Source organism: Amblyomma americanum, chromosome 1, assembly GCF_052857255.1.
Source record: "Amblyomma americanum isolate KBUSLIRL-KWMA chromosome 1, ASM5285725v1, whole genome shotgun sequence".
Classification (NCBI taxonomy): Eukaryota; Metazoa; Arthropoda; class Arachnida; order Ixodida; family Ixodidae; genus Amblyomma; species Amblyomma americanum.
Genome location: NC_135497.1, coordinates 344,775,897 through 344,847,985, shown reverse-complemented (window position 1 = coordinate 344,847,985; position 72,089 = coordinate 344,775,897). Strand labels below are relative to the sequence as shown.

The 72,089-nt window shown below is 47.3% G+C and overlaps 1 protein-coding gene across 1 annotated transcript; it reads right to left on the bottom strand.

The window, feature by feature from the left end:
* Positions 1–23,250: 23,250 nt before the first annotated feature.
* Positions 23,251–54,665, bottom strand: LOC144100007 (uncharacterized). The gene is made up of 5 exons (XM_077633060.1): positions 54,106–54,665; positions 41,076–41,209; positions 26,860–26,967; positions 24,684–24,791; positions 23,251–23,500 (listed from the first exon to the last, which is right to left on the bottom strand). Exons 1-5 carry the CDS (start codon positions 54,588–54,590, stop codon positions 23,487–23,489), a joined length of 849 nt encoding a protein of 282 aa, XP_077489186.1. The 5' UTR covers positions 54,591–54,665; the 3' UTR covers positions 23,251–23,486.
* Between the last annotated feature and the right edge of the window lie 17,424 nt (positions 54,666–72,089).

The window sequence follows — 72,089 nt, the reverse complement described above, 5'->3', positions numbered from 1 at the left end:
AAGCAGTGTTCGCATCCTCTTGAAAGGCCGCTGTACGATCGTTGTTTTTTTTTTTTGCCCATGCACTCGCGTCCTTGCGACTGTGCGCATGTGCCGAACAATGGAGCGCATGATCGCTTCCACCCGGGCGCACCAATTGGTCAACTTCAACTTTCGGACGCACGACATGATGGTCGCGTCACAGCTGCTGGCTGCTGTCCCGTGACGTGCCAGGCCGTGCGTCCTCAATTTTACCTGTGTAAGATGGGCGCCCGCGAAGCGGAGTGAGAAACCAGGCCTAGTAGGCAGTGTTGAAGGTGTTACCGAAAAAAGTAACTAAATGCGTTACTCGTTACGCTAAAAAAAGTAACGCGTTACCGTTACCGAAAAAAGTACCGGACGTTACTTTGCCATTACTTCATGGCCATTAATTTTAATTAGTCTTCGCCTTAACTTACGTTTAAAATTTTATAAAACTCACATTCCACATAAAACTTCCAGCCTAAACAAGATTTTACGAAAATCCTGACTTAACGAGAATACTTTGCACAAATGTGCAGGAGCTTAGCAATGTTATAGTTGCCTAAAGTTGCCTGTAGAGTTACATGTGATGGCTTCTAACTCTGTGGCACAGGGTGAAGCCATTTTCTGAATGTGACATTAAACACAAAATAATATTTCTTCAATTCTAACTTCACAAAGAAAATATCGCTGAACTCTCAACAAATTTAAGGTAATTCTGAAAAATGTGATGTTCCATAATGCTCCGCATGCTCTTTAGACAGTTGCGTGTGTGAGTGCTTTGGGAAGGGGAAGTTGGTGAAGGTAAGTGTGTGAATGCGTGTTCGTGCACGCGTTTCGTGCTTTATTGCTATTCTGTCTTTCTTTTTATGTGGGTGCGTTGCCAAGGGCAGGTGTTTTCTGGCATGCGTGCGAGTCGCAACAAGGGTCGTCGAGAGCACCTGTACAATTTGTTTATTTACAACATCACTTTAGGTGCTCTGCGCTTTTTTTTTTGCTAAAAAAGGTGGCAGAGAGAATCACAATTGGAGCAAAAAGTAACTATTAACTCGACACCTCACGTTACTACTACTACTACTACTACTACTACTACTACTACTACTACTACTACTACTACTACTACTACTACTACTACTACTACTAATAATAATAATAATAATAATATTAATAATAATTGATTTTTGGGGAAAGGAGATGGCGCAGTATCTGTCTCATATATCGTTGGACGCCTGAACCGCGCAGTAAGGAAGGGATAAAGGAGGGAGTGAAAGAAGAAAGGAAGAGAGAAGTGCCGTAGTGGAGGCCTCCGGAGTAGTTTCGACCACCTGGGGATCTTTAACGTGCTCTGACATTGCACAGCACACGGGCACCTTAGCGTTTTGCCTCCATAAAAACGCAGCCGCCGCGGTCGGGTTCGAACCCGGGAACTCCGGAAAGATATTAACGCACGCGTGTTACCCGTTACAGTTCCGAAATAGTAAAGAGTACGTTACCGAAATAAGTAACGCGCGACAACACTGCTAGTAGGTGGTAGCTGTGCCAAGGAACACATAATATTGGCCGCATGTAACTATTAAGAGTGTTGACAGCGACTTCGAGCTTCACCGTGCGCAACAGCGGCAAGCGGCAGTTTCCCCCATGTTTTGTCACCATCTACACCGAGTTGACCAAGCGGCCTTCAAACCTACCCTGTTTACGCAAATGTGTAACAGTGCCGGTGTTGCGAAGTGTTTATTTGGAGCCGTTTGTGATAGTTACAAGTGTTCTTTATTCGCGCGAGGATCTTCGCGAACAGCAGCGAGAAGCAGCTCCCCAGGGTGAATTTCCTGTACGTACAGCAAGCTTCAAAGCCAGGGACCCCGGAACAAGGGGGAGGGGGTCAAGTTAGCCCCCCCCCCCCCCCCGCCAACATTTTTCCAGAGGGGGCAGCGCCCCCCCCCCCCCCCCCCCACCCAGTCTTCAATTGCATGCACTTGGATCAGATATCTGAAAATTGAAACACTTCAGTTCTAGGAGTCTTATAATGCAAAGCACAGTGGAGCTGAGCTACTTGGCTTCGTAGCCAGTTGTAAAGCATTTCGTATATGAGTAACCTAAACCAGTCATGTCCCAACAAAAGTCGACTTTCTGACCCGTGTGCATGATCATGATTACCAGAATCTAAACAAACTATGCACAAACTTTTTAAACCAATTGATCACTCGTCGTGCGCACATATATAAAGCTGCCCATTTCAGTTCGCTTTATATTGCCGTGAATCTTTGCACCGTTTATCGTTCGCATTCAAAACCGCCGGCACACGGCTTTATCATTTTGTTTTGTAATGCTAGATGCACCCAGACTTATCTCCTTTGATCGTGTCCACGTGCAAATGCTTCGACATTTTTTCAGATTGTTGTAGCTGCTTTTAGTTCCTTATCACGAAGGTTCCTTGCCAGCTTTAAATTGAGCGCGGCCAAGAACAGCATGCATTCAGTTTGATGACCACACAGTGCGCTTGACTATTGCCGCCGCCGAGTAATTCAGTTCTTAGTGGGCGGGAATCCCCCTTTAAACAGTTTCTTTTGCAAGCCTTTTCGTTGCCTTCCTGACTGCTGGAGTGTTGTCACCACAACGTGACAGTTTGCATCAACCTTTGAACATTGAGAAGTAAAAACTAATTATATAAAATTTATTACGTAAATAAGCATTAAATAAATAAATAAATAATAAAATATATGGCGTTTGAAACGCTCACTACGCACGCCTTGTTTTCCGAATGCTGAAATGAATTTAGAGCTGCAAAGCAGATCCTTGTTCAGGTGCACGCGTGTGTACTGAGTTTGAGAACTGCCGCGAGTGCGACGTGACGAAACGAACTTCGAGCTCTTCAGCTGGTCGCATTCGTTGCAGCGGTTGTAGTGATCGCGAGCACAAGTCGTTGTGCTGCGGCGTATCCATCACCGATATCGATCATAGTTTGTGTGTACTGTGTTAGACAACCGCAGCAAGTGCGACGAGACCATTATCAAACTTGTGTTTTGCGTAGGCGAAACGACCTCGGCTACACGGCCGTTGAGCTGTTTTTTGCCGGGACTACAGAAGCGTTGCCAGCATTCTGCGGCATTGCGCTCCATGAAGTGCAATTTGCGACTATGAGTGGTCAAATTACGATGGCTTGCTGGCGGCGCTGTGTAATTTGTGTGAAAACATCGGTGTGCATGGCAGCTCTCACATCTCGAGCGTCTTTTTTATTTCCTGCCGGCTGCGTGGGCCCATATCTGCAATAAATATTTGCGTGTCAAATTTACTGAATATAACTTTCCTTGCATGTGATCATGGTCGGAGCGAAAGCAGCAGTGTTAAGTTTAGGTTGTAACATGTTATCACCAATCAGGAACACTTATGTATGAACAAAAACCACTGTCGCAACTCATTCACTGGTGTTTTACAATGCACAAGTCTCTAATATGTGCTGACTAGTGCAGTTCTTTGTCATGAGCATTTCATTTTGTGTGATGCAAAAAAAAGTAGAAATATCACAGCAGATGCTCAAGCTTCTCAAAGCAAGCAACCCATATACAGTTGTGCCTTATTAATATGAACACTTTGGTTCCGAATATAAACTGTTTATGGTTTATCGGGGTTCAACGTCCCAAAGCGACTCAGGCTATGAGGGACGCCGTAGTGAAGGGCTCCGGAAATTTCGACCACCTGGGGTTCCTTAACGTGCACTGACATCGAACAGTACACGGGCCTCTAGAATTTCGCCTCCATCGAAATTAGACCGCCGCGGTCGGGATCGAACCCGCGTCTTTCGGGCCAGCAGCCGAGCGCCGTAACCACTGAGCCACCGCGGCAGCTTATTTGCCTGCTGAATGAAGGCTATGGTGGGCTTATGAGAATGTATTTTTCAGAAATGTAGAATGCTTCCATAGCCTTTGCATTTGCTGCATTCCTAAATTTGTTTGCTTGAATGCAGATGCTTGTTTGCACCTTACAGAATGCTCAGCTATAGGTTTCTGCGGACACACATCTGTTCATATTTGTCGTGTGGTTGTGACGGGGCCATATTTGTCTATTTTGCCAAACCACGTTAACAAGGTTTATTTTGATTTTTCAAAATGTGCTATGCGCTATTGCACTGTGGGTGGCGCTGCAATACTGACGTTGAGACGTTCCTGAAAGTCCTACAGTGCCGGTGCAGCCATCGACCCGTCGAGGTTGAGATCCCATTTAATTTAATATCAACCCATTTCCTTACTGCTTGGATTGTATTTTGCAGATTCCCTGCTTTGCACCTGTCCTAAGTTTTCCTAGTTCCCGACATGCTTTAACTCAAGTAGATTTTTCTTCTTGCTGTGGGCTCTGCGAGATTATAACAAAAAGGTTATACTTGTAGCGAGGGGCTTAATTAATTAATTTGCGCAGTGAACAAAGTGCCCGAGGGAATGAGTCGCCGAGCCTTTCAGTGCCAGTGATTCTAACACCAGAAAGATAAGTGCTTTGTGAGTCAGAAAGTGCAAGCGAAGAGAGTCGGCATGCCTGGCAGTTCAACGTTTAATAAAAACCGCACGCTATGCAGCAAGTGGTATGAGGGCAATTCCAGGGTGCAACAGTCACATGATTTAGTCTATATATGTCGCCAAACAATTGTAACAGTCCTTGCGCTATGCTATAGTATATGGTTTCCACAGTTCAGACATTCGCAATGAAGTCCATATTACATGACAAAAATATGCGGGTACCAAGTGGCTTTGTGCATTTAAACCCTGTAATTTGTCCAAACAGCAAGTTTCCATGTTAGCAAGGCATGCGTGCTTTGATAAGGTTTCATCCCCAAATAACTGTCCATAATTCAAGCCATCATATTATACGGTGGATATTAAAGAGGCATGGCTGCATATAGCAGAATGTGGTAAATTTTTTAGTTCTGATATTGTAACAACTCAGAAGCACAAAATAATTGCACCATTTCTATGAATAGCATGGGTTCCTAATCGTGAAAAACACTATATACTTTCACACTGCGAAATTGTTGTGGACCATTGAATTGTTCCCTCCAGATGGGTACGCTTTTTGAAAAGCATTCCTGTCATAGCAAACTCTTCGTTCTTCGTGACATACACTTGCACCTTAGTCTTTTTGGGAAAGCATACGATAAAATCCTTTATAGAATAGTACCTTGCATCGCACAGTTCTGAACGGGATTTAAGTGATCCTAGCCAGCTAAAAGCAGTTGTCCCATGCTAACTCTTGCTCATCCTGCCTTTCTTTTTTTTTGAAATCTTGGACAACACCAAAAGTATTGTACTTGGCCCTTCCCTTTTTCTTACATTCATTAATGACCTTCCTTTCACTTGATGGGAATAAAGTGCTACACATTGACAAAAACCGACAACTGAAACGACGGGCACAGGACAAGCCCCCCCCCCCCCTCCCCCCCCCCCCCCCCATTTTGCGAATCACAAACTTCACCTTACTTTGAACGGACTACAATTTTAGCTCGTGCAAGGAACAAGAAAGAAAGGGAAGTAAAAGAATCCTTTGATATGGGGGATCGGTAAAGACGTGTGCGTAAGCACACCCTCGGTGTTGTTATGAAGTGAGGATTAAGATATAATCAAGAAACGAAGGAGCATGCGACACAGTCGGTGGCAATTAATTGATTGTTCTGAGCATGTGCAAGAAATGTATTCTTGTGCCCTCGCACCAGAATAAATCTTAGTTTTTAGCGCGCGCTTCTCCTGTGTTCGTCGTTTCAGTTGTCGGTTTTTGTGCGCGTGTAGCGCGTTATTTCCATCAAATGTACAACCAACTAGCCCGCATTGCTGCCTTGTTTCCTTCCACTGTTTAATTTAACATGTCTTCATTTATTGCTGTATGGTCTGGTGGTAGTGGTTTTTTATTGAAATAATAGTAAAAAAGAAGGAAAATATTTTTGCTAGCCCCGGAATCTGCCATCGATACTGAAGCACCTGAGCTGGGGCAGCGGAAATGAAGGATATCAGGCAGAATTGAGAAATTAAATGAAAGATGAGGGGGGACAGGAAGAGAGGATAGGGGGAGAAGTAATATGTACAAACTATTTACACAATAAGAAATGTGTCCAGGTTGTGCGCGTGATTAGTTCATGTTGGAGGAATTAAAACACACGCGCACAGCACTGTGTTGGCTACAACTGGAGTGGGGCGTCCAGTTATTAATCGTTCAAGGTAGAACTCGCGGAGCGTTCGATCACTACGTGTAACTACCTGACATCCCACTATCAATATCAATATTCCAACTCTCTAGAACAACCGTCTGCGTGCTCGGGAATGACCTATTTACCAATGTTAATAGGACTGCATTAATAGTTATTACTTTCAGCCAGGGCCGTCTCCATTACGAGCTGATTTGTGTCAGTATTTTCTTTGTGCTTGTATCCTACCCTATGTCAAGCGACGCTACACAGAGACTCCCATTATGTGGTGTGATTGAAGTGCTAGGTGCGTGTGCCATTTGATCCTTATCTTTATCTGAAATGGCCAGCCAGGGGCCAGATTACACAACTGTCAATTAGGATAATTGTCAAAAACTTGTCACAAAGGTGTCAAGAAGCCTCGCTCCTATTGGTCGGTCGTGGCCGGTGGCCATTTTGCTTTTTTGCGTCATGGGTGACTGCAGATTACGTCACGGATGTGGCAGAAGTGGCGACGTTGCACACCAATTATGCAGCCGCTATTTGACAGTTTTTTGTCACAGTTTCGCGGCCGTCAATTTGACCCTTGCCTTTGTGACATAAAATGGCGGCGGTGTACGCGACGATACTACTGAGGCGGCTGCGCTGGCGCGAGCAACGGCGAAGAAGGGCGCACGAAGACACGTTTCACTTGCCGGACGAGATATTTCGACGCCTTTTTCGACTGGAGAAGCAGACTGTGGAGTGGCTGGCGCAGACTTCACCGATGAACTGGGAGGTTTGCGTGCGAGCGTGCTGTCGGTGCGGCGGCAGGTGCTGTGTGCACTGCGGTTCTTTGCCATGGGCGGCTTTCAGGCTGGCGTTGGTAGCGACTAGCACGTCGGCATCGCACAACCGACCGTGAGCAAATGCGTGCGGCAGGTATTGCAGGCAATCTGCTAACTTAGCGCGCAGAAGGGGTGGGTTTCTGCGGTCACCTCTGTGCCACAGATATATAAATAAAATACGCTTACGCTGGCAAACCACTTTATTTTTCCCAGCAAATCGCACTTCGTGGTCGTCTTCTGTTTCACAAGAGAAAAGAAACACAACCACACACCACATACTGCAACGCCTCACCTTTTGGCATTTTTTTCATCGATCGAAAGAGGTGAAAAACACACTTCAACAAGTTGTCTTCGTCGATTTCGTACCAAGCGCTTCTTGCAAGTTCGCTCGGTAGGCACGTAGCCTTCACTGCATTCGTTCAAATTTTTCTGCGCACTTAGGTCAACCGCACAGTAGCTTGACTTCAGACGCCGCGTAACAAAGAATTAACACGGCGTAGAATCGGCTGCTTTCGTGCAAAGCGGCTTGACATTTTACCGCCGTCAGCGCATGCATCCCCGCGGCAGCAAAAGTTACCCACCGGCCAATTTTTTAGCACAACTTGGAACACTTTTTGTTTTGCTTAATATTTTCGTCATTTAAACACAAAGTTTTGGCAGAATAAAATATTAGCTATTTTCATTGTTGTTTATTTCTTATTTCCTTTACAAAAAATTTAGCAGACGGCCCCTCTAATGCTCTCGGGGCGCCGCCCTGCTGTAATTGGCTGATTCCTCGTTGCGTCACGTGGTGACGTCTCATTGTTTCGTAATTTTGACGTCACTGTGAATAACTTTTGACAGAATTTGTCACAGTTGCGTAATCTGGCCCCAGGTATGTTATGGAGCCAGCATTTACAGTGTTTATAAAAGGGTGCCTCCTTATCCTCTATAATAAAGCTAAATTTCACATACAGTTTCATTGTCATGAATGCAGTCAGATTACAATTGCTGTGAATTTTGTGGCTGAATGTGATTTTCTTACATTGACGGCAGTGAAATGCACGGAAAGGCACAAACCTGTACTCAATATTAATTTATTCATAGATGTGTTGTTCTCCTCACATTAGTAACGCGAGTTTTCATATCATGTCCTAAGGAGGATTATCATTTTGGTGCATTATTTTGAAAAAGAAGGCCACAAAACAAGAGCATCTGTTTTCCCAATACATGCAGCCCTTCTAAGACGGTTTAAACTCAGATAAACTTCCTGCTATGAAGCCGAAATGTAGGCATAGCCTAGGCAAATATCTTTAAGCCGTTAGGTTAACGACTAATACCTCTGTCACACGGGCACTCTAAAGGCACTTTGAACTAATGCTCCTTTACGCGCCCAAATGAGAACTACTTCAAGGGAGTTCGTCCGTGCTACACGGTCGCGGAACGACCTTCGCAAGAAGTTTTTAGCGCCCTCATCGGCGAAAAGCGTTATTAAAATTGCAAACCTCACTGCACATGTAAATACAGAAATGTCACATTTTTTTAGTAAATTAGTTTTATAACCTTATTATGTTAAAGCAAAGCAATTTTAACTGCAATAATGACATGATTTTCCAAGTACAGAGCATAACATCGCAGTGCTGGCCACACTGAGCCCAACTCGCTAGTATATCTGGAATGAGAGTATGGCGTGGTGAGACTGCCACAAAACAAATGATCTTATATTTTAAAACACCACTAATCTTATGAAGTGAATTTATAAAACGAAATTTGAACGTTTCTTTTCTCAATTTATTTATGCTGTTAACTCGCTGGGAGAGAGAGTACTCCCTTGAAGCCTCGAAGGACGAACTCGAGCTGCTTTGTTTCGAAGCTCCTTTGAGCTAGGTGTCCTTTGGCGCGTCCGTGTGGCAGCGCGCGTTCGTCCTTAGAGTGATGGAGCATTAGTTCAAAGTACCCTTACAGTGTCCGTGTGACAGGGGTATAAGTCATTTTAACATAAGGTATGCCTGAAGGGAACTTTGGCAGTTTTAAAACCAAACTGGCAATGTAATAAGCTTTACTTTGCAGAAGATGTTGCTAATGACAACAGCTAGCATGTTTCAAAATTTTATACATGACAAGTGGTGCAGACAATGCTGACTTTTATCTCCTGTTTTGGGAACCAGAATCACTGTTACGATTCCTCATTTTCTTTTGGCTGATAAAAAAGTCTTAAAAATTACTGTAAAGCTTTATGAGAGGATGTATGCATGTATGGCCTATGCAAACTTGTATGCTTATTTTTTATTTCGTTGTATTTTGCAACAACACAGCTTTCACCTTGTAAATACATTTCTACAAATTCTGCTTGAGAGAACCACTATGCATGGTTAGTGCATCCTGTTTCCCTGAATATATGAAGTATTCTTTCCCAACCTCAAACAGGAACCGTCCAGATGTAAGCCAGTTTACCAACTCCCACATCATGTTATGTTTACACTGAAGGTAAAAGGCATTATGGCCTTTTACTAAGTGCCAAGCAACCACTTTGTTTTCATTCACATGGGCACTCTCAGAATTTTTTGAAGTTGTACAGACAACATGCCAGCTTGTTTCTGCATGTGTCACCATTGACTGGCTCTGAGCAAAGGAATGCAATATGAGCTAAGGAATGACTGCTAAAATAAAACTGGTCGCCCACTGTCACTGTGCAAAAAACAAAGCTTTGCATTCCAGCGCAGTGATAGATGGCTTGGCCCCTTTGTCACCAGACTGTGTTATTTCAATTTTGGCTTTTCTAACGGACCGAATAACATTGCAGAGAGAAATCAGTATTGTTGCACGGTCACTCTTCTGTGAAATGCACAGCTGCTGCAGTTACAACTGATTTTACATATTCCAAATTTCTGGGAATGTCCTAATTTTGTCGTGTATTTGGGTTCGTATTCGACAGCAGTGTGCTAAAATAGAGAATTTTTAATACACGCACAATTCAGACACGCACTTCTTATATCGATGAATAGATATGTCTCTCTGGTAATAACAGTTAAGTGGGGAGACAGCGAAGAGGCCTGTTTACTGGACAGTGACAACCAACGTTTATAGGAGGCAACTAAAGTGTGCATGGGTTAATGAAAAAGCTACAAAATAAATGCAATTAAAATACATGTAAAAAGACTGCAGTGTGCCAATTTGAATAACTGATGATGGAACCTGTGCCTGATCTCAGCTATGTGAAGTTGCCTGTTATAATTACAAACGATCGAATATGTACTGCTAACCTATAACTTGTTCTAGTCCCGTATCCTTGGCTCCAAGAATTCGCGATACGAATCGCGTCGTCGTTCTGAAATCGTTAATGCATGTTAGGGTGTAGCGCAACTTTCAATGGGGCACTCTTCAAGTATCAGGAGGCAAAAATGAAGATCGTAGTTAGAACAGTGCATATATGCGTGGTCTTCAGCGGAATCTAGCCGACTAGCGTTCGAATGAGTTGTGTCACGATCGCGGTGCGACGCATTTTTTCACCCTGGGAAGTAGAAATAGCGCAAACATTATTCGTTTCCAGCGACGCTTTTTAGAACCTCGCCTGCGGTGTTTCAAAGTTTGTTGCGACTTCGTTCGCGGACGTCAGAATCGGCCGCGCCGAGATTCATGGCTATCGCAGCCGATCGCGGTTTTATCTGCTACGAAAAATCGCACAGCTTAACATGTCACGGGTAAGTCACAATAAATATGCGTGCATATTCGCACGGCAAGATATCTTCGTGTTTGCAACGGCACATGCCTTTGCAGCCGCACGGGCGGCACTGACGAGAGCGCCAATCAGAACGCCGGAGTCGTCCGCTGAGTGGCATGCATACAGCAAACTTGATCGTAAAGCACCTCATCCGCAACGCGCCCTCATGCGCCCGTGCGCATGGTCGCAAAAACGTGTGCGCATGCGAAATAAAGGCTGTTGCTTAGCTATGGTTAGCCCTAGTTGAATCGCGAAAGCTTCATTTCCTCGGCACGTCGTCTACTCAGCGTCTCATTCCGACGCTCTCGAGAACTCAAACCGGTCTCTTCCGCAGTTGAAGAGTCACTCCGGGACATGGCACGACTTCATTTTGCCGCATCTTCGTTACGACTCTTCTCGAGTCGTGCGGCGCGCTCTTCTGGCGTCTCTTGAGCGCGTTGTCTCTTTCTCGCTTCGTTCTGTCGTTGCGTCTCTTTCGCGCTCTCCGTAAGGCCGATTCACACGACGGACCGTTCGCCCGCGGCCCGCGAATCACGTGCTCGTGCGTCACCAAATTGGGAGGCATGCTGTCGGCCCGCGGATTGGACAACCAAGGAGGTTCAAGTGCCTCTCCCCTCGCGTTTATTAGCGGCGGCCCGAGAAAATGCGCGCGCTAGCTCTGGCAACCACCGCTCTTGTCAATGTTTCGGCTGCCGCCTTTCACTGAGTGACGTTGAGCTGGCGCGCTGTTTTGACAAGCTGCACTGCGTTCGCTACCATGAGAAAGCGATCGACTGGGCCAGCAGGACTGCCCAGGCCATTGAGGAATTGGACAAAGGGCAGCACCCTTCAATCGCAGTCATGGGTCGGGAGGAAAAACCAGCGTTGCCTAACATTTTAAAATAATCTGGCAGCAGTGGTACATCTTGAGAAAACGAAGCAGCACGAAAAAACGGGGACGAAAAAGACACACATACGACAGGACGAATGCTGCACTTCCAACTGATTTTTATTGAGAATACCAAGCTTAAGTACAGCGCTACTATCGCCTCGTGGCAATCAACCGCAATGATTCAAAAACGCCATTTCATTATCAAGAAGAGACAAGGAAGCGGTCCTGACACACTGACCACCTGCTTTTCTGATGTGATATGCTTCAATAATCTCTCTTTCCATCCGATCTCTTCCACGCCCAAGAATTTTAGCTTTCCGAAATATGGGTTTACACTTACAATCCCGGCAGTGCTTTTGAACAGTGCTTTTGAACAGTGGTACACCAAGCGCGTCGTCTGCTCTTTTGGTTCATCGCATCCGCTTGACGTCATCGGATCGCAGGCCAGTTTTTAGTGGCGCATGAACACGTGATGAGCGGGCCACGGGCGATCTGACCGTCGTTTGAATCGGCCTATAACGACTACAATACACTTAGGCGAAGCGCATATATATACCCCCGCGAGGTGACACCTCCTCTCCCTCTACCCCAGCGGAGCACATCTGGTGGAGCGAGCGGCGACGGCAGCGGCGTCGACGGCGGCGCCATCTTTTGGAGCGCGGCTGCGGTGTTACTAGGCGTCGGCGGCTCAAGGTCGTTCGTGGGCAACGAGCCGAAATGGCTCGCTGGCTGTAGTAAAGCTTTCGCCTAAAAAAAAAAAAAAACGATCGTACAGCAGCCTGAAGCCGCCGAGCACGCTGGAGGTTGGGATCCGCTGGGGTGTAGACGGTCGCGTTTTGTCAACTTGACGTCACCGTGCCGCGCGCGCTACGTCGGAACCGCGCATAGGATAGTGGCCCCCTGGGAGTGATCTGCGCAGTTTTTGTATCGGGGCGCGGTAGCGATAGCCGTACGCGCTGTGCTAAACGTATCTATTATTGAGATTCTTTGATTTACCGAGCTCTGATAGTTATCGGGCAGTTCCCGGTTTCCTGTCAAGCAGGAAGCTACATCATGATCACTTCCGGCAGTCCGCGGGCAGTCTGCGCAGAGCGAAGAGCGGCGCGAAGGCTGTCGAAAATTTGGCGCTTTTCGCGGCACACCACTTGCTGGAATTTGATAGTTCCGACTCTGGGGAATCCGACAACGAGAATTTTGGAGACGCGTTTGTAATGTGCCTTCTGCTCACACACCTACGTGTGTGACAGTAGGCTCACTCTTTAACTCGCATGACGGATGGTCATTTCCAGATCGAGAGTTGCGCTCCCGCACTCGCTTATATTCCCCTTTCAAGCGTATGCCACTTGTTTCCTATTTGGCTTTGCGTTAGGCAGCCTTCGAGAAGGTCGTTAATCCTCGCCACCAGAATTTTCTACATTTGTTTCCTCGTCTTCAGTTGCCTTCCAGGAAGTCTGTGATTTAATTGTAGATCTGGATGAGCATCAAAGTCTCATGTTTCTGCCAAAGCTCATCTAAGCTACTGTTTGAGCCAACGACTTCTTTTTCCTGCTCGCGAAAGTCGGCGCTCTCTGAGCCAACGGGTGCAGTTTCCTGTTCGCGAAAGGCAACCCGCAGTCGAATGCCACCTGCAAAATGTGATGCTACAGCTGGTAATTCCGACATAGTACTTAGTACTATGGCATGGTACTTTGAAGTGGGTACTATGGCAAGCGCATGCAAAGCACTACGTACCATTAGTGACATACACAGTCAATCCTAAGACGACATGCCGTCCGTACCAAGCTCAGTGTGCGCTAGCACCTCGACTCCGTCAAGCAAAATTATTTCGGCAGCCATGTCATGCAACCGTCTACATATAAACAAAGGAGAAATGTGAGCGAAAGCGGGCGTAAATTCGAGCAGAGGAGGCGCCAAATGCGTATGTCGTCTGCTAGCTTCTCTGGAAGCGTCGTCTGCTAGCTGCTGGTTCGTGTGGGTCCCGGCAGCTCCGAAAGTGCACGGTGAGCCGGACGAAGGAAATCTAGCGCGCTTCCGACAGGTTGCGGACTGGTGGACGGAACTTCGCGCCCTACCTGAGAGAAACGAGCGTCAGGCTGGCGTCATGGTGGGTCTGGGGCGAGTCCGGGACTGATAATCGAAGAAGCCCATTCTTAAGCCCGAAGTCGATGGACACATCCTAGGCGCACGGTCGTGCGCTGGAGCTTGTCTGCGCATGCGCGATGCGCGACGCGCGGGCGGGGCGCAGATATCTGCGCATGTCAGATATCCGCGCCTGCGCACGGGCGCTCGCGCGCGCGTCGGAAGCGGGGTTCGGTTTACAACAATCGGAGGACCGCGGGGCTCTCTGCGACTTCTTTTTTTTTTTCGTGGCTTAGAGCTCTTTCAGGTTCCCCCTCTTCGCGGTTTAAGTTCAGTGTTCCTGTATACGAGCATATATGGGGACACTAGGCGAAAGTGGACGACGACGCAGACGGACGGGAAAACCAGTTGTGGTAAGCTTTTCCCTCCCTCGCCATAGCCCTCTCGTTGCTGTCCACTCTCCTCCTCGCACTGAATTTTTGTTTTCAGCGGCGCTCCACGATGAAGCCGAGCAGTCATGTCCTGCAAGTAACTCCCGAGACGCATCGAATCTTTGTGCGCCTTATGGCGAACGATGGCCAAGACTCGGCTCCGGGAATAAATAAATGCTTACCTATGCATGCGCACTTGTCAGAACGAATAGTTTTGCGCTACAGCGATGGTGTCGTCTGTGACTTTTGGCAGTTTGTGGGGCAGCTCAAGAAATAGCCTTTTAACAAATAGTCAAGTCCTGTTATAACAAACCTGTCGCTCACGCGAATTCCGTTCATTGTACAGTCCAGCCCACTTAAAATGGCCGTAGATATAACAAACGCTCGCTTACTACGAGCCAGTGCAGTGCTAGCGTCAAAATGTGCATTAGGGCAGTGGAAATTCATCTAAGATACCACGAACAACCCTGGCCCCACCACTAGGTTATAGCCAAGGAGGTTGCGCTGTAAAGGCCGCCCGAAGTTGAAGAGCTCGCGATTGCAGCAAGCGCGGAGATTTAAGAGCGTTTCTCAGCCCTCGCGGCACCGCTTTTGAAAGAACCTGCCGACCCAAAAATGCATTAAAAGGGCGCCACTGGAAGTAAGTAACCACCGGGCAAGCGCTCGCCGGTGGCCGGCGAGGGCAATCACTGCCTGCGGTTTAACCGGCTGGGCAAAAGCATCCGCGGGGAAGAAGCGCGATGGGTACGACACAGAGGCATCGTGGGAAGCATAACTTCTGTCCATGGTCATGGATCAACAGCAGCGGTTTCACAAGCCTTTTAATGTCTTGCTGGGCATACGATATGCGTCGCCTGCACAGTCAGCTTCACACAGCGGACAGTGCAGCTGACACATTCTGTGCCACGAGCGCTGCGCTATACTTTTGTCGCTGCATGGGCCTAGCAAAGATAGCTGAAGCTCTCAAAAACACACGTGATCAGACGCATGTAGATTTGCGGCAAAGCGCCGTTGATACATTGCTGGCCAGATGTTTCCTCACATGACTACGTTCCTGCGGACCACAACACTGTAGACCCGCGTGCTCTGATGAAGCTGTTGAACGCCAAGTACGAGCACTCCCCTGCTGTTAGGTATCTGATTAATGCGGCCGACATGCCACCAGATACCGTGGGCGGGCGCTTCAACCACGATTAGTTATTTTGCTCCGTCCCTAAAATTGATTGTTGGCTGCAAAGCTTTCAGCAAGGAGATGACCGCCCTGGAGAGCCTGGAAAGCACCGCTGTAGAGTCTGCTTTCAACAAGTAGACGCACATACGCATTTTTTAATGAAATAAAGTCAGTTTAGGCAGACAATATTTTTGGCTGTTGTACGGAGGGCCCACTTACTATGAACGTCGGATGCAGTCGAGCCCACTTACAAGGAACCTGACCGTCTTGTGGATACCGTTCGTTATATCCGATGTTTGTAGGAAGTGGACTCTTCGTATTAAGCCAAAAGCAACAGTTCGCCAAAACTTGAGTTTATTACTTAAAACAGTACGTTATACACGTCTACTTGTTCTAATCGTATACACTACCGTGGCTGTTTTCAGCTTCTCCGGGGCGGTCATGTTCTCTGCGAGACGCTTGCTGCCAACTATAAACTTCAGGCACGAAATATAACAAATCGCGGTCGAGGCGTCCACGGCAGCTGGTGGCAGGTCGGCCACATTAATCCGATTCCTAGCGGTAGGGAAGTTGGCGTACTTTGCGTACAAAGGCTTCGTCAGAGCACGCTGATATGAGATGTCGTCTGCAGGAACGTTGTCATTGTAGGAAACATCTGGCCGGCTATGTATCAACGACGCGTTGTCACAAACTAACATGTGCTTGGTCAAGTGTGTTTTTGTGAGCTTCAGCTATCGTTCCCAGGCCCATGCAGGGAAGAAATAGTAGCCCTCGTGGCACAGAATGTATCATCTCAACTGTCTTCTGCCTGACGCTGACTACATGTGGAGCTCCCTCCCGCATTAATTTGGGGTGGTTATTAACTTACTCTACGACGACAGCACCCAGGGTGGCCTGTTTTAGTCGGGGGTGACTTTAACGCCCCTCATCCGGACTGGGGGTACCCCACTTCAAGCCCCCGTGGTAGGCGTGTGCGGGGCGTATACGCGTATGCTCTGTTTTACTCAACCATCCAGATTCAGGAACGCGGACTGTGCGCCATGCTCGCAGTCAAACATATGCTCCGGACCTTACGTGGTGGTCAGGACCCGGGACTCCATCGCGGCACCTGGAGCCAGACTGCTGGGGTAGTTACCACCATCATATCGTCATCGGTCTTCATCCATCAAGGGCCCGTCGATTACGCCGTAGGTGTTCTGTGGTCAATTGGGACACGTTTCACACCACCGTCGAAGGTCTCTCTCTGCAATCATCTACACTACTTGTAGACTGCATACAAACTGCGCTGAATAAGAAGGCTACTGCTGTCACCTGGACGGACGTGAATCGGCCGGCGCCGGATGTGGGTCTGCTTAACCTGTGGGCTGCTCGCCGACAAGCGGAGATGGCAGCTTCCCGAGACCCGACTTCTGCGCAAGCACGGACAAGGCTGAATTACCTTACTGCCAAGACTCGCAGATATGAACGCGATCTCTCGCGACGGCAGTGGCATGCGTAGTGTGAGCAGTTCTCGACAAAGTCATCGAATGCTGCTCTCTGGCGAACGTTTCGTGCAATGGAACATGATCCCCGTCGTCCTGATGCAGCGACCACGCATGTTTCGCAGCTAACTTAGCTCCGGATGATTTTGCCAGAGAGGCAGCGCGGAAGTTTTTCCCCAAGTATAATGTGTTGCCTCCAAGGGTCATAGGAGCCCCCTTGGCTCCCATCTACATCCGACGCCGAGGGAATTGCAAGCCCATTTTGAACGCCCGAGTTGCTTGCAGCAATAGACGAGGCCCGTCGGAAGACTGCGCCCGGTCCGGACTCCATTCCGTACGAGGTTTACAAGAACTTAAGTTCCGCTGTACTGCCTCAACTCCTCGCCACCATTAACAAGGTATGGAGAGAAGGCGTCGTACCAGAAACCTGGAAATCGGCTATTGTGATCCCCATACCAAAGCCGGGGAAGCCGCTGACAGACCTCGGAAATTTCCCGCCTATATCGCTTACGCCAACATTATGCAAGCTTACCGAAAAAAATGCTTGTCACACGACTGTCGTGGTGGCTTGAGCACCATGGTTTCTAGCATCCTGCCCAAATTGGCTTTCGTACGTCCATAGGTACAGAAGATGGACTGGTTGTCTTGGCGTCAGCAGTTCTGGCCTCAACTCGCAGCCACAATGTACGTACTGTACTGGCCATGGACGTTGAAAAGGCGTACGATAATATCAGTCGTGCTGCCATCCTGGAATCGCTTGACATGCTGCATTTCCCCGTTAGAGTGCTCAATTTTGGTAAATCCTTCCTTGAAGGCCGACACTCTGCCATACGCCTCGGTAGTGAGGCCGTCGGATCATTTGTGCCTCTTCGCGGCGTTCCCAAGGGATCGGTGTTATCACGAACATTATTTAATATTGCTTTTATCCCCCTTGCTTGGCGCTTACATGATGTCTCTGAGATTAAGTTCTTATTGTATGCTGATGATTAACGGTGTGGAGCACTCACAACGACCTGATGACTCAAGCAGCAGGCCTACAATCCGCCATAGATACTACATCGACTTTTACTTCTTCAATTGGTCTGCAGCTTTCAGTGAGCAAAACCACGTTCGTGTCAGTCGCCAACCGCTGGGGGCGCCGTAAATTGGCTGCAACACCAATTCGTCTCCATCTATCCGGAACTCCAATTCAAGAAAGTTCGACCGTAAACATCTTGGGCTTGACAATACACGAGTCAGGAACAGGTATTGCTTGGCTTTCTCGGGCTAAAAAGCAAGCAATTCAGGTGTTAGGTCTAATTAGACGCATTGCTCCTAAAACAGGCGGAGCCCGCTCTCATGTTGCACGACAGTTGGTGCGGGCGGTTGTGCAACCGCGCCTCGTTTACCAGGCCCAATTCCAGCATTTGACGAGAGCTAAATGGGATCGTCTAGAAGCTGTTAATCGAGAGGCAATGAGGGTCATCACTTGCCTTCCCCGCATTACCCCGATCGTGGCGCTCCAAGAACATGCGCAGCTGAATACACTAGATGAGCTGGTGCAGCAACGACGCGATGCTCGCCGCCTAAAGTCAAGCCTTACACACACAACGTGTGCACTCAGGGCATATGCTTCATCACACTCAATTCTACAGCCGCCCCCGCCAGTTCTTCCTCCCTGGCGTTTTGTGCAGCTAAGCGACAACAAGCCAACTGATCTACGTCGGCCATCATCTACCCGCGCGGCATCGTCGTTACGCGACCGAATTACACAGCAAGACGCCAATCTGCTGCATGGCTCCATCGTTATGTACGTGGACGCAAGCATCCAGGCCTGCGAAACAACAACGGCAGTTTACTGTCCTTGCAAGCCTGCCCTGAACAAAACGTCAAGGTTTCGCCTCTCAGAACCTCTTTCCTCCTTCTGTGCAGAGATGCTTGCGGTTCAAGAGGCACTTTGCTCTGTGGCCACCGTTCCCATGCTACCCACGGCCCGCATTGTCATTCGCACCGACGCACTTCACGTCACACGCCTACTACGACGAGTCAATCACACCCCAGAAATCTTCCAAGACATCCATCGTCTATCGGCACGCATTCCGCAGCAAATCCGTATTGAGTGGGTCCCGCGTGACCTCCTGAGCGCACAAAGCCGCGCAGATTCTGCGACCCGCCTTTCGACTCCAGCCTCGTCTTTGCCTCGAGTCCTCACTCTGGATGACACCACCCTCCTTTTAACAAGAAAGGAACACCTCCGGCGCCGCACACGGGCTCTAATTCCTCCGTTTGCGGTAACCCTCCCCTGTGGTCTTACCCGTGCAGAGGAGGTTGTGCTTTGGAGGATACGGATCGGGGTTGCCCTAACTCCATCTGTGACACGCAAGTGGCCAGATTTCAAAGATTTATATCCCCGCCCCGGGTGTCCAGTCTGCAAGAACAGAGACTGTGAGGCGGATATCCACCACCTGTTGTGGGACTGCCCGGCGCTGAAGCCGACGAGAATTCGGCACCTGGCGGCAGTGGGACTCTCGCAGGACAATCCGGATTGCTATATTGCCTGGACACAGAGTCCATATCATCGTTCGCTTCTTGATTTCATCAAATCAGCCGGCCTTTTTTCATTTATTTAAGCATCTTACTCATCTGTCACTTCATAGTTTTTATGCCCTGAGGCAATAAACATCGCTTCGAAAAAAAAAACATGTGTTAGTAGCACAAAAAGATGCAGCCGACTGGGTAGGCGACGCATACCACGTGACCAGCATGGCCAAAAAGGCATTCAAACTTCTGAAAGCGATGTTAGGTGATCCAAGACCATAAGCTGTAGCTTCGCTGCGGTGGCCGTGGAGGCGCGCTTGGCCTCCATCGAAATTCGACCGCCGATCCCTGCCGCGGCGGTCGAATTTCGATGGAGGCGAGATGTTAGAGGGCCGTGTACTGTGCGATGTCAGTGCAGGTTAGAGAACCGCAGGTGGTCGAAATTTTCGGAGCCCTTCACTATGGCGTCCCTCATATCCTGAGTCATTTTGGGTCGTTAAACACCCGTAAATCATAAACCTTTGAACGATGCTCCTGTCTCGCGCCCACAGCGCTTCTTCCACTTGGGGTGATATGCTGTGCTGGCGAACACGCAGGCAATGATTGCCCTTTTATGCCATTGGCGCGCGCTTGTCTAGCGGTTACTTGCTGTTTCAATGCCGCCTTTTTCTTGCTATTTTGGGTCGACATGTTCCGGGATGGTGTCGCGAGGGCTATGAGAAGTTCTTCGATCCCCGCGTTAGATGGAAGCGCGTTCTCTTCAACTTCGGACGAGGAAAGTTTAAGACCCCTCCTCGTTCGCAATAACCAAGTGCTGCGGCCAAAGTTGCTTGTTGTTTCTGTGACGAATTGCCATTGCCCTAATGCATATTTTCATGATAGCACCGCATTCGTTCGTAATAAGCGAGCGTTTGTTAATCTGCGGATATTGCAAGTAGGCTCGGCTGTAGTCGGTATCAAGTCCGTGTTGTCAACACTACACTCGATCGCCATTTGCATTCACTAAAACGGTTGAATTATAGCTCTCTGCAACCGCTGAAATCGCACACACGAGCCATGCGGACTCGGTAGGCCTACTCGTCGCGGGAGAGAATCGTCGTCGACTAAAATTTAAGAATTAATTGGCAAGCGTTTATCGCTTGTGACGGTTGGAATGTGCGCATGCGAAAGGTCGCCGCTCGTTTCGCTTATTTCTAATACGAATAAAGTAGAACCAAGCGCGGATATATTCATGCGGTGGCCTCATAACTGTGAAGTTTTCGCTCAGCCGCCAATCTACCGAGCATGTGAAAGGCGACCGTCCGCCGATCGAATTTGTCGGATTTGTTGCCCTAAAAAATGCGTCATACTTCAATGATATGCCGCTTATGGTGGTGCTGGTGTCGTGTTCGGCTTAGTGTAACCGCGGTGAACTCCGACGTCGTCGTCGCGTCGTTGTCCATACTGAAAACTAGCGAACGGATAAAAGCGAAACTCGATGGCAGCAGTGCCACTGCAGTACAGCGAGCGAACGTTGAAGCTTTCGAATGCGTTTGGAAATTATCACGTAGCAGCGCGGGAGTCCGTCTAGTCTGAATGCCACTCGAAGTCGCGAATGTCATTCCACTCATGCCATTCGAACGTACCCGTTTAGCACTGGTATAACACTCCGGAGCCGTCATTCAGCGCATGCATTGCCGCCGTTATGGACAACACTACGGTACACGGTCTCCCCTTCCCGGCTCCCTGGTACTTCTCGGGCTCACTGCACGCCGTGTGGGTCTGTGTGAGAAGCTCCTGCCTCGTTACATCGGTCCGTACCGCATCTTGAGGCAACTGAGCGATGTGACCTACGAACTCACCACGCTGCACCCCCACTCTCATTCCGTGGCCTCCTCCACACAGCTTGTGCACGTCGCCCGTATTAAACCCTACCACTCGCACCCACCCCCCTAGGCCGCACCGGGACTGTGCCTTCTCCCGTGGGGTGGAGGGGGGGGGGTAGTGTTACGGTACACAGTCGCGAAGCGAAGAGGACGTTGTTCTGTCGCTGGGCAGTCTATGACGACAATTAAGGACGCTGCAGCTGGTGCTTAAGAATTGGTTTTTTTGGGGAAAGGAAATGGCGCAGTATCTGTCTCATATATCGTTGGACACCTGAACCGCGCCGTAAGGGAAGGGATAAAGGAGGGAGTGAAAGAAGAAAGGAAGAAGAGGTGCCGTAGTGGTGGGCTCCGGAATAATGTTGACCACCTGGGGATCTTTAACGTGCACTGACATCGCACAGCACACGGGCGCCTTAGCGTTTTTCCTCCATAAAAACGCAGCCGCCGCGGTCGGGTTCGAATCCGGAAACTCCGGATCAATAGTCGAGCGCCCTAACCACTGAGCCACCGCGGCGGGGCTGGTGCTTGAGTGACCTGGTTTGCGCGTGTGTCTTCTGTGTACGGCCTATCGTTCCTGCTGCTCAACTAACCTCGTAATAGTATATTGTATTTTAACGATTCCCGATATTCAAAAGGGAAGCTGCCGCCGATTTTGAGGCTGCTGTGAGTCAGACTTTGGGCCGGAGGCGACCGCTCAGGAGGTAGCACATTGATAAAATAAAATGGAAGAAATAGGAAGAGACGATGTCAGTACCGTTGGCCCGGTCAGTGTTCTTTTTTCTTACGTTCGATATTTGGGAGATGACGTATATGTTGCGGTTATGCACACTCGATGACAGAAGGCACAGGCTCACCGGTGTGATAGAAACAACACCCTTTCACCCTTGCTTAAAACTGCGGTGGTTGCCAACAGAAATGGAAGACTTTTGCTTTCATGCTTAGAAGCTTACGAAAGTTTTTTTTGTTTGCGTTTTAACCACGATAAAGGTCACGCACATTTTCCACACGCGGGCCGATGGGGCCATCAGCGCCGGCAGCGTCAAATGCATCAGCTGGCGCATTCCTTTCGTTTTGGAGGAGCAAGACGCTATAGTCGGATTCAACTCAAGAACGAAGCGGCTTTTCCTCGCCAAAGAAGCTCCTTCCAGCCAATGGCGTCGGCCGATTCTCAAGACCATGCTAGCGTGACAATGCAGAGAGGGGACCGTCCCGACCATGGAGGGAAGGGGCTGTTCCCTTTCAGTATTTTGCCCAGCCCTGGTCAGACGTGAGCCGTCAACAGGTCATTAAATGCCGGTAAAAAGGGAAATTCTACGTTCAAGGTGTGGAGTTGTGCAGAACACTGTGATACCGATGCAGCACAAATTATCAAATTCTGGCCAGTCGGTTTCGGTTTGTGCCGACGGATGCGGCGCTGTTTGACTGCTTCCTTGAACTATTTCAGCAGAGTACGTCGAGGACGACACAACACAATATGTAAATGCTTAAATTGTGGAGGTGTGTTTCAGCCAGCTCTTTCGGCGTCGCCTTCTACTTAGTGAGCAGTTTATCAACTCCATGAACGCATCCTGCTCCCTGAACTGCTGGCTGCCCACACAACAGCGTGAATCCCTTTTTTTTTTGCTTAACCTCGGCCTAAATAATCGTGATTCTCGAAGCTTCCCACGTTTCGGATCAAATTCGAAGCTTGCACCTAGCAGAGTCGCGCACGTCTGGCATTAGGGCACTAGTAAACCACCGCGATATAAGCATAATAATGTAACGATGTTACCACGATGATACATGATCACAATGTGCAACGCACGATCTCGCTAACACAGAAAAATAGGCAAAAACGCGACCTGTGTTGTTTAATACGCAGAACCTCTGTCCAGCGCCCTTTTGCTCCCGCCGCTAGAGCAGTCACGTGATCCCCCCTTGCGGCGCAAGATCGAAGCTAGCACCGTTCGCTCCAGTGTTGGCCCTCGCGCCCAATAGCCAAACACACGCAGCTGCACGCACTAGCTAAAAAAAAGCTAGTAGGGAAAAGAGAAATGTGGAAAGAAGAGAAGGAAACCTTTTCGTCACAGAAAGGTTTTATTTTAGAATTGCAACGTTTTATTTTACCTTATTCTAAATATTTTACACGCAGAAAATGAAAACCCAACGCTGCGTTTTCTGTGTTTATTGTTATTAATTAAGCTGCAATTTTGCATTGGCGGCCACGTGCTGCTCAGATAGCGGGAACCAATATGTGTTGTTACGTTTAGTGTGTTTTGCGTAGTGGAATCAGTTCGAACAATGTGCTAAGTGACGGCTCTTCAGTTCTGTGTCGACAGGTTCGCAATAGTAGCTCGTATGGTTTTCCTCTCGTGTGATCTCTGTCTGGGTTTGCCTCCTCATCCTTAGCTCGCTGCATCTACGGTCCCAGAGGAAACAAATGGGAACAAAGAGAACAGTGAAACAGAAAAAAAAAGCAAAATTGAAATTTAAGTTCAGGCGCTTTTCTACAAAAATAAAAGACAGGCATATAGGTAATTTAAGCATAGCCTCTAATACGCAACAAAACTGAATCGCGCTAATTCAGAGTCTCGTCGCGCCACCCGCCAAAGCAAAGCTACGGCTTTCACAATTGTGGCGTTACAAAGCAAACGATCGAGAAAGGTCTTGCGCTCTGTTTTCCTGCTTATTGTCCTAGTTTTCACAGGATTTATGAGCTGGCAAGGATGGCAATGACCCCTACCTCACATCTAGGGCGGGCCTGTTGCTAACTCCGTTCAACTGTCGCTCCGTGTAACTATGAGTCTGATGGGATAGTTATTTCTAAAAAAAAAGAGGCTAGAAAATAACTCCAGACAGTAGGAAAAGCAGCGTGGTCTGTGGAAATGGACAAACTGGACAGCATATGTCCGGAACTAAGGGCAACCAGTCATGTGGCGAAGAAAATGTTCACCACATTAATCATTATACGAATGTCATAAACTAGGGCACGCAAGGATGCAGTATAAGCGCATGTGATAAGTGAGGTCCCCTGTTTTGCTCTCCGTGCAACTTCCCGGCCGACACCTGGTACGAATCATTCGCACGACATATACCTAGCTGACGGCTTCCGTCAGTTTAACGAAAGCCACGTGATATAGCATCAAATCCCGCAGTGCATGCAGGCGCCGCAAAGCCACGTCACATTTGGTCTGCGTACCCCACGTACCATGCCTGTTTTCTCATTTGTGAGGAATACCTCAGTTTATTCAAAGTGGGCAAAAATTAACTAGCACGGATATTTTGTCTTAACTTTGCGAATCAAGCGCGACATTTACGAGCGCCGAAGCTTCGCACATGACGCCAGCGTGCCAAAATGACCCGAATCATTTCATGTCTAAAGTGGCGTCTACAGAGTCCAATTATCTGCAGCCCCAAGATTCATTTCGGTGCTCGATTGCATGGGAGCGGCGCGTATATCGAGAATAATGTGCGGTAAGGCAGTGAGCACTCTGCCAGGCACTGCTGTGCCAAACAAAATGAACCGCTTGCAATTGTAAGTAAGGAGGCGCAAACTGAAAGCGAAGCGCGTGAGTTCAATATTGAAACAGACTGTTCCCCACCTTTCTGCCAGGAGCAGATACAGTAGAAATCACTGCATGACCACTGGAGGCCAGTTTTTGTGGAATACTTTTCTTTGCAGAGCTTTTCGCAAACTTCGGGCGTGCATTCTGAGGGAAAAAAGGAGACAAAGATTCTTGAGTTTTGTACCACACTGACGAGGCCCCCCCCCCCCCCCCCCCCCCCCCCCTTTTTCCTTCATGCAACCATGCCTCCATGGAAAGCACCCTCCCAGTTCTTGTCACTCATTTGTAAAAAGTGGAGAACGAGCTTGCGCTAGAATTCAGGTGGACACGGTCACTTGCTGCACGCTGAAGAGAAGAACGGGTCACAAATACCTCCCGGGCGCACTACAGTGGTAGCAGTCACAGCAATCGTAGCACTTTGCGGCGGTAGCTCTTGCTTTTGCAGCGCTATTTCCATTAATCGCGCGCTGCTGCATGGCCATTTCGAAGTGCACTCAAAGCCGATGGTGCTTCGCTCGGTGAGGTTTCATAAATCGCAGCTCTAGGTTCTTGGGCAATATCGAAAGCTACCCTCGAACTAAGCGAACTTGTAAGCGTTGAAGGAAAACCGAATACGAAGCAGAAGCTGAACAATTCAGGGTGAACGTCTTATGAAGGGCAGGTTGACATCGATCAGCACCGCAGCATTGGCTGTGACTATTCTGCGCCAGCGTAATGATTAAGATCTGATGAAACCTATTCAAATGAGTATTTGCTCGTAATTTTGTCTTTAGATGAGGATGTTTTCCTGATTACTACTCTGATTGCCTAACCAATTTGATAATTTGAATATTGAATTAAGGGAGGAATTACTCATTAGCATACGCCCACTCAAAGCCATACGGCCACAAAAGAAATCTATTCGTCTTTCACAGCACTCGTGTAGTTCGTTTCTTCTTGTCTACGGTCTACTCTGCGCTGTATTCTCTTGCTTGAACTTCGAGTTGTTGATTAGTTCGGTCTAGCCCTACCATCTGCTAGCCTAGGCGGTAAGCTTAGCTTGTAGAGCGACTACCCTGGATAAGGGGTGGTCGCATGTTCGATCCCTGGACTGAGGCGAGTTTTTATATAGCTACAAAGTTTCTGTGAAAGCTGTATACCTTACCTTGTAGCCGCCGGGCTACCACTGAGTGGATGCTAATTAGTAATTACTCCCTTATTTGGGATTAACTCCACATTTAGGGTTTCCACTGAAGATTGGACACAGACCTTGATTTTGACGGACGCACGTTTAGACTAAGCGTAAACAGCTGGTCTAGTTGGTGGTTTGTAATATTATGACTCATCTTTCCAGCGCACATAAAACACACAGGCAGAGTGAGAGTACACAATACGTGGTGTCAAAGTGTTGCATGATTAGAACCCGCTGCTTCATAATCCTGCTGTACAACTTGTAATATTGCCAATGAGTATAAATTCCAGCGCTGCCTGTTTTTTTAATGCCACTTGTGTCCAATATTTCCGTTAGGCGGCAACCTTGCGGTTTTCAGCTTTGGGGACGCCCAAATATACTAAACCTGATTACGCACTTTTTCAGCGAATGAATGATTTCTATTTCTAATGAACTCCAACTGTTGGTACTTTTTGCTTGGAACCAAATAGCGTCACCATACCTGTGCATGCCATATTTCCGATGAGCGGTACATGGGAACATGTAGGAAGCGGAGCGTTCGTCGCATTCGTAATACTACAGTGAATAGATGGTCTACAGTGGGCACTGAAAGTGCTCGCACTGTTGGCTGTTCCCTGTCAACCTCGTGCCAGGTGTAGTGCCAAGCGGCATGAAATCAGGATCTCCGCTGCTAAGCGCAGGAACCATAAACGTGAAATGAAACACTGACAAAAGAGTTGAAACGTGACTTACAAACAATCAAAACTCTTAGGGGTTTGAGAGGAAATATAGGGGTGGCCTCTTAACACCTTCAATGAGTAGTCTTGAAGTCTTCGACGCGAAAATTAATCGCTGACTCCCTATTGTAATAACTCTCAGTTTTGCAGTTTGCGTTTCAATTGTTTTCTTCACGTTTTATTTGACGCTGATTGTACTATGCGCACAATACAGCGGAATGTCCGTTACTGTGCCTCCCGCTCTCACACCGTAACGCGCATTAACAACGGTCGCAATGGGGTAGGGCAAGAAGATATGGTTCGAGTCCACGACGTGTCTACTCACTCGTTGCCCATGTGCAGCGACAGACGTACTCCTGGCACTCCGATGTGAGGTTCTTCTTGTCGGAGTGCTTGGCCTTGCAGGCCTCTTCACACTTCTCTTTCTGGCATACTGCGGTGTGGAAGAGAAAGAAAAAAAATGGCAGGACATCTACCCTTGCAGTAAAGCGAATTTCAGCGACCGCTGGCTTTGTGCGAATGATGGCGATGCTAGTCGGAGTGTTTAGTAACTGTGGGTGCGAAACACCCAGGGTCACGCACGGCCGTTTATCCATCCATCTTGCGATAGCCAAGTAGGTTGAGAATTCGCCTCGTATGCGGAGCATGCAAGTTGAATCGCCAGTGCCACCAGGTACCCACCCACCAGCTGACAATGGCCCGGCGCTCGGCTTGTCAGGGTTGAAATCCTTGCAAAATGGGTCTTTGACCCCGCCTCCTGTAGACAAAGAACACCTTGTGCTGTGGCTCTCTCTGGCCAGACTGCCGTATAGCCGTTAAAGGTCAATCATCATCATTGTCCATCCATTCATACTCAGAGGTATGGAATACAATAACATCATTGCTAATCAGCAGTCTCGCGTTGTCGTGACGCCGCTCAGTTACGACAAATCAGTGTGCCGCATCATCATTGCGTCATGCGTGATGTCACTATTGGGACCAATCAGTAGGCCGCATCGTCATGACGTCATACGTGACGTTACTACATTTTGATCAATCAGCGTGATGCCTTACACCTGGTGCGCTACGCCGACGACGACGCAAAACCAGGAAGTGTGCCCTGAACAGCTTTCCCTGTAAAATGCAGGAACAATACATCTGATATAACGTCCCTGGCAGGCTGCATCTGATGACAGCGATGAAGTACGAAGCGACGTTCTCACTCACTCACTCACTCACTCACTCACTCACTCACTCACTCACTCACTCACTCACTCACTCACTCACTCACTCACTCACTCACTCACTCACTCACTCACTCACTCACTCACTCACTCACTCACTCACTCACTCACTCACTCACTCACTCACTCACTCACTCACTCACTCACTCGATGCGATTGAGTCCCTTTTCGGGAAAGCAAGACAGGAGGACCGTTTAGCACAACACAGGTATGAAGTTGCCTCAAATCTAGAGAGCATTTACAAGATTAAAGTGAGAGTCAATGCTCGATTCCTGTATGGTTTGAGCAACATCCGTGGGAACACGAAACAATTTCATGAGAATTTGGAATTACTACGTGTGGTGGGTGAGACGCAGCGACGAATGAGCGAGAGGCCCGGGGCACGCGGGGTATCCCTGTGTAGGTCTGAGGGCGAGAACCCGTGATTGCTGTCATCTTCAGTGTTGAGGCGGTGTTTCTGTGGGGGCACGAAATAACAGCAGGATGCCGTTTTGCTCTTTAAAATAATGAATGATTGACGAGGTTAAATTGAGAGTGTTTATAAGCGTGACTGCAGTGAGAAGCCCATCTTGCATCTGCTTCGTATTCATCCCCAGGGGTGTTCCGTCTTTCTATCCAGGGTTGCCGCACGACTCCGCTCTTCCCGCTGCGCGTGCTCGCTAACCTTCGTCCGTTCTGGCTTCAAAAAACATCCTTGTTTTTTCCGTGGTTGTCATGTTGGTCGAAACAATGGTTCGGTTGACTGTGACTCAGGGTGAATTTTCCGAAAGACTTGATAAAACTTTTTGCCGAAGTGTGTCGTGAAGGGAAAAGTTTCACGCACTCGGTTAAGCTTTTCACAGTGACTAGGAAGTATTTGTTTCCTTTCTTGATCCTCACAACTGGGCTCAGGGGATCGGCATGAGTGGTGTCGAACGGTCGTTGCCCAAGGGGAACCGGGTGCAGAAGTTTCCTTTCTTTACCCCTTGGCCCTTTGCAGATAAGGCACCCAATACATTGTCTGTACAGCTCACGAATGTATCTGCGGGCCCCCAGTAACCATTGTGTTTCGCTGACCATAGCTGTTGGCCGATAAATCCCGAAACGGCCTTCCAGGTACTGAAACATAGTACAGAGGCTCATTGATTCTGGAATACCTACAACGTTTTTTGCCATTTGCCTACGTATACCTACAACAACGTTTTTTGCCATTTGCCTACGTTTCACGAAACGGTCGTCCTTTCTTCAGCACGACGTTCTTTGCAAGACCACGTTGTTCTGCAGTACGATCGCATGACTTCTCGCGAGGGGTAGCGGTGTAGTGATCAGATGAATTTCTTCGCCTGACCTATGAATTATCAAAGTTGGTCCTGCAAGCTGACCGTCAGCCATATGCCCAGTTTGTTGGCGATGGCGTAATTCCCAGGGTCGCTTGGGTCTTCAATTGCAGTGTGACTCGCTGCTTCAACGCGTTACATTTTCGATCCCGGTTGGTGGCGTAGTCCAAGTTATACTCCTGAAGAATGCCAAACCATCTCGCTATCTGCGGCTTTAATGTCTCCGTGGCATTTAGGTAGACGAGTGCATGACAATCGGTCACAAAGGCGAGCCCGATGCCAATTGAGAAGGGTCGCAGACTCTCGACGGTCCATACGATGGCTAGCAGCTCCAACTTGCTCGAATGGGAGAACCTTTCAGCTGGGCTGGTCCTCTTGCTGACGTAGCGGACGGGGTACAGCACATTGGTATCATCTGCTTGCAGAAGAATTCCCGCTAACACGTCAGCACAGGCGTCAGTGTGAACTTCTCGCTTTCGCACTGTAGAGCCGCAGCAGTGGACGCAATGTTAGCTCGCTGCTTAGGGTCTGAAAGGCGCCTGCTTGATCTCTGCCACAGCGAAATACTTCTCCTTTTCGAATTAACCAACTCAGTGGCTTGCTCAGCGCCTCGCAGCGCAGGACAAAGCGTCTGAAGAAGCTGGTGAGTATGATGAGTCTGAGAAGCCTCTTGGCTTCGTGAATATCCCTTGGCGCTGAGAACTCGTTGATTGCTTTACCGTTGTGAGTTCCCGGTGTTACGCTTCCTTTTCTGCTTGTAGGGTAGGGCTTAGAAGAAACCGATATGCTTCCCTCTTTCAGTACTATGTCCATCTCGACGAGGTTGGTGCACCCTACCTTATCATTGTTGGCTGCGAAGCACTCTCGGGGCTGGCTGAGGGGCTCTAGTAGAGCTTGACGTTCTTCAGCTGTCGTGGTGTCAAGTGTCAAGTGTGGCAACGTCGTTGTATGGTAGCGGCGCTTGCAGTCTTGAGGCGGCCTGTTTGACTCATTGTACTCAGCTCAGCTGTGTCTTCACTTCCAGCAGTGGACTCAGACTCATGGATCCATTTCTTGAGCACCTTCAGACAGCTGAAAGTGTTTATTACCGGTACGCTGAGCTTCATGATGGCAACATGAAACACTCTGCCAGTCATCGTTCCCTTTCGCTGCAACAGGACGCGTCTCTCCCTTACGTCTACACTTGCCATGTTGAAATTCACTGAACGCGGCTCAAGGGCTATGCCTTTCTTTGTCGTGATTTTGATGGCTTGGTTTTGGACTAAGGGTTCGAGATGCTTAAATGTCTCGTCTCTCGTACATGACATTTAAGGTGCCTTGACGTAGACGATGTGACGTAGGCGATGAGGACGGATAAGTACTGATTTGTGTCTGGCACGACATGAAGCACAATGGATGGATGGATGGATGGATGGATGGATGGATGGATGGATGGATGGATACGGCTGAACCCTTTACATCGGGCGGTGCTCAAGCCACCTAGCCATGTCTTGTGAAATTTTACTCCTGTCTTGCTTTTAGCCACCAATCAGATAACCTTCGCTTGGTTACTTCTAACCTCTTAAAATCCACTTTCCCTTCACTATCCCTAAACCCCAATGCCTTGGGTAAGTCAGCCCCGCTGCCTTCCACTGTAGGGTGAAGCCCTTTACAGAAAAGTATCAAGTGTTCAGCTGTTTCCTCCTCCTCTCCGCACGCAATGCACAAAGTGTCTATCTCCTGGTACCTGACTCTATACGTCTTATTCCGCAAAACTCCAGTCCTGGCCTCAAACAACAAAGAACTTCCCCTACAATTATCATAGATATTTTCTTTGACAATGTCCTGTTTAAAGGTCCGGTATGTTTCTAGTGCCGATTTCGTCAGCATCCCTGTTTTCCACAAAGCTCTCTCTGTTCCTTTAACCTTTTTCTTAACCGATAATTGCCGATTTGCCCCCTTACTGCTGTCCAGATATTTGCTTGTCAATTTTCTAGTTCGCTTTCTCCATTTCGTGTCAACATTCTTTATATACAGGTATCTGAAAACTTTCCTAGCCCACCGCTTTTCCTCCATCCTTCTCAATCGTTCCTCAAATGCTATCTTACTGCTAGCCTCTCTGCTCTCGAAAGACGCCCATCCCATATCACCTTGTACCCCCTGATTTGGTGTATTGCCATGTGCTCCCAAAGCTAACCTCCCTACTCCCCGTTGCCTAATCTCCAGCCTTGCTTGAACATCTGGCCTCATACACAGGACCGCATTCCCGAAGGTCAGGCTAGGGACCATCACCCCTTTCCAGATCCCTCTTACCACCTCATACCTATTGTAATTCCACAGTGCCCTATTTTTCATGACAGCTGCATTCCTACTAGCTTTATTCATTACATATTTTTCATGCTCTGTCAGATACTCAACACTGTTATTTATCCACACCCCAAGATACTTGTACTCATTCACTACTTTTAGCACGAACTCCTGTATTCTATGCTCGCCGCCCTCTTCATTAAATGTCATGACTGCAGATTTTTCATTACTATACTTGAAGCCTAATCTATCTCCCTCTGTACTGCATATGTCTAACAACTTCTGCAGGTCTTCCTTATTGTCAGCCATTATCACTATATCGTCCGCATATATTAGTCCCGGTAATGTCTGTTTAATCAATTCCCCTTGCATGAAAAAAGATAGGTTGAAACCTAGTCCGCTCCCCTCTAGCTTGGCCTCCAAACCTTGCAGGTACAACATGAACAACAAAGGGGACAGAGGACATCCTTGTCTAAGCCCCCGCTGTATCTCTACAGGCCCTGATACATTTTTTTCCCATTTTATGAGCACTCTGTTACCTCTATATATATCTTTTAAAAGATTAATTACTGCATTTTCCACATCCAATGTGCCCAATATGTCCCACAAATGCTCCTGAGTAACGTTGTCATAGGCTCCCCTAATATCCAGAAATGCTAGCAATAAGGGCCTATGTTCCTTTTCCGCAATTTCTATACACTGTGTCAATGAAAATAGATTGTCCTCCAACCTCCTTTGTTTCCACTCACGCCAATCTCCCGTATCTTTTTCTCATAAAACTTGTAAACGGCTGATAAAATTCCACCTTTGCAACGAGCCAATTTTTTTAACATTTAAGTTGAGACTGTACTCTAAATTACGGAAAAACAGAGGAGGAACAAGATGCACTCTTCAACCACCACTGCAGACGTCAGCCTGGTAATCCACTCGCATGATACTCCGGATGAGGGTAATGAAGGTGAAGTAAATTGCTCTCACGTAGAACTCACGCGCACATAAATACACTGACAGGATGTTAACATGGTGTGTGTAAGACAGTGCCTTCAAAATCTTAACACTTTCAGGTGACTCTTGGCAATTCCTTTTTGAATTTTTGGTTTTGCAGTCTATATAGTCACGAGGGTTTCAAAAAAGCCACCTGGTGAGGTTTGAAATACAAAAGCCAACGGTTATTTATGTGCCTGTGCAAAATTTCAAAATGGTTGAAAATTGTTGCATCAAAACACAAGGTCTTGTCACGTAAGTATGCGAGAAATGAGTGAATGGCGTATTTTGTTTTAGAATGTGCACATGGCGCTAGAAACAAAGAAAAAAAAGATCACAGGACGGTTACGAGCTAACAATGCGAATAATCCAGCACCATCTGGCTTGTAAGCGCGCAGAAATGGAGACGTATTGGAATTGATATTTTAGAGTGGATGCTGCAACTACTATAGGTGGGCTTGTCGACGCTGGCGCCCACTGCACACAATTGAGGAGAGAGCTAAGAACAGTTCACGCCGCAGCCACAGGGCCACTGCAGCTAGGAGCCTGTGGTATAACTGAGTAGAATGTCGTTTCGTGATATCGCCAGTGCCGACGTTGCAATATTATTGTAGCTGTGGTAAGGTGAAATTTTACGGAGGCCAAAGTGACGCACTCATATGTTTTTAATCGAGACGAGATAGCATGCCACCGACTCCCTGAACGGTATACAGGGTGTTTCACCTAAGATTTTCAACAATTCTTTAGAATAGGGCTTTTTTTCGGCATAGCATTGTCAGTGGTGTAGTAAATCAGAATGCAGCTATGACGTGCTAACTAGCAGGCTGGTTAAGCAATATTGAATAGTTAACTTTTTAACTATTACTGTTAAGCTCCTTAGTTATTCAGAGGCATGTACCTACCGTAAGTAATTTCCATACCAGTTTTATAATTACAAGAACGCGGTTACTGTTGGCGCTGTGACTCAGTAAATTTAGGCTACACCGTTTCAAAATACATCGATGGTTTTCGAGAAGCTTGCAGACAAAGCAACCTCTCCAGTGCACGTATCTCGTTGAAATAGCAAAAATTGAAAAAAAAAACGCTCTTCCAAATCGAAAAGCCTATTCTTAAACATTTTGGAAGGCGTAGGTGAAACAACCTGCATAACTTATCCTTGTATAAGTATAGAAGACTTATCCGCGTATCAGTATCAACTTAATCATTGGTTTCAGACTTGCACCTTCAGTAGCTCCATCGCAGTTAACGGGCAAGCGGGTCGATGGCAAAAGAAAAAAACAACACAGTGCAAAGACTGTTACAGCAAATTCAGTATCGCGAAGTGCGAAAAATGAACAAAAAAGTGGCCATTCATGGTGACGCGTGGGTTCCAAAAGCCTTGCTTGCTGAATTTTTGAGATGGCTGCGCTGCTGCCCGGTGAAGTTAGTTACGCTAGTATCTTGCGTTCGCCTAGAGAGTTATGTGACTGACGGTCAGCGTTCAGTCACTTGCTACGACTCATTCAGTTCAGCTTGGGAATGGCACATATTCTTTTCCCATGTCCAGACACGTGCCATGAGCACGCAGGCTTGGCAAGGCAAGAAACCTACCCCCAAAAATACACTTATTGCGGAGCTCTAGTTCAAGTAAGCACGAGAAGCTTTTGACTATTTATCGAGGAGCGCTCAGGGCAGACGACTCTGACTGAGCACGTTTCAAGCACGAACACTGAGTAGCGAAATTTTCTGTGTAATCATGAGAGTAAGAGCAACGGTAAAAGGTTGGGCCAGTACAACACACGCAAAAAGACTAATAACGCAGAACGGCGGCACACAAGAAAACATTGATTTAACATATTTTATTTCACCAGAAAGCAAACTGACGACGTTTACGTCATATCAGACAATGAGCTTAATTCGGCGACAGCTACGCTCCGCGTGCGCGCTACGCAGCTTTTCGCGGTATCGCGTGACATATGCGAATGCCATCTCTGTGCTATAAGAATCGAGGCTCCGGCCTCTCCTTTCAGCTTCGACTGTGGTTTTTCTCACCCGACATCACGGAGTGCCCAACACATGCTAGGAGATCAGAGCGCACGGCTGCTGGAAGTTCCACTCCCTTCCCAGCTTCCGCCCTCATCCTCGCATGCTGTCGGAAGTCGTGGGAGGTTCCATATACAGCTCTCACTGTAAGGTTTCGCATATAAAGCTCTCACTGTAATATATAGGAGATCAGAAAGGGCGGAAGCAACGAAACAAAAAGCACAGACACTGCATGCTCACTGCCATCACGTGTTACCAAGTAACCAGGAAAAAGACAACAGAAAGGAAGCACAAGGGGTTGATTTATCTGAACGAAAATTCGAATAAAGTGGCAAGTGTAAGTGAATAAGACAAAAGCTACCGAGGCAAGCTGAAGACAAAAAGGGGCGAGAGTAAACACTAGAAATGGCGCACTTCCGTGCCTTCACAACGTATCACCCATGCTGGAGAAGATCGGGAAAAAGACAAGCGTTAGGGTGCTTTCTCAGTGGCCGACAAGTGATCGACGCTTTTCAGCAGTGTCAATGCTACTCCTGCGTGTAGGCGAGCACTCACAAGTAAGTATAAACTGTGGCATGCGCGGTGAGAGCTGTCTACGTGATCCCTCTAACAAGCGAAAAGATGTCGGTAGGTGTTTAAACCATAGGCTAAGAGAGCATCCCAACAGTGCACAGAGGTCAGTGCAGGGGTGGCCACCTATACGCGGCCACCCGTGCAATCTCTGCAGTGGCCACTGCGGCTGTGCTCCGACGTTTAATAAACGCCCTGTGGTTGATAAGAGTGCGTTGAAAATCATCCGAGATATCACTGAGAGCGATAAGATCCTTTAGACTTGGTAATGAATACGTCAAAATGTAGTCGATCGTATTAAAAAAAAAAACACAACCAGGATTATATCTCAGGAATGTAGGAAACTGTATAATGGTTTGCACAAATCTTTTTAAAGATTGTACATGCGATGCTTTTATCGTTCAGAGTTTGTTTTAATGAAGAATGCCGGGGAAAAACCATGATTTTTTAACCAAAAAAGTTAGGGGTATGCGAGCAGCAATGAGCAGTACATAAAACTCCTTATTGTCAATGGGCTACCCGGTCAGGTGGACGCAAACAGTGAGAAAATTGGTCACCGCAACTTGAGTATTACCATAATAGTTAATAGTTTAGTTGTTATTCACTGTAGTTAGCGTGTGTGTTTATACACAAAATGCAGAGGCAGTGGCATTCAAAGGCTATTAACGTTGTACGATTTTAGTCGCGCCTGTACCGTAAGATATGCACGTCTAAAATGTCAGCCTAATACGTCTAATTACGCATACGAGACCGCGGCACTCATTATGAGGCTCTCCCCGATGTGGTGCAGCTGTTGCATATGGCGCTCCGCTTGACAAAAATGTGGAGTTGCAAGCGACGCTCGTAACTTTTCATTTTTGGCCAGCAAAACCGAAGAATCACAGTGCCGGCGGGGCTGGGCGATCGCTGCTTTATTTTAGGTAGAGAGGATGACAAGACGTGGTGCCGCATTGGAATGCGCATGCGGTCAAGTGCAGTGACTCCACACTGCTGGCCTAGAGCGAAAATTTATAACAGTCGCCTGTAACTCCACAATCTTGTCAGTCGAAGCCCCATACACATCAGCTGCGTTACATCAGGGAGGAGCTTCATGCCGAGCGCCGTGATATGGTATGCTTAATTATACAAATAGGGATGAAAATTTAGACACGTGCATATCTCAGGACACATGAGCGTTGCTAAAATTGTACAAAATAGAATAATCTTTAATATGATAGGGTAGGATAGGATAAAATAGGACGGCAGGCGACTATGGGATAGGTTCTTGTTATAACAGGGGAAAGTTATTAGTAGAGTTCGCAGAGAGAAATAATTTACAGATCATGAATGCCTTCTTACGTAAATGAGTGAACAGAAAGTGGACCTGGAAGAGCGCCATTGGTGAGACTAATAATGAAATAGACTTCATACTATGCGCTCATCCCGGCATCGTGCAGGATGAGGAGGTCCTCGGAAAGGTGCGTTGTAGCGACCACAGAATGGTAAGGTGTCGAATTAGCCTAGATTTCAAGAGGGAACAGAAGAAACTGGTGAAGCGGAAGCCCATTAACGAGAGGGAAGTAGAGGAATTCAGGATTTCGCTACACAACAGATATTAGGCTTTTACTGAGGAAGACAATCGTAAAGTTGAAACAATATCTCACTGCTATCATTACTGAGTGTGCCGTAGAAGTAGGTGGTAGGATGGTTCGACAGGATACCGGCAAGCTACCCCAGGACACGAAAGACCTCATTAAGAAACGACAAAGCATGAGGGCGTCTAACCCTACAGAACACTCTGTATATGAACATTATCAACGCTACCACACGAATGGACCGCCCTTCCCGCATTGAACAATAGGGGCAGCATGCTGCGCGGCGTTGGAGTGGGCTCTGTTTGTGAAGCAGTCGTCGAAAAAAAACTGGCGTGCCTTATTCAAACGCCTAGACAGTTATTCGAAAATTATTTGAAAGCTCGAAGAGGGATTCGATTCATTTCGAGAAATTTTGAACATGCGCTGTTTTAACCGTTCAGCGAATGGAATAGGAGGATATTCGATTCGCTATTCAAGACGGGAATATTCGCGCTCACACCATAGAAAAGAACCTCAGCTGGTGAAGAGTTGCAATCAAATGCCGAACCATTCAAGAACCTGTACACAAAGTTTTGTCTGTCGAGGAGAAACGATAATTGGACATTATTAAAGCGCTGGTGGCACGCGTGCTACTCGTGTGTCGAAAAAGTGGCGGTCAACGCATGTTTTTTTTTTCGATGCGAGCTTACGGCGCTCAACAGGAATAGATCGGAAGATAGATATCCTTGTTATATGTCGCTTTTCGTACTCTCCAATTGTTAATTGTTGGAACTTGTTCGGAACTACACGATTCTTTATCTGAATGTTGAAGATTCATTAGAATAGTTTAATCAGATTAATTAGAATATACTACTATATAGTTACTTAATATCCACAATTAGCTTTGAACGATGCAGCTTAATTCCTGGCCAGACAATGCTACTGTAACTATCTTTCGCAGTTTAACGAAAAATGTTTAACAAGCAGAATAAAACGACCTTCATACTGGAGCGTGTGGAAAGGTAAATTTTCAACGCATCAAATTTGTCTACCTTTTATTCTAATTGCGCAGGAAAAAAAATTTTTAATGAAGACGGTTCTGTGCAAGCGAAAATGGCGTCTATCAGTAGCCACTGGCAGGTGGCAACCTGCCCAGCGGGCTACGGTTGAACTTATGCTCCCGATATGAAGTTCGTATACTACCTCGGATGTTACGAACACACCGGATAAAAGAACCTTTCGTGGGCTAACCTCGGATGTAACGAACTTTCGTGTCTGGATTCCAGGCACGACACGATCTTAATCGGATTCGAGACACGATCGGATGCAACGAATTTAGAGTGTTGACCTCGATTATTATGAACGTAAGTGTAACACCTCGGATACAGAAAACTTAGCGCGTCAGCCTCGGATATAACGAACGCTTGGCTGCTAACGCTTTCAAACGATCAACAAAAGGCTTGTTATGCGTATTTTCGGCTGTTTTCCTGCTTAAAAAATAATGCATTCAAAGTGAGGTTACGCCATAAAATTAAGGCAGGCCTCCTAGGCAACCATTTCGTTTTTTTTTAATTACTAAACATTTGCAAATTATTCACGCTAATTACTACATTAGATAAAAATGAGAAAACGTTTATTATTTTCACAACAATAGTTAATATTAATGATGTCTTTTCCGTCAACGCCATCGCGTATTGTTCTAGTGCCGTGTTTCTTGCGCAACGTTGTCCACGCCAACGCAGGCAGCGCACATCTCTGGCACTACCGCTGCATAGCTCGAAGCGCGAATATTAGTTTCGTAGCAGTAGTACTGGACGAAGAACAGTGTGTTGCAGTTTAACATGTTCACGCGCAGCGGCCTGCGATGCTGATCTGTTCGCGCCGCCGCAGGTTCGACTTCCAGTAGTGGATGTTTTTTTTTAGCTTAACGTGACCTCGCTGTTGCTATAGGCGACGAGACAAGATCAAAAAATCAAAAGATTCTTGGTTGGTGAGATTGTGAGTGCTTTCGTTGAGAATCTTATTGAGATCGGGGAAATCGCTCACATTTCAACCTTTCAGCCCCACGTCCTCCGTTTCAACAGTCATTAATTACTGAGAAGAGGCCGATGCTATATTTTTAGATTTCTGAAAAGCATTCGATGTTGTGTCACATCCTAAATTAATATATACGCTTGAAATAATTGGTCTTCCTAAGTTTGTAGTTACGTGGGTTGCGTCATATCTTGCCAACCGTATAAAGTTTGTTGACGTAGACAGTTACCAGTTACTTCAGGCGTTCCACAGGGAGGGGATCTAGGCCGTCGTTATTTCTGACATATATATATATAAATGAAATCGTTAGTGTTATAACTGAACCAGTTCAAACTAGACTGTTTTTGCAGATGATTGCATTTTGTTTAACAAAATCAACAGCCCTAGTGCTCAAGTTTTCGTTAATTTTAACCTCTAGAAGATTGACACATGGTGTGGCAGTGGGGGTTTGCAATTTACTGCCGAAAAAAAAAACTTCCAAACTTATGAAAATTTCCAGCAAAGAACTTGCGCAACCCTTTCCATAGATCATTTTCTTTTCTCGCATGTCCTTGTAGAAGCTAGTGAATATAAATGTATCGGTGTTAACATACCTAAAGGTATATGCTGGAACAGTCAGATTGCCAACATTTGCACGTCTTCCTCCTAAAATTAGGTTTTCTTCGCCACAAGCTGGAAAACGTTCCTTCAAGGGTAAAAAGTTTAGCATACTACAGCCTCATAAGACGAAAACTAGAGTATGTTTTTACGGTCTAGGATCCTTGGGGCAGAGGAGTCTATTTATCGAAGAGCCGTAAGTTTCATCGTATCAAGGTGTCGGGCTACTGATTCCATATCACTATTGCAAACACGAAGAAAAATTCAGAGGCTTTTCAGAGACAAACTTTTTATGAGTCCTTGACCTTATGTTATGCTCCTTACTACTCGACTGAAGAGACATCATCATGCCCAATTTCTTACTCAGTGTCATGCCGTAATAAACGCCTTTAAGCACATTTTTTATCCACGCGCAACTAAGGAATGGAACAAGCTGCATTCTGATGTGATGATGACCATTTAATCTATTGACGAATTGATTATTTTCTTCTCATAGTCGTGTTTTGCATTTGTGTGAATTTTTTCATATTACTGTGGAACATGTCTCGTTGTAATTAATTTTTGACATCGTTACATATTATGCTCTATTAATTATATTGATATTAAATTGTTACGGATTAATTCATTTTTATTCTTCTTGCCCCTCCTGCTAGAGGTAGTTGTAAGGACCTGCAGTATATGATGAATAAAAAAAATATTTCGGTCCTTTTGGCCCATTGCATTTCTTGACAGTTTTTAGCTGTGTTGTTCTTCACTTAGACTTGTTGCTTTGTTAGAAGCTGAATTTCATAAAAAGTAACAAGTGTAAGTGAAGGAGAACACGGCTAAAAACAAAGTTGCCAATGAATATAAAAAGTAAAAAGCCAAAAGGGGCGGTTGGTTTTTTTGGGGAAAGGAAACAGCGCAGTAGTCTCACATATCGGCGGACACCTGAAGCGCGCCGTAAGGAAAGGAATAAAGGAGGGAGTGAAAGAAGAAAGGAAGAGGTGCAGCAGTGGACGGCCCCGGAATACTTTCGACCACCTGGGGATCTTTAACGTGCACTGACATCGCACAGCACACTGGCTGAATTAAAGGCGGACGTGGGGATGGTAGGTGAAAACCTGAGGGCCTTCCCCAATTACACCAATATTCTCAAGGTAAATGTATATTAGTGCCATATGCACCTCTTCAAATCTACGTTATCCTTGCGCTGTCTTAAAGGCGTTATAAATCCGGCAAAGGAAGTGCCTGACCAAGAAAACTGTCGCGATGAAAATACAAATCTCAAAGCAACTTCACGTTGCTTTTTTCTCCAGGCATATTGACCAACTCGCCCAACTTTCTGCTCTAAGCAATTAAAAGCGCCTATTTCTTGCTTTCCTTTGGCTGATTATTTTTCGCACCCTGGAGAGCAGAGTGCGTAACAAAATACGATCGCAACAAGGAAAACAGTGCTAGATACCTGTGCAATCAATAAAAAAAATGGTCTGGGCTACCGCAGTAGCAGTCCTTTTTTCGGGTGCCATACATTATAGACAGAAGCGTCACCCCTAGATCGTGAAAATTGCCAAATGTTCGACATTCATCTCTATTTGCACCATACTTTTCTAATCCCTGCTTGGTTATTTGCCAGCCCACTTTTTGTACAGCTGGGTTCCATTTTCGGCGCCTAAGTCCCGTAGCTCAGCCAAGGACTACGCTTTTGACACCGTGTTGCAGCGTGACATTGCAGCTTACACAACCGTGAGCATGCCAGTGATGCCATCGTGCATATCCGCACGTCGTGCCTCCGAATCTCCGCTGCATGCAAAACGTGGGTGGAGAACGACACAATGTCTTACGCTTACAATTTTTGCCTGCGCGTATTCCTTCTTGCCAAACGTCGCGGCGACCGAAACTGATACTCTACTTGGCGGCAGATACGCCTGCCCTTGATGTCCGCTAGACTATAAAGGCGACAGAAAAGAGACTCACGGATGACTTGGGTGCAAACGCAACTCTTTTCCCTGCAGTGTCCGGCCACGTGCTTCAAGTCTGTTCTGTTCTTGTGTTTTTCTTTGCAGCTTTGATCGCATTCAGTATCTGCGCACTGAGTCTTGTTCGTGTCACTGCAACGAGAACAACTTCTTTACTTTATCATGCCGTGTGGACATAAAAAGGTGCCCCTAACTGCAGTTCCGGTAATTTGGAAGCACTGGACATGGGGAAATAAAGAAGCTTTGGCCATAGTGCGAAATAGAAACGCAGGCCTTGCGCATACTAATTTCCGATTAGGGTGGTGAACTAGGCCAGTTGGAAAATATTCGTCCGGAAGTAAATCAGAGCGAAGAGAGGAGAGGACGAACGTGGCGCTCTCTCACAAAAGAAAAGTTTATTAAACTACAGTAGCAGATTTATAATCTCGAGGTATGCGAATGTGGAAAGACGGGAGCGTAAACCAACCGGTGTTCATCGATAATGCCAAGACAAAAATGCAGATTCTCTACCATACAACTGAACGGAGGGACGGCTCACCCATTCTACCCAACCTCTCGAGATATGAAAGGCTTCAGAAACTTCCCTTCTTATCTTATGGTGAAAAAATGAAATCTGACCATCATAGAACAGCGGCTTAAACACTCACTTATTTTTCTGTTTACTCTTATTTCCTTCCTTCTGTACACATGTGCCACAATATGCTGACAGATGCGAGCTTGCCGGGACACCCAAAGACAAAAAATGCTCTTGCAGCGGCACATCGACGCGCCGACCTGTCGGGCCGCTTTAACTGCAACCGCACGACAATTGCACCTTGTAAACAACCCCTATCTTACTAGGCACATAGCCTGTCCTATGCCTGCCACCGCGTCCGATGGGTCGTGCTTGAGGGGTTGTTTCCATCCACCGCTCCAGGATAGGGTAGACTCCCCCAACCTTGTTCGGTGTCGAGAAAGCCACGCGTATTCTGTACCTCGCGCTCACATTCTTCAGGCCATGAGACATCTTATTTAGGCACGGAATGACAGCAGGCTTCTGCCTTAGCGACCTATCCTCACCCGGCGTGTTCACATCGCTCTTCTTGAGGCTTTTTAGCAAGCCTTCGCTTACAGAAGCAACGAGCCCTTGTGGATAGTCGGCTTTCGCTAACCTTTCACACTGAATAGCAAAGGCAGAGCACATCTGATGGCGGAAAGACCTCGTGAGCGCCGACTTAAAGTATGAGACCCCAATTTCCCTCTTCACCGTCTTCGAATGCGCCGCTGTGAAGTTCAGGACAGGTTTTCTTGACTTTGGGTGGTGCGCCCAGCAAGCGTGCTGTGCCTCACCTCGATACGTATATCAGGAAACTGCACAATCCCTGCACAACAGCGAACTCTAATCCCATGCCTGCTCCTTGAACACCTTCACCACCTCACCCATGGCCACCGGTTGGTCTGCAGACCTTACAAGCACCAAGTAATCGTCTGCGTACCTAAACATTTGTAGGGCGAGCCCTTTCACTCAATGTTTAAGTGCATGCAGGCTGCGAAAATGTCACTCAGGATAGGAGCCACCCCCGAGCCTACGCAGACGTAAAGACTATTCTGTCCCTTCACAAATGTTGAAGCGACGTAAAAATCGGGAACTTCAAGAAAAACTTCAACTGAAATACCACACTTATTGCGAAAGGCAACTTCATCATTTTCCACCTTAATGGAATTCCTTACGTGGCTCGTTATGGTGGAATGGGAGAGGGAATAAACATATCCATCACATTGACACTGAAGGTGTCAGAGCCCACCGGCTCTTGAAGCATTTGGAACTCAGCGAGCTCCCCCGAGTTTCTTAACCTGAACGGGTTTTCAATGGACAGACCTGACAAATACCGCTATAAATACGCCGAAACCTTATTTTGCCAAGTGCTCCTTTCTGACACAATTGCAAGGAATGGCATTTCTTGCTTATGAGTCTTTATAGTAAAGAACACCCTTAGTTTGCCCAAGTGCGCTTTTCTAACCTTGTCAGCCAACCGCTCTTGTCCGAAACCCAGCAGCAGTCCTCGTGCCATGTGTTTAACCTCGCAACTTTTCGCTGAGAACGTATAATTTTTTTTTCCACAAAGCTTCAGCTTTCTGCCAGAACAGCTCACTTTAGGAAGTGAAAAAAAAAAAACTTTTTTGCCCGACACAAACACACGCAAGTCCTTGCTTGCTCGACACTTCACCCCCTCAACTCCTCAAGCATGACCCACCGAATGTGATGTTAGGCACAGGACAGGCTATGTACCTTGTAAGGTAGGAGTTGTTTATAAGGTGCAATTGTCGTGTGGTCGGAATTAAGGTGGCCAGATGGGCCGGTGCGTCAATGTGCGGCTGCGAGAACGTTTTTTGTCTCAGAGTGTTGGCAAGATTGTACCTGTCAGCACATTGCGCCTTATGTAGACAGAAGGAAGGAAATAAGAGTAAAAAGGAAAAAAATAAATGTGTTACCGTCTGTTCCATGACGCTCAGATTTTATTTTGTCATCTTGATAAGTTAACACGGAAAGTTTCTGAGGTATTTCATATCTGGAGAAGTTGGCTTGAATGGATCAGCTGCCCCTCCCTTCAGCTTTATGATAGGGATTCTGCATTTTTGATTTGGTATTTTCCGTGAGCACCCGTCCGGTGGTGGTTTTTTGGTTTACGACCCACTCTTCCCGCATGTGCGTTCCTCCGCGTTAGAAATGTGCTCTGTCGTTTAATAAAGTTTTAATATGCGAGACAGCGCCCGTGTTTGTCCTCTCCCCTCTTAGTTTATGCTTTTCGCAGTATTTTATTTGAGTACGAATATCATTTCCCGCTATCTGCAGAATGCAAGGTCTGCAGACCATGAAAATGAAGAAACACGTTACTTATAATTTCACAGAAAAAAAATTGGTTGTGCACTATACATAATTAGTGTTTCACCAAGTTCACTGTTAATAACTACAGGGCAAAGATACAAAGTGTAGAGCCAAAAGTTTTGTAATTGCAACGCTATGCCGACTACAATTGAGCTGAGCCTGAGTGTTGACATATTTTATTAGAATGCTACCGTTCATAACATTTTGGTCTGCACAGGTGTGAAGTCCGGAGGATATAAAACAGTATTTTAGGACGTAGTGAATTGAATCTTTTCGGTGAGCCAAAAGTATAGCGGGTCCCCATTGCACACGGGAGAAAAAAAAATAGCGCATGGTATTGTGGGCTGGAGGCCAACCCAGGCCTTAAACTTGAGAAGCAGTGTGCGTAGGTAAAGCCGATATCGTCGGGGAATATTGCGGAGCCCGCGGAGGGAAAATATGCTCGCTCCATCATCATTGTCGATGCCGAAGCAACGTATATTTTGTTAGCGGGGAAATGAATAGGCAAGGCAGCTCTCGCTTATCTGAACCTACGTTCTGTCAGTATGAGAATTTTTTAGCGATCTTGAAACAGATTTTTAATATAGTATGCCGACTTCACTGTTGGCACACTTAGCGACGATTTCTTAGTTTGCTCTCCGTGTATATAAAGCGCAATAAAGAGAGGGACGGCCAAATAAGCTATTTCTTTTAGCCAAGAGGAGCGCCAAACAGCTTACTGCCAATAATAACGAAAAAGTTGCCTGTTGTGACGATTTATTAAGCATATAATAAGGCATGTAAATTATTGCATAAGATGACCAATAATACATTGTTAGATAAATTAGAATCTCGCTTAATGTATTATTAAAATGTCCCCTTTTTGTTAGAGTGCGTTGCGAGTGACCAACACAATCCAGGCATGGTCAGCCTCTCTTCTATAACTTGCTTCTCACTACCTACGTCCACACCGCTGTATCAAAAATTGATAGGTGCCCCTAATTTCGGGCACCCTATTCTAAGGCCCTATTCTGAGAAGGATGCAGCGATGACGCAGATGTAGAGCATACGCCTCGCGTGCAAGATGACCACGGTTCGAATTGCGATGTCGCGTAATTCTCCACTGGGCAAAATAAAATTTCGTGTTGATGAAATTGAGTAACTAGGCCTGGTGTGCGGCGTGACCCTTACGACTGCAGCTGACAACGCAGCATCTCACAAGAACAGGGTTTGGTGTCCCTGGTGTAGTACTTCTCTACCACCTCCTATATGAATGCACTAATTAACGCCCGGCCAGACAGTTTAAACTGACTAAGGCGGTGGTCAGACATGTGACGCCGCGAACGGTGCTAAGAATCTCTGGATCCGTACAGGCAGCCACTGGAAACTGAACCTTGGAACGTTTGACGCTAGAACGTTATCCAGTGAGGCTAGTCTAGCAGTGCTGTTTGAGGAGCTAGCGGGTATTAAATGGGATGTCGTAATGCTTAATGAGGTTAGGAGAACGGATGAATCATAAACAGCGTTAGAGGGCGGGCACTAACTAAGCTATCGTGGTTTAGCGGACAGTCGAGAGCTTCTATTGATGTTCCCAAGTAATAGAGAGTTGTAGAATAGTTTGACCCTATCGGTGGTGGTATATGGGAATAGCGGGGCGCCAGTGCGCATGAGCAGAACTCAAATGGGGTCGGGCAAGAGGGCAGCGTCGGGCGAAGCGGGGGCGGCTCGCCTCACTATACCATTTCGTCGCTGCCGTTTCACTTTGTCGCGCGTCCGCGGGTGATTAATTGGGCACGAAGATCTTCATTTTTCCGAAGACACCCGCCTCACAAATTGCACTAAAAAAATCCCGTAAATTTTAAGATTGCTTCGGGATTCAGACAGCTCCTAGGATTAGCGAGTGCGCGTTATTCCTTCACCATGGAGATACGACGTGAGAGCGCGCAGGATGTTCAAACGGATCAGTGTTGATCGGTTAAAAAAGAGGTTACAAACTACTGAATTAAAACAAATAAGCCATTTTTAAAAGTTTATTACTAATCTTTGCTTATGCTGGAGCAATGAAAAGCGTCAATAAAATTGAATTTGTGAGATTTCGAATTTAGCGTTTCTCTTTTCAGCCGAAATGGCGCTGGCAGCGGCTAACCTAATTCCGATGTGGCCGGGCCCCTATTCTAAAGCCATCTCAAGTACACGCCCGAAGGCCACAGCACGCAGTGCGAGTGGGGGGTCCCTAAGCTTTGTTCTCTTATTATTTATTAATGCCAAAGCATTATATCGTCGTGAGACCCGAGCAAAAGTTCGTCCAGTCAGCGTTAATCCGAATACATATTTAGAGCCTCGGTGGCTCCTTGAATGAACAAAGAAAAGTATGCAGCCCTAGGTCCAACAACTCTTCTCTTAGTTTTCTCCATGCTCTCCGAAACGGACCTCTGGGCCTACACAAATATGCAACGTTTTATGGCGCATATTTAGTTGAACACAAGTATGACAGAGTGCCTATTTAAATCAAAGTTGCAAGAGACCGCATGGAAAAGCACGAGAGACTCGGAAGCCGCTGGGAGCAGAAATCTGGTTTATGCGAACCAGCCCAAATGGAAGGCTATTTTTGCACAGTCCTTTAAAAGCGGACTACATGGGCTCCCTGTGAGTACTGTCCTACTTCCATTCGCACTTCCGCTGAAGAAGTGAAGCGGTTATGAAGAGTTCCGTGCAAGAGAAATGTGAGTTATAATGTATGCGAGGTCTGACAGGAGATGGCTCATCGGCAACGAAACCCGACGGCGCTGATCGTCAGGGTGGTTCGAAAAACACAGTGACGTCCCCATACTCTCGTATGACGTCAGCAGTAGACAATAAGATAGTGACTTCTGCAGTAAAGCAGAACAGAATCTCTGCCGAAGCTGCGCGTAATCGTACCAGGGACCTCCAGATTGCTAGGCGAGCATGCCACAAAACCGCTTTGCTTCTTGGCGAATTAACTTGCACCTAGTGCACGGGTTTCCCATGTCCAACTTTCCCAGACAAAAATTTTGAAAATTTGGAATTTGTACTATACTGTTATAGAAATATTGAAGGTAATGGTCCATCCATCTGATACGTAGCAAAATATTTTTCAAAATATTTCCATTGATCGCATAGAAGATTTAAGACTGCTTAGAAAACCAACGGGGAACGATTTTGACGACAGCAGAAACGTTAATAGAAAAAAATCAAGACTGCCGTCAGGTGATCTGCTGACATTTGACTGTTGTAGTGAAATCTTGCATTATATGAAAAAAATTGCGTTCATAAACAGGTTACCGCTCAAATATGCTTTCGTTAAGAATTGTTGGGTAAGTTACGACTGTATGCTAATTAGTAGGCGTGCCATTAAAAAGGAAGGAATCTTTAATGAACCTTCCAACAGCGCTCCCCCCCCCCCCCCCACCACCCACAATGAGAAAATACTTTCGCATTCAAAACACGTAAGTAGTCAAGTGTTCTCCGTAATTTTTGAGGATATGGCAGGCAACATAGAACAATTCTACATAATTAACGATATGGTGGCAGTTAACGTAATTAAGCTTAATAAGAGATACAAGTTGAAGACTGCACACGCCTTAGTGGTGAATCTGCAGACTGCAATAGTTTACTGATCATGAATACCTTCTCACGCAAATGGGAGAACCGGAAGTGACCCTGGAAGAGCCCGAATGATGAGACAAGAAAAAAAAGGAATAGACTTCATTTTGTGTGCGCACCGTGGCATCGTACAGGATGTGGAGATGCGCGGATAGATGAGATATAGTGACCGCAGGATGATGAGGTCTGGAATTAGCCTATAGGTTCACGGGGAACGGAGGAACCTCGCAAAAAAGAAGCACGTCAACGAGTTAGCGGTAAGAGGAAAAATTCGGGAATTCACGATCTCGTTGCAGAGCAGATATTCCGCTTTGGTTGAGGACGACGACCTTAGTGTTCAAGCATTCATGATATTCTCCCCCGTTATCATCACGGAGTGTGCAATAAAATTAGGTGGTAGCGTAGCTAGACAGGATACTGGCAAGCTCTCTCACGATACGAAAAATATGATTCAGAAACGCCAGAGTATGAAAGCCTTTAAACCCTTAGATAACATTGAACTGGCAGAATTATCAAAGGTAATCAATAAACGCAAGGCAACTGATACAAGGAAGAATAATATGGAGAAAACAGAGCATATGCTCTAAAAAACGGAGGCATACTAAACGTAGTCAAGAGAAAGCTAAGCATAGGCGAAAATCAGATGTATGCACTAAGATGCCAGGAGAGCAGTATCATTGAAATATGCCTAAGATAAGTAACGCAGTCGAGAAATTCTTCTGCAGAGATCTATACAGCAGGACGCTAATGATGAAGGCAGTGATGTGACGAAATTGGATGTTCCACCGGAAACGAAAGAGTAGGTAAAAAAAGCTTCGGAAGCAATGCAAATGGGGAAAGCGGCTGGTGAGAATTAGGTAACGGCATGTCTGTTGACGTACTGTGGGGAGACTAGGCTAGGAAAGTTGACGGGCGATAGTCAATGTTATGTGACGAATCTGCTACTGCAGGGTGTCAACCGTTTCGCCTGCGCTTGCGGCTCATGTTTTTACGTATTTGCTTTTAATCTGCTGCTCGCACCACTGGACCATCGCGTCTTTTCCGCTCCGCCCTGGTCCAAGGCTCAACTTCGGCCACTCGTACTGCTGAGTCCAGAATTCACGAACGGAACTTCATAGAGTCAGCGCTGAAGCCCTTAAGTATTTTAAACGCCTTCTGCACAAGCCCTCGACAGAGTGGTGTTCTCAGCTCAATACTCCTGTCGGCAACCGCCATTGTGGTGTGTATGTCATTCTATGGAACGTAAGCCATCCGTCAAAGACTAAGTCTTGCGTATTCGCCTTGCCCTTCGTCTTTCTCCAGATGAATTCAATTCGCAAGCGGCCCTTCAGTTCTTTCCGAATTATGACTGCTCCCCTGCACCTGCTCCAGTAAGGCCCAAACATGAAGCAGAGGATAAGATACATGCTCGTTCACCATGGCTGAGCTTATAGCTGCCATTGAAGACATCCGCCCTAACACTGCACCTGCATGGTCATGACGGTGTACCTTATGCCCTATTCCGGAATCTGGACAGTGAAGCATTCACTTCACTTCTCAGAATTTTTAACGAAATCTGGGCATCCAGTGAAATGCCATCCGATTGGAAATGTTCAGTGGTAGTTGCGATACCAAAGCCCGGAAAATCATCCAGAACTCTTGGGGCCCTACGACCGATTTCTCTTACCCCAACTATTTGCAAGCTGTATGAGAAACTGCTTGCCACTCGACTATCCTGGTGGCTCGACCATCATCAGAAATATTCGTCTTCCCAAATTGGTTTCCGACCAGGATATGGAGCCTAGTATGGTCTTGACCACTTTGCCAACGACTTACTATGTCGTTCACCTCACAGCCGGCTCGTTCGCACAGTCCTAGCAACAGATATCACGAAGGCCTACGGCAACATTCTCCACGTAGCCATTCTCAACCCTATGTCATCACTTGGCATGCCTTAGCAAGCTATGTCGAGCAATTCTTTCACAGCGGACATTTGCTATCCGCATTAATGGTAAACGCACAGGACGATTCATTTCTAATAGCGGAGTACCGCAGGGCTCACTTTTAGCCCCAACTCTATTTAACATCGCATTCATTCCTCTCACACACAGTTTCTCCACCCTTCCTAATGTTCAAGTTCTAGCATATGCAGATGACATCGCTCTCTGGTACACAAACCGCTCCGCTAAGGCGCAGCAAGACTGCCTGCAAAATGTCCTCAGTTTTCTTCAGAACTTTCTTGCCAACATTGGCCTCTCCCTAAACCTCTCTAAATCCTGCTATGTCCACGTGGGCAATAAAGCTGGCCGCTGTATTTTCAAAGCCACTCCGCTCGTCCTTACTATTGACAATGAACCACTTCCTGAAGTGGAACATACGAATGTTCTGGGTCTGCACGTTCATGCTTCAGGCAAAGGCACGGCTCGATTGTCAGCTATGCGCAAGAGTGCTATAAACACACTTGGCCTCATTCGCAGAATAGCCAATCGCTCTGGAGGTGCCCGCTCAGATACAGCTCGCCGAATTGTTCGTGCTGGTTTTCAACGCCGGCTCTTATACCAGGCTCAATTTCAACAACTTACGAAACGACAGTGGTCCACACTTGAAGCACTCAACCACGAAGCCATGGGAGTCATTACTGGCCGACCCCGGGCAACCCCTATTTGTCTACTGCAGGAGTATGCGCAGCTTAGCACACTGGAAGATTTAATTACGCAGCGACAAACCAATAGAGCACGGAAAGTTTCTCTTCGTCTGATGTTCGAGCCTATCCTATCTCCATGGGACTATTGTCACATCAAGTCAAACAAGCCTGTTCGTCATAAGAAGACAGAGTTCTCCTCTCCGCCGTTACCACCAACTTTTTCTACGCAACCTGATGGCTGTATCCTTTACACAGATGTCGCCATAGCCCCAACGGGGGGATCACCTGCTTTTATAAGCCCGACACACCTTCAACTCTACAGCCGCCAAACCTACTGTACTGACACTTCATCATCTCTTCCCTTGGGACTGCAAACGATTTTAATGCCATACCAGTTTTACCTGATGACCCTCCTTATAAGCAGATGCACCTATTTACTTATTAACAAGAAGCTCTGAAGCATTTAAACAAAGTCCGCGGTACTTCTCGGATTTCTCAGGCCATACATGCTGCTTGTCAATCTTACCAGGTGCCTATACTCATCCACTGGGTTCAAGCTAACACAGATATCCATAACATCGCACCTGACATGATATCTCGATTAACGGATGTCCCACAAACTCCCCATGCCTCTTTGCCACCAGATCCACTTCTGACACATTTAACATCTTCAACCTCCTTCAGGCAGCGTACACGTGCTGTTATTCCACAGTGTACCTACCCCCTTCCCCACAACCTATCACGGGTGGAGGAGGTCTCTCTGAGGCGGCTGCGGGTCGGAGTGGCCCCTACGCCTGCAGTCGCCACCAGTGACAAAGTGAGGCCAAAAAATTCCCTCACTGCGAAGCACCCGCTGCCGACACTACTGTGCACCACATACTGGGGACATGCCGAGGAACTTCGCTGGCGCGCGCTCGTGTTCTTCAAGAGGCAGGCCTGTCTTCAAACAATGACTCCAATTTCCACTTGTGGCTAACGAAAAACATTTACGCCCGAAGATTATGAGACTTTTTATACGTAACCAGACTTCATGCTTTTATGCCGTGCGGCACCCTTAGTGTCATAAATAAATAAATCAATACTGCTGAGTCCTGACGTCTTGTCCTTCCACTGCCGCTGTAGCCTTAGCCGCCGCAGTTCGGTGCGCCAAGCACGCCTGCCTGTCGCACCGTTATCACTTGTCGAGGGACGGGGAGCAACCATCGCAAACGCGAGCTTGAGCGCGACTGAGCGCAGTGCGCTGCACGAGGCGCTGCGCTTGCGCTACGTCGATGGTGCAAAGCAACGAACGAAGCCGGTTCACTCTACCCTCCGCGCCTCCGAAAAACGCGGGTTCGATCCCAGCCGTGGCGGTCTCATTTCGACGGAGGCGAAATGCTAGAGGCCCGTGCACTGTGCGATGTCAGTGCACGGAGCCCTGCACTACGGCGTCCCTCATAGCGTCATTCGCTTTGGGACGTTAAGCCCCCATAAACACAAAACCTACTGACCATTGGCTTTAATGTATTTAATAGGGTAATTGGTATTAGAATTAAAAGCACATTTGGCATCACTTGACCTCATCTGTCATGCGGGTATTGCGGAACAATCGTGTAGGATAGGCACATGTAAACGTACTAGTAAATGTCTGCGGTGACTACATAGCTACCCCAGTCCACAACAGAGAAAGTGACAAATACCCAATCAGGCAGGAGCACACGATCTCTGCAGTACTATGCACAACGTGGTTACATGATGTATTCAGACAACTGGTTTGGGAGGGCTTGAAGAAAAAAAAATGTCAAAGAAGAATACCTTAGTTATCTTTGATTTGCCGATGACACTGCACGTGCTAAGTAACTCAGGCAATGTACGGCATTGCATGGTTGTGGATTGAGACAGGCAAATCCGGACGGTCGGTCTAGAAACTAATGTGCAGAAAACTGAAGTAATGTTCAGCAATATCGGAAGGAAACAGCAGTTTGCATTAAAGAGCGAAGCATTATGTATCATTGTCATCAGGGAATGCATCTACTTAGGGCAGGTAGTGACCACTGACCTATGCCACGAGACTGAAATAGCTAGGAGATTAACGATGGGGCGGTGTGTATTTGGCAGACAGTCTCAGGCCATGAATAGCTGCGCACCGCTCTCCCGCACGAAAAATGTATGCAACAGTTGTATTTTTCCAGCACTCACCTATGGGGCGGAAACATGGAGGCTTATGAAAAGGTTCAAAAATAACCTAAAGACAGCGCAGTGAGCTGTGGAAAGAAAAACTGTGGGGGTAATGTTAAGAGACAGGAAAACAGCAGAACTGTTCAGGAAAGAAACGCGAGATAATGATATCATAGTGGAGATCAAGAAAAAGTGGGTATGGGCAGGACATGTAAAGCGAAGGCAAGATAACCGATGGGCCCTTAGATTAGTGGAATGGGTCCAACGGAAGGTGAGCAATGAGTGGAAGAAAGTCAGTTGGGCGGGTGAGATTAGAAAGTTTTCAGAGATAAGGTGGCTATGCGGAACAGCGCAGGGGCCATGTATGAAGGAGGTCATTGTCTTGCAGTGCACACAGTTACGCTGGTGCTGTTGCTGTTGATGATGATTCTAGGATTATTCGCGTGTATGGCATTTTTCTGGGGTCAAGGAGTTATAGTGCAATAAAAATCCCACTACCTGAACCGCTGTTGTTTGAAATCCGTAGCCAGCAGAGCGCAGGAGCGTTATTTTCCTGCAAAGTGATACCGACTATCGCGCTCTCAGCGCTGAGTGAGGCAGTACTGCTTTGGTAGGTGAGAATCCATTAACCTTTGAAAATGTATGAAAAAAAAACGAAGATGAAAAAAGGCACTCTTCCAAAAACTATGAAGAGGACACGAAGAGGGAAGACGAACAACGCGAAGAGATGCATCAAATTATTTACGGGCGCATGAGCGTTATTCAATTCACGCAACTGAAGCGTTCGGCCACTGCAGTGGTCTGCAGAAAAGAAAAACTAGGAGACCATTCATGTTACGTACGCTAAAGCCGTAGCGCTTGAAAGACGTGCAGCAGATTATCGACACTTTGGCCGGTGCATGCTGCCGCTGACATGCGCATGCTAATGTGTGAAGAAAGCGAACAAACGCTGAAGCCGAGGAACACATAGGGTAACGTTTTCATTTTTTAAAATAAAATTTATGGCCTCGATAAATTGTAACTTAGATGTGTAACCAACTTTTACCCGAAAGATAATTGATTAGAATGTAAAAGAAGAAAAAAACGACCTCATGCAGCAGGTGGGAACCGAACCCACGACATCAGCTAGTCGCGTGCGATGCTCTACCAACTGAGTGAGCTACGACAGTAGCTGTCCAATCTTCTACTTTCGAAAGTGTTTGTGTTGTTTGTAACCTAATTTTGAGACTGTTGACCAGAGTCACCCTCAACCATAGCGATGGATGCAGGAACGTCCCGTTACACTGTTTCATGTAGAACATGATATGTTAAGCAGTCAAGTCTCGCATTGCTCGCGCCTTGGCGCACGAGAGCCTCGCCAAAAAACATATAGTCTAGCGTCCGATATAATACTTATATTTACACAATGTACATGACTCCGTGTAGCTAGAAAGCCAAGACTGCATGCTGCTCTCTTCAGTCAGTCACAGAATGCCTTCTCTGAAAATAATTTCCTTACTGTCCGTGCCCTAGTGTTGTAGTTTGATGGCTTAAATTTGCCACTGAGAGGAAGCAGCACTCGCACACTGCAAACCCGAGCATTGTAACAACTTGTTAATTATTGCGGAATGGTAGACCATGGTTACAGCTTTACGGTAACTGCATGACTATGCATCAGTTTCAAGGGTGACCTCTGTTGAGTTAATACCTTTAAAGTGCCGCGTGCACTATCTGGCAAACGTAATGTTTTAACTCAAGCAACGCTTCTATCTAAAAGCGGTGATATAAAAGAATACTAACGTGGTAGATGGTCCGTCGTCGGGTTTCGTTTTATTATTTGTGGTGGAATCATCTGGCGGTTGTCCATCTTCAGGTTTCGTTTTATTATTTTTGGTAGAATCATCTGGTGGTTGTCCATCTTCAGGTTTCGTTTTATTATTTTTGGTGGGATCCTCTGGTTGTTGTCCATCTTCAGGTTTCGTTACATTATTTTTGGTGGGATCCTCTGGTTGTTGTCTACCTTCAGGTTTCTTTCCATTATTTTTGGTGGGATCCTCTGGTTGTTGTCCATATTCAGGTTTCGTTCCGTTATTTTTGGTGGGATCATCTGGTTCTTCGTTATCTTTGGGGTCACTGTTATCCTCTCCGCTCTGTCTTCCTGGATTTATTGGGTTGTCCTGGTTATCACCGGCTTCTTCCTTGTTTTCAGAGCCTGGCCGATTTTCGTGACAGATACTCAAGGCACACAATAGCACTATCCAGAACGCAATCAACATGGGCCGCATTTTTGCCTTTGGACGACTACTTTTCGATCAGTGCTGCCTTGTTTTTAAGCGCTAACAATCAGAAACGAAATCCACAAGAAGGCTTCATTTATTTCCCTTTTCCAAGTTCATTTTGTACTGGCCATCTTTATAGGCATTTTTGTTCATCTAGAAAACCGACGCTCAATGTGATCGCCAATGTGGGTAAACATAAAAGCCGCCAGCCGTGCGCCTTTTTGTTTTTGCAATAGTGTGAAAAGCGACGTTTCCTGCCTTTTCACGAACATCTGAGAGTGTATGGCACAGCACATGCGCTTATTCGTTTTCATTTGCTAACAAACAAGTGTGCGCATAAACTCCGTAACTTTCTCTTATTCTGCACATGGAACAAAGGGGCGTAGTTATATTGAAAGGTGAAAAAAGAAAGCTCAGTTCAAACCACTTTCGTCAAAGTCCTGGGTATCTCGCAAATGCCCGAATGAGCAAAGTATAACGAGAAGATTCGCGTTTAATGTCTTAATAGAGTGGAGTCTGGGTGTTGGTGATGTGGTAGCAAAGTAAGTATTTCAGTCTACCTCGACGCTGAGAGCTTGTTTGCACACAACGTAACGCGGTCTTCAGGCTGGCCCAGTCGCGCCGCGAAGTGCTTAGCCGCTTTCGACGTTTTGCGGCAACGTCAGCGAATTAATACGCATGAGTAGACAACAGTGTGGGAAGGCGAAAGACAGGCATAAAGCACGACGAAACATATCAATAGGAAACGTCGAAACAAAAAACCGAAAAAAAACATAGAAAAATGACAATCGTCAAAATATTGCAACTGCCAAGCAGCAGGTGTAAGAAAACAAGGAACAGAAGTGAAAAACACGATTTGTCATTGATACCCGGAACAAGAGGCTCAGAATTCGTGTTCCCTGTCAGTCAACCACACTGAAGGTTGTATGGTGCAATTTTCCTTGCTCACGCGGATGTGAACGGCTTCCATCCGTTCTCGAATTCATTGATCTCGTCTTTCCCGCTCCTGGAAAATTGGCCAGAATATGTTCCTAGGCACGAAGCCGGCGGGATTATATTGGAAGAACAAAAAGGAAAAAAATGCTGGTGGTTCAGCTTTGCTAACCAAAAAAAAAACTGTGCGGAAGCAGGATTTTGCAAATGGACACTAACGGCGCGTACCTGGAAGTGCGATTGAAAGCGTGTTTCCTTTCCTTTCGTGACTTACGCACAGATCGAAGTTGTTGAAGACGACGTTGTGCAATGCATAGCGCGAGAGTGTGTTGCATTTTAATAGGAGGTAAGATCGGGGGCAACAATGGCTTAGTGCTCTCGTGCTGTAGCCAGCGAAGCTGTTCTGTTCGCACCACGACTAACTTCAGAGCTTCCCCACACACCCGCATTTTACAGGTTATGAGGCCAGCAGAGCTTTCGCACTAAAATGGGTGCAGCGTCAACCAAATGGCCCCATTCGTTACTTGTGGCGTCGGGTTGCCGTTGTTAACAAGTTGCCGCTGTTACGTGGTGCCTTGTACATCGGCTAAACCGGCGGGTGTAGAAATGCTCTGCTGAAGCACTGCGGCCCGTGCAGTTGCAATGATGAGGAGAAAAAGAGAAAAAAATGGCGGTGGTTTAGCTCTGGCTAAACCTGGAGTGACGCGAGAGCTGGGCGTTCCTTCTTCATCTTCGTCCCTGGACGTGGTTTGGCTATCGGCGGCTAGGCGCTCCTTTCGAGCCGCGTCGTTCTTACGCTGCTTATCGAGGCGTATCGCACGCTCTTCATCCGTCTCCTCGGCTCGCCGCCTCCTCTTGGATTCGTTCCAACGCCGAGCCCTGGCTTCTTTCAGAGCCGCCGAGCTCAGCTCGTCCCCTCCTGCGCTCTAAATCTTTGCCCCGGCGGCTCCGCCGAGCAGCTGCAACACCCCTCCTCCTGTCCACTGTACCCCCCCCCCCCCCCCTAACTCGACACGGTGCATGCGCACAGCTGTTGCAGCTCGGTTTCGCCGCGCCGCCGGCAGCAGCAGCTGCTCCTCACCACGCGACCAACCGGCGCCGCCACGGAGCTCAAGGGGTGCCACGCTAAAGGCTCGAAGAGCTGGTGTATTGTAGCTCTCGCTACAAAAATGACCAGCTTTGTTCGCCAGAGTGTCTATTCTTTTGAGGCACCGAGATCCATTAGTTCTAGAACGGATGGAACTATTCCATATGTGCACGAGCTAGGAAAACTATCTGACAACCATCAGTGGGGTTGACTGATAGAAAATACGAATTTTTAGCCTCTTTCGGGTATCAGTGATAAACTCCGCCAGGCGCTACTAACCTTTGCTTTCTGACACCTGTTGCATGGTGGTTTCGATTTTTTAACGATTGTCAGTTTTCGACGCTTCTTTGTTTTGTTTGTTCTTTGTTGCAATTTTTTTCTTTTAATACGTGTACCTTCGGGGAACAAAGTTTCAGTTGGGAATTGTCGCTTGTCTTCGTCGCTCCTCATCTGTCTTTCCTGTTCACACGCTGTTATCTACATGCATAATAACCAACTGGCCCAACTTTCTGCACAACTTTGGAACTTCCTGCGGGCGGCGAGAACGGGCAAAGGCAGGGGACACAGAATCAGGCACGTCCGCCAGCAGCAACGTCGTAGTCGGCACGCGACGATCGCTCTTCGTCTTTGTCTCTTTCAGTTGCTGCTCTATATACCTTCCTTTCTAAAGAAGTATTGTCCCGATGCTAAACTGATAGCAAAAAAATTGGCAGTGGCTTAGCTCGGCTACGCCTGGATATACATAGCGAGAGGTACGTTTTTCTGTCTCAGCTTGTTTTGGTCACTGTATGTTTAGCAATGAGAGACATCGGGCTCCATCTCGGCGGCTATGCCCCGCCTATTACGCTCGGAAGTCTGGCATCTCCGTTTGGCAAGCCGTTCTTCTGTCTGTTTCTGGTGTCTCCGCTGCTCTCTTCACCTTCTTACGCTCATTCTCTCTTTACTAAGTAACCAACTGCCAGGCGACAACCTCAGGATCGGAAGAGTTAATCTTCGCTTGTCTGTACCGCCGTTTAGCCGCGACTGGACTCTGCTTCTGTGCATCCATGTCAAACGTTGTGATACAGCCGCCCATTACGTCTCCGCCTTTTATACGCAATTCTGCGCATGCGACGCGCGGTTCGGGTGATAGAGCGGCGTGCGGCGCGGCGGCGACGAAGCGCGTGGCGCAGCTGTGGGGTATCTGTGGTTACAATGTTATCGATGCATGCGCACAACTGCTCATCTGCGTGACGTCACGAGCGGCTACGACAGCGCAGCGGGTGCGCGGCCGCGGCGAAGGCACGCTGCACCTGCTGCTCCTCTCCGGTTGCGATGGTAACGGCGCATGCGCACAACTTTCCTCTCGCGGCCACCGCGAAATGCTGGTCGCCCAATGTAGCTCGCGCTGCAAAACAACACACGGCCGCGGCACGTCTTGCTGACCGAGAAAAAGGGAGTGGAAAATGAGGAAGGGCTAATGTAATCATAGCGTGTAATACGACTTAAGCCGGACTACGTGCACAATTTCAGGGCGGGGGGAATGGCGTGATGGCTGTCGCGTTCCGTCGGGGAGCACAAACCATTTTCGGGCCGAAGCATTGCTTCATGAGTTTTTTCCGAAAGACTTCGACGGCGTACATGCGGCCACACCCATACCTTGTCCCCAGGCTGAAAATGAACGTAACGTGGACGGATTGTACCGACGAACGTCGGTACGCTGACAGTGTTGTATGCTGAGTGTAGCTATAGTCGGATACTACTCATGAAAGAAGGGGCTTTCCCCTCCTCAAAGGGCCCCCTTAGGTGCAAATGGTGTCAGCCTATTCTCATGAACCTGCTTGGGGGACAAAGGGACCGGCGTGAGGATCCCCCGCGGTGGCTCTCCGCTGCCCCGTGTGAATCCTGAATTTGGGAGCGGGGGAGGAGTTTGCCCGGCCGGTGACGCAGCGCGCCTCCCCTCCCCGTACATCCGCGCCGAGGTCCCCCGTGTGAATACCGCTTAAAAGGGGGAGGGTTATCTCCTTTTATCTGCCACTCCCTTCATTGTCACACTAGCAGGTTCACGAGAATCAGTGGATGCCATTGACTCGAAGGGGGTCGTTTGACAGGGAAAAGCCGCTTTGTTCTTGAGTTGTATATTTTTTAAATCGAAAGCTTTACTGGCCTAGCTGCAGTTTGACCTTGAACGTCTTTGCTGCGCGGATGCCATAGCAACGCATCACGTGACTTCGCCGCCGAGCCGAGTCTTCGCCGTCGCTCCGCCGGGGCTCTACAGCCACGGAGCGGCTGCTGCCTGACCACGTGGTATAGCCGAGCAGACGCGGCTTGGCGTCTGTAACGCTGAGCGCGTTCCGCACACTGGATCGATGGGCAGCGCGCCTATCCTGCCACCCTGACAGGTGGCAGTTAATGGTTTATCGCGAGAGGCTGATCACCCAATGAACGCGGCGGCCTATTGCAGCAGTGCCGCGTGTCTGCCACACCGTTGTCAGCGCTAATGCATGCAGCCCACATCTCTCTCACCACCTTCACGTACCTCAAAGCATGATTGAGGCGTCCACTAACTCAGGGAGCCAGTTATGCGCCCTTCCTTTCATCAAAATCATCGGCGTCTAGAACGTTGCCAACGTCAACGCCTATGAACACAATGAACGACGACAGCTTTCGCTTTGTATATCTTGGATTAGCTGAGCTAATACACATTCATTTTTTTAACCTCGCACGCAAGCTTAGTGCGTGCTCCTACTCTTCACACAAGCCGCCACCTATTGGCACGCGTAGAACGCATGTTTGTGGGGACGCGTGCTTCATTTTTGTCGTTGATATGCTCTACCATCTAACGTATGCAGGTGTGCGTTTTGCATCATTACTCATATTTTCTCTGCACCAGAGAGTGCTACATTTATTTGACGCCAGGCAGGCCATTACCTCTGTGTGGCCATCGCGACCTGAAACCCGTTTCGAAATCTTAAAATTTTTTGCTGAGATACTTCATGTCCCTTGCTTTCAGGTACCTTGAAAGCAGGTATGCAATAACGGACTAGCCGGCTGCTGCGGATTATCGGCACTAATTATGCAACTGTGCACTCGGCCAAATAGTTCCCTTCGTTTATTCCCCATTCCATCTCCTTTTGCTGCTTCGCACGGTGACTGTTGTGAGGCGCATGATTTTGGGTTAAAACATCCGCGCGCGTGCTCAGCACTGTAGGCGACATAGTTTTTGCTGTAAAAAAGCAGATGCTGAACGAACGTTGAACTCAGTTGGCAGTAGTGTGCTCACAGACATGGAAACAGCTACATACATATACTGCGTTTGTCTGCAGCCCAGTGAGACTTCGCTACTGAAGTCGAGCCCGCTTTAACGTACCTGACGATCACGCAGATTCCGTTCTCTGCATCCGAAGCTTGTAGTAGGTGGACTTGCCCTAATACAACTTTCAGCTGGAAGAACCGGGTGGCATTTATTTCGTTAAACAGTCCTATTTCTACATTTGTTTCTTTAAAGCAAACCCTATCAAGAAGCTCTCAAGCGCTGTCATATTCTGGCCGAGACCTCAAGCCACTTTATGCAAGTGACAAGCAATAACACAGATCCCGATTGACGCATCGACAGCAACTGATGGTAGGCCGCCATCCTCGCCTTTGACCTTCGACGAAGTTGTCAGGATGCAGTGATGCAGCTACCGTAGTTCATATCTTCGCAGAACGCGTACAGTAGGTATGACACTTGTGTAAAATGCGCGAGCAGCGCATCCCGTTCCAAATAAAGCGACAGCTCACCACAGGTAACTGCTTCCTTGGAGTAACTTTGACGCGGAAGCCGAGCCGCATAGACCCACAAGCCAGATGGGAAACAGCGCCTTGCGCGAGAACTAGCGGCTACGGTCTGATTTTACCATGGTCGGAAAATAACGTTTTTTTCTTACTTTAATTTCAGTTTCATTGATTGCTTCGCCTGCACGTGGATGCAGCGCAAAACGCAGAGGTTCGACTGGGCAGCCGATGTACGCCACGTGACAGAGTTGGCCAGAAAAAATACATCGGGGCTGGTATTAAAATGTCTAAAATCGATGCCACTGATTTTTCACTGGCCGCGTGGAGTAATTTTACTTTCAGCGCTGCCCCTGTGTCCCTCTTACCACGCTTCTGCATTGCTTCCACTATCGACGTTTTGCCCAGTTGGAGCACTCGCACGAATCGATTGACCTTGCAGCGTACCTCCTTGCACCTGCCCGGTCATCAACTGCAACTTTATTTCCTTCGTTTTCATTGCTTTTCCGATTCGCAACGCCAGCCGCTGTAAGAAAAAGAAGCGCAATATTAAAAGCTACGTGGTTCTTGAACATGCCCAAAAATGCGCTTGAATAGTTCCACACGGCCGCAGGTTGCTATGGCAACGACGCCAACAGAATATTGAACCCGGACGAGGCTGGCGATGTCACGTAAATACTTCTCATGAACAACCAGCAAGCGGTCAGGATTGAATTCACATGTACGATGACCCAGTTGCGCGCCTAACTCGCCCAAGGCTCTCAGCTTGTCGGGCACAGAACTTCAATCGGCAATATAACCAGTGGGCATGACTCCTTATTTATTAATTTGGCTAGCGCTCGGAGCAAAACAAATCACCCTGTCTTTTAGCCGCGTCGATGGTCAGTCTGTAAGTGGGCAGCCAGGAGGGCAGCCAAGCAGTTTCTCGGTTTCTTCATTGGCGCCCAGGTCGGACAGCCGAAGGCATCGGCGAACGATGACAGCTCTTTTAGAGCTTCGTTGCACCTACGGCGACCTTGTGTCTCGCCGTACTGCAGGTAGCACCACACTGCTTATAGCAGCCGGGGGCCAGACAGCTCGGGCAGGTCCACCAGGGCCACAGGATCGCTTGAGTCTCGGGCCTCGACAACTTGCAGTAGGGACACAATTTCTAAAAGGCGGGTTGTCACCTCGGACTCCTCTGTTCTCGCACCACACGCTGGGCGAAGTCGATGTGACGACGGTTACGGCTATCGCCCTCTTCCAGCCGCGACGAGTTTTTGTGATCAGTGAAGCTCTTCGCTGCCACAAGCCTCATTAGTGCCGACGACATCACAGATCCTAGGCCTCCAAGCTTGATGACAAGTGGGCCATCGACATGATAGAACGGTATGGCTATCATGTCAGGAAGAATGCGGAAGTCTTCCCAGGTGCTTTCAGCGCCGTTAACAAACTCGTGAAACGCTGGCCGTCGCACTTTTGTTTGAAGGGAATAGGCAAAAGTGTCCTTGTCTCGTTCGGAATGGTCAAGGCCGGCTTTGAGTTGAAGCCAGTTGTGAAAATCGTCAGTAGACATATCGCTATAGTTTTGAAACGCGTCGTTCTGGTAAGCGTCACTGAATTTGGCAACCAGTTACAAAGGTCCGCCTTCAGCTGCTGTCCCTCTTCCTTGGATGCCGTGAAGTTCTTTGTACGCGCCAAAGCTGAACGCCGGAACGAACGGCAGCAGCGCCTGCAGCACATGCTCGTAGGCATCCACCAGCTCGTGGTACATAGTTCTCAGGTCCACCTCTACGCCTTCGCGGAAGAAGTCACGCACGTGCGGCGCCACGAAAGCTCAGCCCGCGTGCTTCCGGAGCACATGGTGGTATTTGAGCTGCTGATTCCGGAGCGCGCGGTCGACGCTGCCAGCCATCTGGGCTACCCATGGTCCATGGTAGTTGGGCGCCATCGTCTCGATTATGTACCACCTCAGGTACTGCTGCGTCTCGGGTGCTTCGATTTTCGCCGGCAGAAACAGCCCCATTCGGACGAACTCTGAACTGGACTCATGGTGCTCGAGGGGGCCATCGTGGCCAAGGAAGGTGTACACGAGCTGCTGCCACATTTGCCCGTCAATTCCCGGCACAAAAGTTCCGACCATGGCTGCACCCAAGAGAAGGTAGTCGCCGTTGGCTGCCGGTCGAGCAAGCTCCCCTATGAGCTGTTGCATGACTTGGCCGTCCACGGCTACGAGCTCCTCAGAAGACATGTTACCAGAAGGTCCCGGAGGCTGCGTTGTGCGATCGGAGTCTAACGGCAGGAAGAGCTCGCGCATCGCCTCAGTGTCAGCCGCTTCAAGCTGACGGCGTGACCGCCGGCCGAAGTGATTCTTCGCCCAATGGCTTGGAGCTAGCGTGAGCAGAGAGGCGTCTTTGCTATATTTCATCGTGACTAAAGGCGCCAAATGCCAGTGGGTCGGCAGTAAGCAGGAGGTGTTCGCCATGTTTTTCGGGCCGGCCCACTCAGTGGGAGCAAAGAGACCGGCAGCTTTGAGTATTCCTCTGATGACCTCTATGGAGCTGTGGTTGCTGGCTACCAGGCCTTCGCAGACTTGAAATGCCATGGCCGCCTTCTGGACAGCTGTTTCCTTTTATGATGCCGAGGTCACAATCTTTCTGTTCATCTCATTCACGGAACGGACCATTCGTTTGAGGAGTTAATCCTGGACGGAACCCTGGGAAGGACGCACGAGCAAGACCAGTTAGAAAATTGTTTATTGCGTTAAGGAAGTCGTTTGACTGTTACTGCTTTAAACTAGGACAGTGTAAAAAATGTATCGTTAGAAGCAGTTGCTGTACTTCCTATTTGAGAAATCCCTAGGTCTCTAAGAATACCGTATCGCCCTCATTAAAAATAATAATAATTTACCCTTGCAGGACAGATATTGGCTCGTAGTGAGAGGTGCACGAATATTCAATATGCGTTCTAGGACGGCGTCTTTTTCGAATGTGAATAATAGTACCTGGATGTGAAAAGGCACACTCAGCTAAAGATTTCATTTAGGCTGACGTGGAAGCCGGAGAGGCCTCAATTAATATTAGGCAATATCGCACGCTGGAGTTTCTTTACACTGGGAATTAGTAGCGCAGATTAGCCCACTGACGCCCTTACTTGTATCTACATGGCGTTTTAGGATATGTCCAAAAAATGTGCCCTGGAATGAAGTAATTATAAAGGTGAAAGCCTTATATGGCCCATTAGCAACGAAATCCGGCGGCGACGGCGTCCACGAAAAGTGGTCCACAAAACCACCAATAACGTTATCAACAAAGGAAAAATTTATTCCCGAGATGCGGGCAACTGAACCAAAGACCATAATATTGCGAGGCGAGCACAAAACCCATAGGCCATTAAACAGCGTTGCTTCTTCGCGAATTCATTTCGCCAAGAAGCAGGTCATTTCGGCAACGCTTCCACTTATTGAGGAAGCAGGCGGCCCTAGCCTGACGATATATCAGAGAATCATAATATTTCTGGTATTTAGGGGCTTTGATGAAGTATTTTGGAGAACCAGAAGCACGAAGCACAGCTATACCATTTCGCGCACCTTTCGTACAAGTATTAATAAAGTAGCTGTGCTTGATCAAAAGACTGCGAAAGTTTGTGGTAAGCGTTTAAAAATCTGATTCTAGGACAAATTGCATTGAAATATTCTTGAAGGCGGAATTCTGGCTTGCTACGAAAAGCGTGATTATATAGCATATTCCTATATTTTGTAATTGCGCTAACTCAAATTCAACCACATGCACTGAGTTCGAAGCCGAATTCAAGATCGTTAATGTTTTTAATGGAAAATACCAAGTAATGGAAACTGAACGAAATATCGTCTGCATTTGGTTATGTATATAAAAATTTCAAACAATATAATGCAAAACTTTATTGTTGATCAATAAATATGATGCATACGGCTTTTTCAGGGAAAATTTAAATAAAATCGGCGCTGTATTTTTTCAGATGTGTATAGAAGATGGCCATTTTTAGAAATATTAGAGTTCATGTAGATTTGAACACCTAAATAGAAATAAAAGCAATTACCCTTCTAGAAGTATCAGTTTTATTCCCAGAAATGCTGGAGAAAAGCAAGCTACTTGGAACACCCTGCATGCGCAGTATAATTATGTGTGTGCGAACAACACAGTGCACCATTCATTCTCGAGCCGCCGCGGTGGCTGAGCGGTTACGGCGCTCGGCTGCTGGCCCGAAAGACGCGGGCTCGATCCCGGCCGCGGCGGTCGAATTTAGATGGAGGTGAAATTCTAGAGGCCCGTGCACTGTGCGATGTCAGTGCACGTTAAAGAACCCCAGGTGGTAGAAATTTCCGGAGCCCTTCACTACGGCGTCTCTCATAGCCGGAGTCGCTTCGGGACGTTAAACCCCCATAAACCATTAATTCTCGGACAATATAGCCTGGATGCAAGAAAAAAAAATTATTATTTACGCCAAAGTCGTCTTCCGTAATCTTTCAAAGATGGGAGTGCCAGACTGTATCAAAAGATGTGGAATGGTACATAATTCGGCACGTACGTCAAGGCGTGTTTGTGATGGCAAGGGTCCTTAATAAAGCGTTTCGGGATACTGTTAACCCTGCGCATAGGCTTCGAACACTTACAGAGCTATTGCGTCCCGAAAAGAATAGAAAAGGTGGCTACGTATGGCACAACGTTTTCATGTCGTGGCAAAGCGCAATTAGGTAACATAAATGCATACAAGCACAGCTCTGAGTCTCCGTTTACTAAAATATAGCAATGATTTACAGGAGTGATCACAATGTTCTCCACGTAAGCGCTGCGATAAGGTTATATATGTATAAAAAAAAGAAAACTTCACAGTTTTCCCTTGTAGCCGGATGGCCGCTTGGATGGATGCCGATGAATAACCTATTCCTGTAGCTGAAATCTCCGCCAAAGGGAATATACATAGTAGAATAGTGCTATGGCGTGTGCTCCCGAAGTGGGAAGGTACGAACTCAGAGGGATGGAACGCCAACTTGTACGCGTCCATTACGTCGAACGCATCCTACGCTTCCCGATGGCAATGGGCAATTTTGCCGTATTTGTCCTTCAGCACCGTATGCGCGCTGTTTGCTGCCTAAAGTGTACCGTTCACCAGTCATCTTAAGGCGGCGGCATGGTATCGTCACGAGAACACCCCAAGAAGGACGCCCTCACAGCTGCGTGTCTCACAAAAAGTGAGTTCCGACAGCCTAGGTAGCAAGAACGGGTTGCACGAACCATGTGGTGGCCGTCTCGTGAGCCGCACACGTAGCCGTAGAAGTCGTCACACGGCTTTACTGCTCTTGACAGGCTGGTACCCAGCGCAGAGGTGAGATCGCGACAAACGGTGCTGTCGCAGACCTCCGCGTGCCCCCACGTCGGTTCTGGCTGATGGTCCTGCAGGTGGATGCTGCAGTAGATGGCCAGCAGGATGAACGTCAGGGTGCAGATGACCCCGCACAGCGTCGTCACAATCCACGGAGGCAGTTGCACCGCGGTGGTCAAGCCCATGTGCTGGTCGGCGTCGCCACCCGATTCAGGTTCCGCGCAGGTCGCCATATACCTTCCGCATGAATCGCCGAAGCCGTGCACAAAGGAAACGGACAGGCACTTTTTAATGCCCAAAGGTGACGCGACAGTCTACTTCTAATGACAATACGCCTTTCCGCTTCAACCTCTTCTAATAATTCGCTGCAGAACAGATATTTGGCTTTAGCTGAAGTACGATCTTAATGTTCAAACAATGAATGATAATGTCGCTACTATCATTACGGAGTGCGCTTTAGAAGTAGCCAGTAGGATGGTTCGACAGGATACCGGCAATCTATGTCACGAGACCAAAGATCTGATGAAGAATTACACCAAAGCATGAGGGCGTATAACCCTACCGACAGAGTAGAACTAGAGCTATTGAAGTTAATAAATAAGGCAAGATAGCCGACATAAAGAAGTTTAATACGGAGAGAATCGAGAATACCCTAAAAAAATGAAGGTACCCTAAAAGCGACGAAGAGGAAAGTAGACATAGGTAAAAATCTGATCTGTGCATTAAGAGACCAGGAGCGCAATGTCAATAGCAATATGGATAAGATAGTTAACGTAGCCGAAGTGTTCTACAGAAATCTATACATTAGCCAGTGTAATCAGAGCGTTAATGAGAGTAACAGTAGCGTGCAGCAATGCGTCACCCGCCAGTACGAAAGAGGAAGAAAAGAAAACCTTTGGAGCAATGGAAAGGAGAAAAGCAGCTGGTGAAGATCAGGTAACAGCAGATCTGTTGAAGGACGGAGGGGAGATTGTGCTGGAAAAACTAGCTACCCTGTATTCGCAATGCGTCATGACGTCGACCGTACAAGAAACTTGAAGGACTCTAACATTGTCTTGATTCATAAGAAAGGAGACTCCAAGGAGTTGTTGAAAAATGACAGACCGATCAGCTTACTGTCTGTTGCCTACAAGCTGTTTACTAAGGCAATCGCTAATGGAGTCAAGGCAACCTCAGTCTTCAATCAACCAAATGATCACGCAAGCTTTCGTAACGAATGTTCCACACTAGGTCATACTAACACTATCAATCAGGTGATGGAGAAATCCGCAGAATATAACCAACCCCTATATATAACCTTCATTGGTTACGAGAAAGCATTTGACTCAGTGTAAACTTCAGCAGTCATGCAGGCATTCCGTAATAAGGGTGTAGAAGAGCCTTATGTCAAAGTACTGGCAGATATCTATAGCAACTGCACATCTACCGTAGTCCTCCATAAAGTCAGCAATAAAATGCCAATAAAGAAGGGCGTCAGGCAAGTAGACACGATCTAGGCAGTGCTATTCACCGCCTGTTTACAGGAGGTATTCCGAGGCCTGAATTGAGAACAGTTAGGAATAACAATTAATGGAGAATACCTAATTAATCCGCGATTCACTGACGACAATACTTGCCTTGCTGCTGAGTCACTCAGGAGACGAACTGCAAATCATGATCAATCAGGCAGACAGAGCAGAACGGTCAGTCTAAAAATTATCATGCAAAACAACCGGAGTAAAGTTCAACAGTCTAGCAAGGGAACAGCAGTTGACAATTAGTAGCGAGGTGTGGAAATGGTAAAGGAATTCGTCTACTTATGGGAGGTAGTGACAGCTGATCCGGATCGTGAGAGGGAAATAACTAGAAGGATAAGAATGGGGTGGAGTGCAGATTGAAGGTCTCTCAGATCATGAATGATAATTTACCAATACCCTCAAGAGCGAAGCGCACAACAGGTCCATCTTACCGATACTCATCCACGGGGCAGAAACGTGCAGGCTAACGAAAAGGCTTCAGCTTAGGTTAAGGACAACGCAGCGAGCCATGGAATGAAAAATGATAGGTTTAACGTTAAGAGACCGGAAGCGGGCAGTGTGGTTCAGGGAACAAAAAGGGGTTAATGACCTTCAAAAACTAACAAGTATGAAATAACTCCGTGGATAGCGTATCGTACTGTCGCTGATGCATAACTTTGCGCCCTCTTTCCGTGGCGCGCGATGAACTTAATCTATATATGTCGAGACTTCAGGAATTCCAAAAATAGAATATATTTTTGTATAACACATTTACTTGGCATCTAAATTTGGAGTCATCGTCTTAATGATGGAAATATATTTTAAAGCACTGACATTTGAGCCATCCTGCAGTGTAGGATACTAATGAGAAATGCGCCATCTAATACCTGTGGTAAAGTATCAAACACTTGACATCGATCGACTTTAAAATCGCATTTCTCATCACGTGCAGTGATTTTCTTATGACAACTGGCAAATCTTATTTGTTTTTCTTGAGGAATCAGTTTGGTCGGTTGCGTCGAATCTGTTCCTTACTTAAAAAAGAGACTGGCGGCTCTCTCTAAACGCACAGAGCGTACAAAACCAAGCGCGCAGAACGCACCCCTTCCAAGGGAAAAATTTTAGAGCCTGTTCAGCTTACGCTAGCTGGAGTAAGCTTTTAAAGAATAAACTGCTGCAAAAAAAAGCGGTGTCCTGCAGGCAGGACACTAGGCCCATAAGAGTTGAGGCTTTGAAGTTCAAAGGTGCGAGCGCAATGACCGCAGGTCGCCAGGTGATCGAAACCCAAACATGGAGTGGCTGCAGGATGTACGCAGCTTTCGCATGGGTGTATGCGGCCGGGCTCCGAGTCGCCGTCCTAAAGGAGTGGTTCGGAGTGGGTCTAGCAGGCATGCGGAACCTCGAGCGGTCTAGCGCAGAAAGCCTTGTGTACTTACTACGGTCTCCGGCCGTTAGGAGCTTGAACACACAATGGCGCGAGCGAGTGTCTGCGAAACCATGGTGGTAGTGATTGTGGTAGCGACAGTTGAAGTGGGAGGGAAAAAGAAGAGAAACGTTGAGCCTTCGGAATTTTTAATAATATTGCGCGACCATGGACACCGCGGCTTGTTAACGCCTTATAATGGCCATTAGAGAGAATATCGGCGAGAGTTGGCGCAGGCGCCGAAGTGTGAGCAATGTCTGCTACTCTGTTCTCCTCACAAGGACACACGCACTGCCACACCATCTGTTGGACAAAAAAAAAGAGGTTCTGAACGGCTGTTTCCTGTGGTGCCTGTGGTTTACTGGTGATGCCTGCGTGCTCATCTCTGGTGAGGTCGTTCTGCATGAGGGATTTGGCCAGGTCTAAGGTTAAGTCTGTAGGCGCGGTTAATGTGCACTTGAGGGAGCGTTTGGCTCAGGTATGTCGCTGACCTTCACGGGCGGAGGGTCGGCAGCCTGGTTTGCCAACTTGCCCAGCCAAAGCTTGCCACTGGACCTTTTTAGGAAAAATGGAATTGACGTCATCCTTGCGGCGCTCGTACCGATCGGTGAAGGAATGATCAAGATGAAAACCTCTAAGGTTCTTCAGCAGGAGCTAAGGTCTCTAACTACCCACTACTTCCAGATCTCTGAGGTGCGACCGTTCGGCCGTAGAGGCATTGTTTTCAAGTCCTCTGACATTGCTTGCGTCACATACCTGCTCCAGTGCAAAATTTTTCAGTCATTAGCGGTGAAAGCATTCATACCTGAATAGCTCGCATGATACAAAGGTATTGTTCGTGGAGTGGACCCAGCATCTTCCCCACAGGAAATACTGGAGGAGTTTCAGGATGCAGGTGTGGGGGTTCTTTCTGTCTACCGGTGCAGTAGAGAATTAAATGGTGTGCGTGTAGCGACAGAATTAGTTATAACTACTTTTGCTGGCTCCTCCTGTCTTTCTGAGCTCAAAGTCTGGCCAATGTTCTATCGCGTGGATCCTCTGCAACCCCGTCCACTGCAATGCACCTACTCTTGGCGGTTCGGTCACAGTGGTAAAGCGTGTAAACCGGCGACCCGCTGCCGTGTTCGTGGAGAAGGGCATTTGGATGACAGCTGCCCCTCTGATCAGCCCCAGTGTTGCCTCTGTAAGTGTAACCACTTAGCTGATGATGCCAACTGCCCGAAGCGGGCTGACGAACAAAGCCTGCTAGATACAATTCAAGCGATGCGATGCTCGAGGGCAGATGCATATGAATTTCTGGATCGGAAGAATAATACATATGCCAGCCGTGCGCGAAGCTCTGTCGCAGATATAGACTCAAGTTTGACTACTTCGATAGTGTCCTCAGTAGAATAGGTTCTTTCTGTGGTGGTCGAGCGAATGCTGTGCAACTTTACCGAGGCTTTATCGAAACTTGTTGCAGGCCTGTCTCTGCCTTCTCAATCATTTGTTTCAGCGGCGACGCCTGCATCACTGCCAAATTGTGCTGCTAGTAAGAGTGACTCCATGTCGCCTCCTGACACATCCCAAGTCCCGCCTGCCAACAGCGCTCCTGGCAGTGCCTCTCACGTAGATATCTGTAACACGGACGTTGAAATGCTCTGTCCTTCTCAGAAACGTCGAGCTTCTTCCTCACCCTCGAAGTCAGCTGTTCCGCAAATTAAAGCAAAGAAAGGACCCCCCAAAGGAATTCCCCAGACTGATGTGCTGAAGGAGGCTGTTGCTGCTTCTTTCATCAGTCAATAATCATGGTGGGTCTAAAAGTTCTGCAATGTAATTGTCATTCGTTCCGTACTTTCTTCTCTCACGGATCTTGAAATGCTTTTTCATAAACATAATCCAGATATTGTGATTTTGCAAGAAACATGGCTCTCTCCACTTAAATCATTTTCAATGAAAAAATTCCGTGTTTTCAGGGTAGACCGCATATGACAGGCGTGGTGGGTTAATAACTATTATCTCTACCAAAATATGTCACCGGGCATCAATTTCGCAGAAAGATATGCTCCCTGACTGAGTTGTTGGCGGTTGAAATCTTCATTCCACAATGCGCCAAAGTAACTATTGCTAACGTCTAGTTTCCTGTAGGTGTTCACATGACAGACTGTTTGGATACCTTACTGAGCGGAGCAAATAACACAGTCATCGCAGGGGATTTTAATTCGCACCACAGTGTCTGGGGTAGTCGCTCTGACTCCGGCGGCCAGCTTCTCAGGTCACGGATGTCTATGAATGCAGTGCGCTGCTGAAATTCCGGAGCAGTAACCTTTATGCGTGGAGTTTCTCGTTCACTCATACATTTAACATTAGCATCTCGTGGGGTTGGAGTATCTGCATGGTCAACAGTAGACTTAGGTACATCTAGCGACCACTTTCAAATAACATTTACTATTATGGCCTCTCCTATAAAAAAAGGTGGTGCAACCATGAAATTTGTAAATCACATTACGTATAAAAAATTCATATCTGCCTCGCTTCCCTCTATAGTTACCTCAGGGTGAGCAGAAAGAGCTCAGCGGGCTATTTCCTTTCTGCAAGATGCTGCTGAGAGCTCTGTATTCTCTGTGTGCGCTACTGCCCCTGCCAGACAGCCGTCTCCTTGGTGGACGGAGGAGTGTGAGAAAGCTTATCGCCTTGGAAAAGCAGCATGGAAAAGCCTTTCCTATAATCAGAGCCCAGCTAATTGGATAAATTAAATGTTCTACTCTGCATCTTTCAAAAGAACTGTTAAAAAGCAAAGGAGGATTATAATCAAAATTTAAACACGTATCTCTCTAAACGTCAGAATAAGAAGGCTCTATATAGATTCATGGCGCAGAATAACGACTCTGCGGCCTCCAACCGCATAAAGTCAATGGTATTGTCTCGGCAGGAAGCTAAGCAACACCTTGAACGTATCGCTCAGGGGCTGGCTTTACGTTTCCAATTGCAGAAAACGGAACCTTTGCAAACTCTTACCCCCAGCTCGGACTATCCTGAGGTGGACGTGTCGGAACTCCTTCCAATTTTTTCCTCGATGCAGTCTGCTGCCCCGAGATCTGATGGGGTTACTGTGGGCATGTTTAAGATTTTAGCGCAAAACCTTCCAACTCAGCTTCTGGATATTGTAAATGCGTCATTGGAAAACTCTTGGATTCCTTATAGTTGGGAAATTGCGAAAATAATTTTACTTTTGAAAAATGCAGAGAATGGATTTCATTTAGACAATATTCGGCCATAGCTTTAACCTCAAATTTAGTAAAGCTAATAGAAAGAGTAGTACACAGTCGCCTTACAGAGCATGTTCATCACTTTAACGGCCTCAGCTCCGCACAGATTGGCTTTCGTCGTGGTTGTTCCATATGGTCTGCGCATGTGGACCACGAGAGCCGAATACGACTATCGATGCGCAAGAGAGAAGTTGCGGCCTTGGTGACACTTGATGTTGCTAAAGC

Coding starts and splice junctions, on each gene's coding strand:
- LOC144100007 (XM_077633060.1), bottom strand. CDS start 54,590: ATGCGGCCCATGTTGATTGCGTTCTGGATAGTGCTATTGTGTGCCTTG. Junction 41,210..54,105: donor GACGACGGACCATCTACCAC/GTTAGTATTCTT, acceptor TTCTCGTTGCAG/TGACACGAACAAGACTCAGT. Junction 26,968..41,075: donor CGTTTGCACCCAAGTCATCC/GTGAGTCTCTTT, acceptor TCCACACCGCAG/TATGCCAGAAAGAGAAGTGT.